The 72,089-nt window shown below is 42.8% G+C and overlaps 1 protein-coding gene across 1 annotated transcript; it reads left to right on the top strand.

The window, feature by feature from the left end:
- The first annotated feature begins 34,751 nt into the window (after positions 1 to 34,751).
- Positions 34,752 to 60,358, top strand: LOC124690869. Its single transcript, XM_047224196.1, has 8 exons — positions 34,752 to 34,871; positions 35,201 to 35,393; positions 35,717 to 35,949; positions 57,254 to 57,355; positions 57,910 to 58,095; positions 59,060 to 59,278; positions 59,362 to 59,508; positions 59,987 to 60,358. Exons 1-8 carry the CDS (start codon positions 34,752 to 34,754, stop codon positions 60,356 to 60,358), a joined length of 1,572 nt encoding a protein of 523 aa, XP_047080152.1.
- Positions 60,359 to 72,089: the final 11,731 nt, after the last annotated feature.

Below are 72,089 nucleotides of genomic sequence, written 5' to 3'. Positions count from 1 at the left end.
TCCAAGGATTTGAAGTCATTGGTGAGGGTTGCAACTTCCTCGAGCAACAATTCGTGGTCATCCTCAAGACAAAGCTTCTTCTTCTTGAGCTCACCCACCAAGCCAAGAGCAAGATCTCGGTCCTTGGTGAGTTGGGAGATGATAGCATTGTTGGAGTCTTCAAGGGTAATGACACTTGCTTCAAGAGACATGCGCAAGTTTTGCTCCTCCTCATGGGCTTGAGTGAGAGAGGCAATCTCATTTGCCGCCTCCCTCTCAAGCCTCACCTTCTCCTCTATAAGGTCTTGAGCCGCACCAAGTTGAGCCATGAGGGCCTCAACATGGGTCTTGGTAGCCCCTTGCATGTTAGTGAGAAAAGCATCCAAACCCACAATCTCACGCTTAATGGTAAGACTAGTGGCATCATCAATAGATATGGCATTAGAAGAAGATGTAGGTTTGGAAGGGGATTCTACCTCCGACGATACCTTTTCCATGAGGCAACGGGAGTTGTTGGCGATGAGGTTCTCATTAGGCGAGTCAAAGAGGGAGATGGAGGGAGTGGAAATGGTGATGGCGGCCACTCCCTCTTCTTCCTTGTTCGAGCTCTTGTCTTCACGCTCTTAACCTTCATCGGAGGAATACTCCTCACGGATAATGAAAGCTCTAGGCTTCTTGGTGAAGGAGACCTTGGCGTCACCGGGCTTGGAGGAGAACTTGGAGAATCCTTTGGAGAGGGATTTTAACTTGTCCTTGTGGACGAGCCTTCCACCATTGTCTTCCCTTCTCTCATAGACACAATCCGCAACAAAATGACTTTTGTCGCCGCAATTGTAGCATGTTCTCCCCCTTTTCCCCTCCCTTGGGCTCTTGGAGAAATTTCTTGGAGAGTCACGAGGTGAGTATCTTCTTGGTCTTGAGCTTCTAGTTGTGTTCCCATCCAAAAATCTCTTGGCGGCGAGAGCCATGTGTTCATGATAGTTGGTCATGAGATCATCCGGACCCCACTCAATGGGATACTCATCACTTTCACTAGCTTCATGCTCCTTCATCTTCAAAGCGGGGTTGGGCTTGCGGGTGTTGTGAGCACGTGCAACAAGATCCTCCGCATTCTTCTTGGAGATGTCCAAAGCAATGACTTCGCTAAGGACATCATCGGATGTCATAGCGCGGAAGGAGGCATTTTGGCGGATGGCCGTCAACTTTACTTCCTCATAAGGGAGGAGAGCGTTGTAGAACTTTCGCTTGATCCAATGGTCATCCACAAAAGTTGCTCCAAGATCTTGCATTTGTACGGCAAGAGCGATGAGGCGTCGGTACATCTCTTCGGGAGATTCTCCTTCAATCATGACGAAGTTGTCGGCCATGTTGTTCACCTCATCGAAACGAGAGCTTTGAATGCTCTCATTTCCGAGGAAGAGCTTGTTGAGTTTATCCAATGCTTCATTGGCGGTCTTGAACGAGCGAATGTGAGTGCGGTCCTTGGGTGTGACGGCCATGTGGATCATGTTGATGGCGGTGGCGTTGAGTTGGTCATCCACCACTTCTCTCCTTGTCAAGCTTTTTGGATCTCATGGTGAGTAACCTTCCTCGATGATTCGCCATAGCTCGGTGGATGCGCTGCGCACATGAGAACGCATTAAGAACTGCCGATTTTCAAATCTATTGGATTCAAGTAGCGGTGGTCAACCATGAGACAAGATATGTCGCATAGGAATTGGAACATTTATGGTGTAATCACTTGGTGGTGGCACCGTATGATAACCCCTTAAATGTTCCGCAACCGGTGGCTCCTCCTTCCCTTTTGATGAAGTGCCGACATCCCCAAGTTCCCCCTCTTGAGGGATTTTTGTCGATTGCGCGACATACTCAACAAGAGGAAAGGGCTTAACTTGTGGTGTGGGAACCTCGGCACTTGCCTTAGGATCTATGCCGGGGGTTGCTTTTGGAGCAATCAACTCCATCATCATAGCCTTCATTTGGCTTACGATGGATGACTCTAATTTTTTGAGGTCATCCAAAGTAGCCGTTGTGCTATCGGAGTTTGATGGTGGAGGTGGTTGCTCACCGGGGAGGGACCCATTCAAAAACACCTCTTGTTCGGCCATTTCTTAGGCGGTAAATCCCGAGGAAGAAAACCTTGCTCTCATACCAATTTAATGGATCGTAGCGAACACGAGTGGGGGATGAATGGTCGCTATACAATTTTTATGTGTTTTTCAGTTTTTATGCGATGCGGAAGTAAAGGTGATAACTTTGGTGATAGGAGTATTCCTAGTATGATCCTAGGCTGGTGAAACAAACAAAGGAACCAAACAAGGTAGTAAAGAGAGGGAGCGAAACAACCGGGGACGCAGAGACGAGGCGAGGTTTGTTTCCCGCAGTTCCTCCCACAAAAGGGAGTACATATGCGTTGAGGAGGTGATAACCACGAAGGCTAGACGTCCACGAAGGCCTCACCTTGTTCCTCGAGAAAGCCCCATGAAGGAGCTTCCCCTTCTCCACTAAGTAGCCGATCGAGGCGGCGATTCCTTCACAAGGTTGGGGCGACCTCCACAAACACTGGAGGCTCCCAACACCCTATGGGGCTAGCACAACTCCAAGCTAGCCTCCATAGGAGCACTTCCTCCAAGATCCCACCATAGGAACCCTAACTCCAAGATCCAGTAAGGACTAGATGATATTGGTGAAATCTCTCTTGGTAGAACTATAGATCGGGGCCTACTCCACCACTCCTCAAAGTTTGGGCATGATTGATTGGGTAGGTGAGGAGATCCTCAGGGTTTGAGCTTAGCAGCAATGGAGGAGAGAGATAGAGAAGAGATAAAATCGAGCTGGAGAAGAAGGGGCCCTTTTATAGGCTCCCCCAAATCCAACAGTTATGTGCAGATCCCGCACAATCGGTACTACCGCTTGGGCAAGCGGTAGTACTGCTCTGGGTTCAAATTCCGCCCACAGATCTGCCACGTGGGCTCGAAGCGGTAGTACCGCTGCCGGTACCGCTGAGGTACCGGCATGGCCTCTGCGAGCCCCGGACTCCACCCGGTACCTTGGCGGTACCAGAGCGGAAGTTCCGTAACTCAAAGTTACGGTACCAAAGTGGTACCATGCCGGAACTACCGCTTGAGAGCGGTATTTCCGCTCGGGGTACTGATACGTCTCCGACGTATCGATAATTTCTTATATTCCATGCCACATTATTGATGATATCTACATGTTTTATGCACACTTTATGTCATATTCGTGCATTTTCTGGAACTAACCTATTAACAAGATGCCGAAGAGCCGCTTGTCGTTTTCTGCTGTTTTTGGTTTCAGAAATCCTAGTAACAAAATATTCTCGGAATTGGACGAAATCAACGCCCGGGGTCCTATTTTGCCACGAAGCTTCCGGAAGACCGAAGACGTAACGAAGTGGGGCGACGAGGCGGCGACACGCCGGGCGGCGCGGCCCACCTCCCGGCCGCGCGGCCCTATCGTGTGGGCCCCTCGCGTCGCCTCCCGACCTACCCTTCCGCCTACTTAAAGCCTCCGTCGCGAAACCCCCGAGCACCGAGAGCCACGATACGGAAAACCTTCCAGAGACGCCGCCGCCGCCAATCCCATCTCGGGGGATTCTGGAGATCTCCTCCGGCACCCTGCCGGACAGGGGATTCATCTCCCGGAGGACTCTTCACCGCCATGGTCGCCTCCGGAGTGATGAGTGAGTAGTTCACCCCTAGACTATGGGTCCATAGCAGTAGCTAGATGGTTGTCTTCTCCTCGTTGTGCTTCATTGTTGGATCTTGTGAGCTGCCTAACATGATCAAGATCATCTATCCGTAATACTATATGTTGTGTTTGTCGGGATCCGATGGATAGAGAATACCATGTTATGTTAATTATCAAGTTATTACCTATGTGTTGTTTATGATCTTGCATGCTCTCCGTTATTAGTAGAGGCTCGGCCAAGTTGATGCTAGTAACTCCAAGAGGGAGTATTTATGCTCGATAGTGGGTTCATGTCTCCGTGAATGCGGGGAGTGACGAAACCCCTAAGGTTATGGATGTGCTTGTTGCCACTAGGGATAAAACATTGATGCTATGTCCGAGGATGTAGTTATTGATTACATTACGCGCAATACTTAATGCAATTGTCTCGTTGTTAGCAACTTAATACTCGGAGGGGTTCGGATGATAACCTGAAGGTGGACTTTTTAGGCATAGATGCAGCTGGATGGCGGTCTATGTACTTTGTCGTAATGCCCAATTAAATCTCACTGTATTTATCATGACATGTATGTGCATTGTTATGCCCTCTCTATTTGTCAATTGCCCGACTGTAATTTGTTCACCCAACATGCTTTTATCTTATGGGAGAGACACCTCTAGTGAACTGTGGACCCCGGTCCATTCTTTTATACTCGAAATACAAATCTGCTGCAATACTTGTTCTTTACTGTTTTCTTGCAAACAATCATCTTCCACACAATACGGTTAACCCTTTGTTACAGACAAGCCGGTGAGATTGACAACCTCACCTGTTTCGTTGGGGCAAAGTACTTTGGTTGTGTTGTGCGGGTTCCACGTTGGCGCCGGAATCTCCGGTGTTGCGCCGCACTACATCCCGCCGCCATCAACCTTCAACGTGCTTCTTGACTCCTACTGGTTCGATTAAACCTTGGTTTCTTGCGAGGGAAACTTGCCGCTGTGCGCATCACACCTTCCTCTTGGGGTTCCCAACGGACGTGTCAGCTACACGCATCAAGCAAATTTCTGGCGCCGTTGCCGGGGAGATCAGGACACGCTGCAAGGGGAGTCTCCACTTCCCAATCTCTTTACTTTTTTTTTGTCTTGCTTTATTTTATTTACTACTTTGTTTGCTGCATTATATCAAAACACAAAAAAAATTAGTTGCTAGCTTTACTTTATTTACTATCTTGTTTGCTATATCAAAAACACAAAAAAATTAGTTTACTTGCATTTACTTTACTTGATTCATCATGTTTCCTTTTAATTTTACCACAAAAGACATACCGGTAGGACGCGGGTCTATAGTTGGGAGAAACAATATAGAAGAATTCTTCAATCATGTTAGTACCGTTGAAGATTTTGAAGATAGACACTTGGTAGAACTTGCTCCTACTTATGAAATTGCTGCTGCTGCTCTAGTTCGCATGTTGGAAACTAAAATTGTTAATCTCAATCCTATAATCCAACACATGTTTCTTACACTCGGTGATATGGAAGAGGGGGAAAAGAAAGATTTTGTTTTAGAAACCCTTCTTAGAGAATTTGGTGGTCCAGCAAGAGAGGCTAGAAAGGTCTTTGCTAAATTTAATATGCTTGGTTCTCATACTAATTTTGTTGGTCTCCTTGAAAAAATGGACATGGATAGAATAAGGTACACTAATAATATTAATGATGGTGGGGAGATTAAAGCACCAATAACATGTAAACTCCTAGCTATGAATTATGCACTAGAAAATAACTATGCTTGGCTTGTTCCTGAAAATTTGTTCGATGAGAGTAGCAAGCCCAAGACTAATGAAAAGGGAGACGCTGAAACTTATGTATCCAATATACTATGCTTAGTTGAGAAAACTCCAAACCCCGCTGTAGATGCACCACCCTTTGATAATACTTGATATACACTTTCTGCGCCTAGCTGAAAGGCGTTAAAGAAAAGCGCTTATGGGAGACAACCCATGTTTTTACTACAGTATTTTTGTTTTATATTTGAGTCTTGGAATTTGTTTACTGCTGTAGCAACCTCTCCTTATCTTAGTTTTGAGTTTTGTTGTGTGATGCGTGTAATTGACACGTCCGTTGGGAACCCCAAGAGGAAGGTGTGATGCGCACAGCGGCAAGTTTCCCTCAGTTAGAAACCAAGGTTTAATCGAACCAGTAGGAGTCAAGAAGCACGTTGAAGGTTGATGGCGGCGAGATGTAGTGCGGCGCAACACCGGAGATTCGGCGCCAACGTGGAACCCGCACAACACAACCAAAGTACTTTGCCCCAACGAAACAGGTGAGGTTGTCAATCTCACCGGCTTGATGTAACAAAGGGTTAACCGTATTGTGTGGAAGATGATTGTTTGCAAGAAAACAGTAAAGAACAAGTATTGCAGCAGATTTGTATTTCAGTATAAAAGAATGGACCGGGGTCCACAGTTCACTAGAGGTGTCTCTCCCATAATATAAAAGCATATTGGGTGAACAAACTACAGTCGGGCAATTGACAAATAGAGAGGGCATAACAATGCACATACATGTCATGATAAGTACAGTGAGATTTAATTGGGCATTACGACAAAGTACATAGACCGTCATCCAACTGCATCTATGCCTAAAAAGTCCACCTTCAGAGTTATCATCCGAACCCCTTCCAGGTATTAAGTTGTAAAACAACGGACAATTGCATTAAGTATGGTGCGTAATGTAATCAACAACTACATCCTTAGACATAGCATCAATGTTTTATCCCTAGTGGCAACGACACTCCACAACCTTAGAACTTTCTGTCACTGTCCCAGATATCAATGGAGGCATGAACCCACTATCGAGCATAAATACTCCCTCTTGGAGTTACTAGCATCAACTTGGCCAGAGCCTCTACTAATAACGGAGAGCATGCAAGATCATAAATAACACATAGGTAATAACTTGATAATTAACATAACATGGTATTCTCTATCCATCGGATCCCGACAAACACAACATATAGCATTACAGATAGATGATCTTGATCATGTTAGGCAACTCACAAGATCCAACAATGAAGCACAATGAGGAGAAGACAACCATCTAGCTACTGCTATGGACCCATAGTCCAGGGGTGAACTACTCACTCATCACTCCGGAGGCGACCATGGCGGTGAAGAGTCCTCCGGGAGATGAATCCCCTCTCCGGCGAGGTGCCGGAGGAGATCTCCGAGAATCCCCCGAGATGGGATTGGCGGCGGCGGCGTATCTGGAAGGTTTTCCGTATCGTGGTTCTTCGTCCTGGGGTTTTCGCGACGGAGGCTTTAAGTAGGCGGAAGGGCAACGTGGGGGGCCACACGAGGGCCCCACACCATAGGTCGGCGCGGCCGGGGCCCGGGCCGCGCCGCCCTATGGTGGCGGTGCCTCGTGGCCCCACTTCGACTCCTCTTCGGTCTTCCGGAAGCTTCGTGGCAAAATAGGACCCCGGGCGTTGATTTCGTCCAATTCCGAGAATATTTCGTTACTAGGATTTCCGAAACCAAAAACAGCTAGAAAACAAGAATCGGCTCTTCGGCATCTTGTTAATAGGTTAGTTCCAGAAAATGCACGAATATGACATAAAGTGTGCATAAAATATGCAGATATCATCAATAATGTGGCATGGAACATAATAAATTATCGATACGTCGGAGACGTATCATTGTGCCAAGTAAAGTCTTTGATAGTAAAGTAAATACTAGATTTGGATTACTGCGCAGAAACAGATTTCTTTTCTGTCATGAATCTGGGTCTAATTCTCTGTAGGGAACTCAGAAAATTAAGCCAATTTACGTGAGTGATCCTCATATATTTACGCAACTTTCATTCAATTTGGGCATTTTCATTTGAGCAAGTCTGGTGCCTCAATTAAATCCATCTTTACGGACTGTTCTGTTTTGACAGATTCTGCCTTTTATTTCGCATTGCCTCTTTTGCTATGTTGGATGAATTTCTTTGATCCATTAATGTCCAGTAGCTTTATGCAATGTCCAGAAGTGTTAAGAATGATTGTTTCACCTCTGAACATGTTAATTTTTATTGTGCACTAACCCTCTAATGAGTTGTTTCGAGTTTGGTGTGGAGGAAGTTTTCAAGGATCAAGAGAGGAGTATGATACAATATGATCAAGGAGAGTGAAAGCTCTAAGCTTGGGGATGCCCCGGTGGTTCACCCCTGCATATTCTAAGAAGACTCAAGCGTCTAAGCTTGGGGATGCCCAAGGCATCCCCTTCTTCATCGACAACATTATCGGAGTTCCTCCCCTGAAACTATATTTTTATTCCGTCACATCTTATGTACTTTGCTTGGAGCGTCGGTTTGTTTTTGTTTTTGTTTTTGTTTTTGTTTGAATAAAATGGATCCTAGCATTCACTGTATGGGAGAGAGACACGCTCCGCTGTAGCATATGGACAAGTATGTCCTTAGGCTTTACTCACAGTATTCATGGCGAAGTTTCTTCTTCGTTAAATTGTTATATGGTTGGAATTGGAAAATGCTACATGTAGTAATTCTAAAATGTCTTGCATAATTTGATACTTGGCAATTGTTGTGCTCATGTTTAAGCTCTTGCATCATATACTTTGCACCCATTAATGAAGAAACACTTAGAGCTTGCTAATTTGGTTTGCATATTTGGTTTCTCTAGAGTCTAGATAATATCTAGTATTGAGTTTTGAACAACAAGGAAGACGGTGTAGAGTCTTATAATGTTTACAATATGTCTTTTATGTGAGTTTTGCTGCACCGTTCATCCTTGTGTTTGTTTCAAATAACCTTGCTAGCCTAAACCTTGTATCGAGAGGGAATACTTCTCATGCATCCAAAATCCTTGAGCCAACCACTATGCCATTTGTGTCCACCATACCTACCTACTACATGGTATTTATCCGCCATTCCAAAGTAAATTGCTTGAGTGCTACCTTTAAAATTCCATCATTCACCTTTGCAATATATAGCTCATGGGACAAATAGCTTAAAAACTATTGTGGTATTGAATATGTACTTATGCACTTTATCTCTTATTAAGTTGCTTGTTGTGCGATAACCATGCTTCGGGGACGCCATCAACTATTCTTTGTTGAATATCATGTGAGTTGCTATGCATGTCCGTCTTGTCCGAAGTAAGAGAGATCTACCACCTTAATGGTTGGAGCATGCATATTGTTAGAGAAGAACATTGGGCCGCTAACTAAAGCCATGATTCATGGTGGAAGTTTCGAGTTTTTGACATATATCCTCAATCTCATATGAGAATAATAATTGTTGCCACATGCTTATGCATTTAAGAGGAGTCCATTATTTGTTGTCCATGTTGTCCCGGTATGGATGTCTAAGTTGAGAATAATCAAAAGCGAGAAATCCAAAATGCGAGCTTTCTCCTTAGACCTTTGTACATGCGGCATGGAGGTACCCCATTGTGACACTTGGTTAAAACATGTGTATTGTGATGATCCGGTAGTCCAAGCTAATTAGGACAAGGTGCGGGCACTATTAGTATACTATGCATGAGGCTTGCAACTTGTAAGATATAATTTTCATAACTCATATGCTTTATTACTACCGTTGACAAAATTGTTTCATGTTTTTAAAATAAAAGCTCTAGCACAAATATAGCAATCGATGCTTTCCTCTTTGAAGGACCATTCTTTTTACTTTTATGTTGAGTCAGTTCACCTATTTCTCTCCACCTCAAGAAGCAAACACTTGTGTGAACTATGCATTGATTCCTACATACTTGCATATTGCACTTATTATATTACTCTATGTTGACAATTATCCATGAGATATACATGTTATAAGTTGAAAGCAACCGCTGAAACTTAATCTTCCTTTGTGTTGCTTCAATACCTTTACTTTGATTTATTGCTTTATGAGTTAACTCTTATGCAAGCTTATTGATGCTTGTCTTGAAGTACTATTCATGAAAAGTCTTTGCTTTATGATTCACTTGTTTACTCATGTCATTACCATTGTTTTGATCGCTGCATTCATTACATATGTTTACAAATAGTATGATCAAGGTTATGATGGCATGTCACTTCAGAAATTATCTTTGTTATCGTTTTACCTGCTCGGGACGAGCAGAACTAAGCTTGGGGATGCTGATACGTCTCCGACGTATCGATAATTTCTTATGTTCCATGCCACATTATTGATGATATCTACATGTTTTATGCACATTTTATGTCATATTCGTGCATTTTCTGGAACTAACCTATTAACAAGATGCCGAAGAGCCGATTCTTGTTTTCTGCTGTTTTTGGTTTCAGAAATCCTAGTAACGAAATATTCTCAGAATTGGACGAAATCAACGCCCAGGGTCCTATTTTGCCACGAAGCTTCCAGAAGATCGAAGACGTAACGAAGTGGGGCGACGAGGCGGCGACACGCCAGGGCGGCGCGGCCCACCTCCTGGCCGCGCGGCCCTATCGTGTGGGCCCTCGCGTCGCCTCCCCGACCCGCCCTTCCGCCTACTTAAAGCCTCCGTCGCGAAACCCCCGGTACCGAGAGCCACGATACGGAAAACCTTCCGGAGACGCCGCCGCCGCCAATCCCATCTCGGGGATTCCGGATATCTCCTCCGGCACCCTGCCGGAGAGGGGATTCATCTCCCGGAGGACTCTTCACCGCCATGGTCGCCTCCGGAGTGATGAGTGAGTAGTTCACCCCTGGACTATGGGTCCATAGCAGTAGCTAGATGGTTGTCTTCTCCTCGTTGTACTTCATTGTTGGATCTTGTGAGCTGCCTAACATGATCAAGATCATCTATCTGTAATACTATATGTTGTGTTTTCGGGATCCGGTGGATAGAGAATACCATGTTATGTTAATTATCAAGTTATTACCTATGTGTTGTTTATGATCTTGCATGCTCTCCGTTATTAGTAGAGGCTCTGGCCAAGTTGATGCTAGTAACTCCAAGAGGGAGTATTTATGCTCGATAGTGGGTTCATGTCTCCGTGAATGCGGGGAGTGACGAAACCCCTAAGGTTATGGATGTGCTGTTGCCACTAGGGATAAAACATTGATGCTATGTCCGAGGATGTAGTTATTGATTAAATTACGCGCAATACTTAATGCAATTGTCTGTTGTTAGCAACTTAATACTGGAGGGGGTTCGGATGATAACCTGAAGGTGGACTTTTTAGGCATAGATGTAGCTGGATGGCGGTCTATGTACTTTGTCGTAATGTCCAATTAAATCTCACTGTATTTATCATGACATGTATGTGTATTGTTATGCCCTCTCTATTTGTCAATTGCCCAACTGTAATTTGTTCACCCAACATGCTTTTATCTTATGGGAGAGACACCTCTAGTGAACTGTGGACCCCGGTCCATTCTTTTATACTCGAAATACAAATCTGCTGCAATACTTGTTCTTTACTCGTTTTCTTGCAAACAATCATCTTCCACACAATACGGTTAACCCTTTGTTACAGCAAGCCGGTGAGATTGACAACCTCACTCGTTTCGTTGGGGCAAAGTACTTTGGTTGTGTTGTGCGGGTTCCACGTTGGCGCCGGAATCTCCGGTGTTGCGCCGCACTACATCCCGCCGCCATCAACCTTCAACGTGCTTCTTGACTCCTACTGGTTCGATTAAACCTTGGTTTCTTACTGAGGGAAACTTGCCGCTGTGCGCATCACACCTTCCTCTTGGGGTTCCCAACGGACGTGTCAGCTACACGCATCAGGTACCGTCAAGGTATCATACTTTGTTCTGTGGGAGTTTCTGCGTGCAATCCGAGAGCGGTATCTCAGGCCGGTACCAGTAGGGTAGCAGTACTACCGCTATTGGTACCGGTAGTACCGGTTAGCCAGATTCTGCAATTCCTCTTTCCCTCTCCAACCACGTCACCTCATGACACACACACAAAACCAGAAAACCTATAAGCTACGCTTGAGTCTTTCGATCATGATGCGTTCAACGAGGGCACCGTGCACCTGCAAATCTATCAAAGACAATCTATGCACACGGTTAAATTCATTCAAGTGTTGTTATCAAACACACAAAACATGAGGTATAGACCTTGCTCTTTCAATTGACCACCAAGGTTGAAACATCGCTTGATTCTTCAGTCTTTCAGTTTAGTCATGTTTATATAGTCTTCCAGTATTGAGCTTCTCAGTTTTTCAATGTTTCCGTTTACTAATTCCTCAGCTTTCATTTTTTCATTAGATCTATTTATCATTTTCTTCAGCTAATGTTCTTCTTTCTTCAATCTCTGCCCTATGTTTTTTTAGTTCCCAGTCACTCTTTTGTTTGTTCCCTTTTCTTCAGTCTCTCAGTATCAAGTATTTTAGTTTTTCAGCCACTAAATCCTCCTCGACTTTTCATTCTTTTTCATTCTCTCTTTGTATTTATTCAATGTTCATTTCAGTACTTCAGCATTTTTATTTTTTCGTCCGATCTTTGACCTTTCAGATTATTTCTTCAGTCCCTCATTATCTCATTTCTCAGTTAATTAAACGGACTTAGTGTTGAGTTCATGATATTAAGTTTTCTTCAGTCATTGAGTATGATATTTTTCTGTCTGTGACTAGCTTTATATTTCTTGAGTGTTCAGTTCACGATTTTCATAATTATCTTCCATATGTTTAGTCTCTCTTTTGTCAGTGATTATCTATCTATTTCCCAGTCTTCAGTTCATGGTATTCCTTCAGTGATTATCTTTCTGTTTCTTTAGTGTCCAGTCAATGATATATTCTTCAGTCTTCAATTCACGATATTCTTAACAATCATTTGATTAATTTTAGTCTTGCAGTCTGTTTTTCTTTGGTACCTCAGTATTGATATTTCAGTGATTTATTTCTATTTTTTAGTCTCTCTTATTAGTTCCTGAGTCAATCTTCCGTCAGTCTTGTAGTCCGTATCTACTTCTTTGTTGTTCTGTACATTTTTCTTTCTTATTCTCTTATTCGATCATTATTGTTGGGGCTCCTATTATACAGAAGCTGTCTTCTTCACAATATAGAGTGAAGCCAGTATTTGTGCGGCTCCTATTAGACTGGGTTTTAATCTCTTCTCTTAATTTTCTAGAGTACCATGTTTCATTTTTTCCCCTGATGTAAAGTCTCATGTTTTGTCCAACTGTCTTGGTTTATAATTAATAGAAAATTCACACCGTAGGGGATCCACCTAAGGTAATTTGTTCAAAAAAGCAGCAGGGCAGATATAACGCAACCATGTTGACCTGTGGTGTTGCTGTACAAGTTGTTTTTTCATTGTGTGGTAATTTTAAAAGTGAAAAATATTTTTCAGCTTGTTTGCAACCAAATATTGCGTAGATCTATCTATTTTTATTATGAATATTAAATGCTTGATTTTTCTTCAGTTACTTTTCTCATCAGGTTGTCCTGGTATGATTTCTCGCAGATGATACCAAAGGCTGTCATTGAAGCTCTAAACCTCCCTGAAGCTAGAGTCGCAGTCCTCTCCATGTATCAGGAAAATGGAATGCAAGCTCAGAAGACAAGGCTCCGAAATGGCTGGAATTAGTTTGCTAGGAACAATGATCTCGGAGCCGGACTCGATGTGATGATGATGTTTTACATGGATGATGCCTGCTTTGTCAAAATAGTATTCCGCTTGTAGGGATTAAAACCCTCCGAGAGGTCAAGAATGTGACGCAAACAAGAAGAGTTTGATGTCTGTTGTTACTATTTGTGTTGGATCAGTTTCTAAGCGAGCTCTTTCAAATAAGTATTACGAGTACGAATCTGAACTACTATACTAGTTTAGGTTTCTGTTCATGTGTATTCTAATTCATATTTCCATTCAGTCGTTTGTGAACTTTTGTCTCGACCTAGCAGTGTAGTTTGGACCTGAAGTTCTTGTTTTACCCTCTATTGTTCAACAAGACATCATTGTTGTTAGTTTTTTTGTTCATTTTTTGCTTGAGATGGATTGAATGGAGATCTCCAGGTATAACAAACCCAACACTAAGCCATCCTGCTATGTGTTGAACAAATCTTTTTCTTTCACTTTTCTTTTCATCACTTTGTATCTGGCAGAACTAGAACTGACTAAGTGTTGTCGTACAGATTACAACAATGATCATAAGCATACCATGGACTGCAGGATTCCTTCATTTTCAGGTATGTCCTTTCCCAGAACATGTATTCCCTTCGTTCATTCTTCCTCCACTTCCAGGACTGCATTCTATCTCTCTTTTCCCTCTATGTTTTCTTGGGAGATCCTCTGACATTTCCCTAGGCAGATTGTCTAGCGGTGGAGGAAAGCAAGTTTGAGCTTGTTTGCCATATCCAGGGTTGATAATGGGCCTTTTTTTGTACAAGCTTGGGAAGTTGGTGGACTCAGAACACTGGACCCAAAGAATGAGCCGTTGAACAGAAAGATATTAGCTGAAAAATGTGTCTGTTTTGTATGACTGAAAGGGACTAAAAACAGACATTTGTTTTGTTCTTATATAGTTTCCAATGTGACAGCTGTCATCTACTTATTGGTTTTGAAAATCTGTCTGTTTCTCAATTGAGAAACAGCTGTCCTTTAGTATTTAATGCGATTGCTGTTTTCCAGTGGAACGTTTGGCGCGAGACTATCTGTTCACGCTTCAAATATTCGACGTCTTGTAGGAGGCTCATTGCCCTTATTGCCACAATAGTACTTCCTTTGAATCGTCTCCAAGGATTTCTTCAGATATAGTTTTTGGAGGTATCCAGTTCAGATTCAAGGTAATATATCAGCTCTGGGAAAATCATGGCTGCATCTTGGTAATTGAACATCCGTTATACTAGTATACGTCTCTGCATTTGCATTCCAGATTTCCAGGTGATGTATGAAGAAGCTACTCAAGTATCAAACATTGCTGTCAGTAGTATAACAATTATTGCTTCAGAGAACTGTTGCTTCCTTCTGGGCAGAGCATAATGGAAAGAAGGTTTACTAAAAGAGTTCGAGGCTCTAGTGCGACAGGGATCTGTCAAAGCATTGTCATTGGTTTGGATTTTGTATCTACTATGGTCACTCTGGTGCATCTTATTTGTTGACCCACATAACTTTGCATTTTATATTGGTGTGAGAGTAAGTGCATATGTATTCTTTAGGCACACTATTTATTCCAGCAACATATCTGGATTCAGCCTACTGCCATTCAACAATATTAGTTTGTACGTTTACAACATGCTCAGCCTCCCTCACCATACTCAACCCGCCTAGCTGAACCGGGAGTGCAGCCGATACCATGCCCGGTCGCCCACACAACATGACAATCTCCTACGGAGTATTAAAAAATAATCATTTTGTCATTATAGCAGCAACCGGAAGTTCTATGGTGACCAAAAACGAAAACATTTCACTATTTTGTTTAGATGAGAGGGGACTCACTCCCCGGTTTCATAGAACAGAGACAATTACAAAAGCTCCCGAGCCACATTGTGTATGTGAAAGCTAGGGGAAAAAAGTCAGCAACGCTGACACTGTCAGGAAAGAAAGACAGAAGACTACAAGGATCAGAAACGAGATACGGACCAGCCCAAGGACAAGTTATATGAACTTATGGATCAGAATTCAGAAGCCTGCAAGTCTCGGCTGGGTAGATCTTCCGTAAGGACAGGGTTGGAGGTCAGCGCATAGCAATACTGAGCAATTAATTGCCCTCTCTTCTTGTTGAGCAACAACTCGTTCTTTGCAAGACTGAGCATCCTTCAGGAGAATTTGCCATTAGTGGACAATTAATTTATGACATACATGTTGCTATATTGATGTTCATATATTGTGGTTGTGTACAGGCTAAATTAAAAATATAGTATAATTTTGTATTATAGCAACGCTGACAGGAAAGAAAAAAACAGAAGACTACAGATTAATTGCCAAGCAGTACGTACGGGGGACAGGGTTGGAGGTCAGCGCCAAGCAATACGGAGGAATTAATTGCCCTCTCTTCTTGTTGAGCAACAACGCATTCTTTGCAAGTAGAGTCGACTGAGCATCCTTCAAGCGAATTTCACCGGTCGCAGTCGATGCGCTACTCTTCTCCGGATATCTGCTCGTGTATAAGTAGCCACCCCAACCGTCTGACTGGCTAGGCCACTCAACTGCCACACACAGGAACGAACAGCGACGATGGCGGCGTTCTCGGGGATGGAGGCCTTTGAGCAGGCGGCTCCTCTATCCCCTGGCACCATGAGGGTCCTAGCCTTGGGGTTTCTGGCGGTGGTGGCCATCGTCGCCATCATCGCCTGCGGCTGCGGTTGCCGGACTGCGGCGCGCCGGTGGTCTGCCGGCAGGAATGCCGCGCGAGTGCACGCTGTAGATGAAGACGTCGACAACAACGCGCCCCACGTCGGCGCCAACTGAACGGACTGTGAGAAGTAGGTTATACTACCTGTATCCATACCGAACGTGTATATGAGTCGGTATTGGATCAATCTCTCCCCGATCTCTTTCTGAACTCATGTGTACGCTTGGTACCGCAACGTACTCTCGATATATATAAGGCGTGTTTTACACTACCTTCTACTGCTGCTTAAACATGACAAGTATTTGGTCCAGCAGGTCCAGTTTGTAATCCTATGAACATATAGACCCACTTTGACTAACAAGGACGGACTCAAACGCACCGCCGGAGACACGCCGCCGCCGCCTCAACCCCGCACTTGCGCCGCTGCCACGTGGACGACGAGCAAGCGTGCCGCCGCCGCTGCGTCCACAAGGGAGGTCGCGTCCGTTGACCGCCTCCACCCCTCCGTCCCGCACTCACGTCGCCGCCACCCCCTCTCCGCTCTCGAAGTCTGCCTGCACGCCGCCGCCACACAGGAGATCGCATCCGTCGACGCCACCCACACCGGCGGCGCCATCGACACCTCAGTCGCGCGTCGCACGCTTCCTGCGGCTGCGACGCCAACGGTCCCCATGCGCCCGGTAAATCCTTGTGGTAGATTTGTGTAATTTACTCGGCCAAAACAGTACCAGTTTAACAGCTAGGAATTCAGCAGCACACCAGCATGAAACCTGTTGTGGAATTTGCATTCTGTTCTGTGAATAAGATCTCACGTGTTTGTTCCTCAGAAGAGTTATATTGTTGTGGTCGAAATCATAGTCGCTCAATACTGTAATGGCTTAACAGTTAGTCTTCTATGTCATATTTTGTCAGTGTTGGTCAACTTAATCTATTTTTCATCTTGGCCAGCCCTGGTGCCAAATGAACGATGCACCAATTATCTAATTTGATTATTAAAGCAATATGATTTATGTAGTATTTTCCACTTGGATATCGGTTTCTTTCTTCTTTTTTTAGGGATGATACCGGTTTCTGTTAATAGATGCAGTTTGCCTTCTGGATTCTTACTTTTCTTGCAGATATTTGGTACTAATCAGTTACGGAGTATTAAAATTGACCTATCCATGTAATCAGTTACAGAGTATCAGTTATCGGAGTAGTAAACTTGACAAATGATGCGCTACGTATTCTTTTTTTTTTTTTTTGAGAACACAGTACAACGCAGACGCTCACAAACACGCACGTACAAACACCCCTATGAACGCACGCACGCACACCCTACCCCTATGAGCACCTCCGAGGAACTGAGCCGGCATATCTTGAGATTGACGAAGTCACCACTGGCGCCTCGCTGTTGACGGGCACGTCACCTACCACTGAAAGCGTAGCGCCGGTTAAATCCTGGAATAAATCCAGGTAAATGCAAACACCCATGTCAAGTCTAGGACTTGAACCTGGGTGGGCTGGTTCCACCACAAAGGACCTAACCACCAGAGCCAAGCTCTGTTTGCTATTTACCTGGGTGGCAAGTTATTCTTTATGCAATAACTATAAATGTTTGAAAAAAACACACAAATGCTGCTGTCGCCTCCTGTTTCGGCTGCCAATTCTGTCACATTCCAAAACTCCTTGATGTGGATCGTTTGCACTAAGAGTACAAATTGGATAAAGCAATGATGAATAATTAACTTGCCACTTATTATTCACATCTGGGTACACTCTTGAAACTGAATCTTCAAATTGCACCGTTGTTTGGGCCGGTGCCGTCTAACCTGCCGAGCCCAACTGGGAACCGATGCATCCTAGCAATGTCGGACAACACCAAGCAGCAAATGATCAGTAGTTAGCGAGCACCACACGGTGTGCTCCAGTGGTGTCGGCAGCAAGTAAGGCTCGTTCAAATAGGAACACACCACTGTCGGCGCCGGCAGTGGTTCCGAGATCTCTCCAGTGCCCGTGACGCTGGAGTTGTTCAGCAGCTTCAACAGAGCGCCGAAGAGTTCCCTGATGATATCTCTAGTTCAAGACGAGTGGTCGTACAGTCTCACTAATCAGGACTTGGCACAGGACGAGGATCGTGCTTCTTGCCATCCTCCGATCGTCTTGAGCTTCTTGGCAAGGCCCTCCATGACGTACTTCTTTGGGCTCCTCCTCATTCAACCCATCCAGCACCATCTTCTCTGCCGCCAAGGTCGAACGACACGTCCAGCCGCTCCCGGTAGGCACTGTGCCATGCAGAATAGCAGAATGAGGCCGCTCCGGATGATCTGGTGGTTCCTCCTTGCCATACACATGCACGGCTCCTTATAGCTGATAACAAAACGATAAATGCAACTTCATGCTAATCTGTCCTCGCTGAGAAATCTCAACATACAGTCTTAGACTAAATAAACAATACTGTAGTAATTGTCCATAAAACATAATGAGATGTTGTTTTATTCGTTTTCAGGTTATATGATACTCATATATACATTTGGTAAGAGTTCGGCAAACATATGACTGGAACCAAGCTAGTATGTGTTCAAAAGTTTCAGGAGTAGGTGCTGCAACCAAACGTGAACAACAGTTCAGTTTTGTGTGTACAGTACAGCAACAAATGGAAGATAACATATTTTCAGCCAAGTCTATACATGCAGTAGCAAATACTGGATCGATGTATACCTGCACGGCAGGCTGAACAGAAGGATCTGTCCTGAGACATGGGGATCTTGAGAGTCCCAGAGTCCCAGCAGTCCCCTGATCGCTTGTCGCCATTCTGAAATGCCCTGATTCTTGCCTTCATGCCACGAGCCTGCGTAGCAATGGCCATTGACAAAGCTGTGGACACCAAACCCATGGATTTTGTCCCCCAAAGTGCTCACCCGCATAGCGATCACCATTTCTGAAACAAATGGCAACAGAACGTTAGACACTAGTAACCAATTTCTCAATCGTGTTGCTTAAATTATGAACATATCAGGTGGTTGGACCTAATTAGGCAATCGAACAGTTGCTGGAATTTGGCCTTGGGCCTTAGCCCATGTCCCAATACAAATTCTGAAATTCTCTTGGCTCATGTGGGAATAGTAAGGGGTGGGACTAAAGTTTAGTCCTACATTCCTAGTTGGGAGAGAGTTGGAGTGGTATATAAGGTGAGTTGTTCTAGTCCTAGTAAGTGAGTGAGAAGAGAGAGCCCTCGCGCACTCTTCCTCCTCCGCCGCCCGTGTGGTGACCCAGCATACCACTGCATGGTGTAGTATGCAAGTCTGATATAACACCAATGAAACACAGTTTCACTAGTATTATATCGGTTAGAGTGGTACAACAGAAACATATGTGGGTCCAAGGCATGTCTATAGAATTACAACATTGACTCTATTACATAGGATCATCACAGCCTCCTACTTTACAATGAGGTAAAGCTGCAAATAAACTCCAGAAGAACCACTCGTAGTCTAGTCTTATCACGAACTCTATTTGTAGATTATTTAACTGGAAATTCAATTCGGCTTCCGGGTGCGTATGCTCCCTCTACCAAAAAAATATATTTCGAAATGTCAAAAAATTTGGATAAAAAATTCTACATGTACATCTCCATAATGTATGTGCATTCGCTAAGTTTCACGAAAAACCAATATTTTTTGTAGTCTATGTAAAAAGGAGAAACTTTATCTTGTGAAAAGCATTATTTTTAGCACTGAATTTTGTCTTTTTTACACATGTCACATGATAAGTCGATTTTTTATGAAACGACTTTGTGAGCGCGTAGCACGTGAAGATGTACGTACAACTTTTTTGTTTCAATTTTTTGAAATTTAAAATGTACATAACATGCATTTCAAAATGTAGGGAGCATATGCACCCATGTTCCAAAACACCACTCCCTAGCTATAGAGGCTATGAACAGATTCTAGCTAAATAGGAGCTAGGTTTAGGAAGCTAGTTCTTTTCTATTGCTAATCTAGGTATTCTCCTTGTTGGATGTGGTATCTGACTCCTCTGACAGGGTCATGTCTCGTGAAGTAGTTGTTGACTCCTCGGCCTTCGAGTTGCACCATAGATCCTCCTTCGATGCTTCCATATCTAAGCAGGGGATTTAAGAGTGGGATGAGTACGAGCGTACTCAACAAGTTCATTATAGGAAAGAGGTGTTTAATGCACTAGCTACGGCATTAGACCAGAAAGTCTAATACCAATGCAGGTTTTCATGATCATTTCTTCAAAAGGTTGTTTTTATTCAGAAGAACTATGTCCGTCAGCCTTCACCGGTTTACTAGAACTTCATGGAGTTCCTTTCCGGCAGCGTTCGCAGTTCCATATCCCGGAACAGGGAGTGACAGGTCACGATTCATTACACTCTGCAGAGGTGTGTTGCTTTACCCATAAGAGATCTTAACCTTGGTGCCAACCGAGCACGTTACCCGTTCACACTTCCTTTGGTGTGAGGCCCGGTATAAGGTCATAGCCAATCATATTCCTCCGCTACCTCGCACACCCACCCTTTGTTGCATACCCCGACCCTGGGTCCTCGCCGGTCCTCTTATACCAATTAAGGATGGACCCCGACCACGACGACGATCCGAGACTAGTTAACCAAACTCCTTCGCCGGTAGATGCAACCCATCATAGACCGCAATACCGTGGGGAACTTATGGCTTCCCCAGCCTACCGCTTGCTCTTCGGGCGACAAGTGTCTACGGACTATGCCGTGGGGGAACTTATGGCTTCCCCAGCCTACCGCTTGCCCCCTAGGAGTACAAGTGTCTACAGTAAAGCGCGTCCATTGATGTACAAGAGGTGGAAATACGATTGACTATTCCGTCCCACTCCAGATCTTATGGTTAACACGAGTATTACGGCACAAGAATCACTGGACGACATTTGTTGTTTAATCCTAGATGGATATAAACCCTTGCAATGGAACCTCCACCATATCAACACAATCCATGGTTCCATTGCCCACCACTTAGTCATATTCATAGTTATGAAAATAGTGGTTTTGCTTTCTATGCAATAGTGATAAACATAGTACTTTGTAAGTAATTTGGTAAAAATACTCAAATGACATGAGCAAGTGATGAACTTGCCTTTCTTAACTGCAAGATTATGCAGACAAGGTCTTCGATACGCAATAACTCCAAATTCTGAAATAGCATCATCGTCCGGTAAGGACGATGTTTAAAAGATTGACAAGGATGCAATAATGCATAAATATGAGATGCAATCGCTCTAAGCGTGACCTAACCCCGATGATTTAGGATTAGTGAGTGGTAATGATTAGTTCAGAGTGTGTTGCACTTTTAGAGTAATTCACAAACAAGGTTCTTATTCAGGGTTGTGTTGTTTGAGAATCATAAGCAAGTGGTAAAATGCATAGTAACGATCATACACACCAAGAAATAGTAGTTATATCATAAGTAAAGAGCAGTTGTCAATTTTAAGTCCTATAGTGCATGGTTGATGATTACTTATTATATATTTCAAAAGAATAACTTTTGAAGAACATGTTCTTTAATAAAGAACAAGTATGATAATTAGGTTGGTGGGGTTCTATGGTTTTCTATGGTTCCAATTGGTTTCTGGAGTAAGGATTAGATGGATCCCAACAGGATTGGATTCATCAGCATCTAGGGCTTCAATGGTTTTACTTAAGCATAAGCAACTTAAGAAATTAATTATACATTGTTGCTATCATCGTGGGTTTATCTTGCTAGTGATAGCTAGCTAGGGTTAATAGGTCCTATAAGGCAGGGTTGATGGCTACTCTTTATTTTCTTCAAAAGAATAACTTTTGAAGAACATACTTCTTAAGTAATAAGAAGTATCTCAATTAAGGTTGAGATTGTCTAGGATTTTCTATTGGATCCACTAAGTAAGGAGTAGTTGGTTCCTAAACAAGATAGTTCATAAGTTTTTAGTATTTGTAGGGTTTACTTGGGTATGATCAAATAAAGTGAATTACTACACAAGATTGCTATTATGGTTAATTACCATGGTGTCATACTAAGTAAGGTTGATTAGGGTAAATGATTTGTAAAGAACAAAGTAGGGTTTACTACAGCTACATCATACAAGGTCCTTAAGACGAATATATGGAATGATAACTTCATGAGCTATAGGGTTAGTACTATTAAGAAAATAAGAGCATGGATTTATTTACTTAGCATAGTTCTATGAATAAGTATTAAGTCTATATGATCATATTTCATAAGTTCCTAGGATTTTAGAGGTGAAATTAAATTAGGGTTTCACATGACATTATAACTCCATTTGTTTTTGGATTTGTAAGATTCAAGTGTAGGTATGAACATGCATGACTTAGCTTGATGAGGATCTAAACATAATTTATAATAGGATATGCTCACCCTTTAATATTAGGAGAAGAATATACTTGAGATTTTTATAATTTAAGATTTAAGTATTAGTTCTTTAAATTTGAAATAAATTATTATTTTGGGGCTGTGAAGTATTCCTTGTTATTTTACTTCTATTGTAAATTATTTTTGATGTACCAAATTATTTCTGTTTTTATTTTTCTTATGTCTTTATTATTCATTTATAGGAATTCTCTAGAAAGTAATAAACTGAAAAGGTTAACTAATTAAAATGGTTTAAGCCCATTTGGTTTTAACCGGATCTGGCCTAGTGGATCAGCCCACTAGGGCCCAACTTGGTCGGGTTCAAACCCGACCCACTCCACCTCCCTCTCTCATCCTCTCGCTCGTGCTCACGCACGAACGTGACCGCCTCCTCGATTCCCCTCTACTCGCGCGATGACGCTGCCGCTGCTGCTCTGCTCGCTGCTTCGCCGCTCGCCGGCCACCTTTGGCGTTGCCTCCAATCGGCGAAGCTCCGCCATCCTCTCCTCCCCTAGTTTCACTTCACCACGACGCCCGGTCGCCAACACGCGCGCGCCCGCGAGGATCCCAACCCCCCGTGCCGCCACTTTGTTCTGGCCGGTTGATGTCTACGGGAGCTTCTATTCTTGTAGACAGTGTTGGGCCTCCAAGAGCAGAGGTTTGTAGAACAGCAGCAAGTTTCCCTTAAGTGGATACCCAAGGTTTATCGAACTCAGGGAGGAAGAGGTCAAAGATATCCCTCTCATGCAACCCCGCAACCACAAAGCAAGAAGTCTCTTGTGTCCCCAACACACCAAATAGGTGCACTAGTTCGGCGAAGAGATAGTGAAATACAGGTGGTATAAATAAGTATGAGCAAGTAGCAACGGTGCCGGAAAAGTGCTTGGCGTGTAGTTGATGGTGGTGGTATTGCAGCAGTAGTAACGCAGTAAAACAGTAAACAAGCAAGTAGTAACTCAGCAGTATTTAGGAACAAGGCCTAGGGAATAGACTTTCACTAGTGGACACTCTCAACATTGATCACATAACAGAACAGATAAATGCATACTCTACACTTTTGTTGGATGAGGAACACATTGCGTAGGATTACACGAACCCTCAATGCCGGAGTTAACAAGCTCCACAATAATGCTCATGTTTAAGTAACCTTTAGTGTAAGATAGATCAACACGACTAAACCAAGTACTAGCATAGCATGCACACTTGTCACCTTCATGCATATGTAGGAGGAATAGATCACATCAATATTATCATAGCAATAGTTAACTCCATAATCTACAAGAGATCATGATCATAGCATAAACCAAGTACTAACACGGTGCACGCACTGTCACCTTTGCACACATGCAGGAGGAATAAAACTACTTTAATAACATCACTAGAGTAGCACATAGATGAATTGTGATACAAAACTCATATGGATCTCAATCATGTAAAGCAGCTCATGAGATCATTGTATTTAAGTACATGGAAGAGAGATTAACCACATAGCTACCGGTACAGCCCCGAGCCTCGATGGAGAACTACTCCCTCCTCATGGGAGCAGCAGCGGTGATGAAGATGGCGGTGGAGATGGCAGCGGTGGCGATGGAGATGGCAGCGGTGTCGATGGAGAAGCCTTCCGGGGGCACTTCCCCGCTCCGGCAGGGTGCCGGAACAGAGTTCTGTCCCCCGAATTGGAGTTTCGCGACGGTGGCGGCGCCCCTGGCAGGTTTCTGTGGGTTTCGTCAATTGGTACTGCGTTTTTAGGTCGAAAGGGGTTATATAGGCGAAGAGGCGGCGCAGGAGGGCTGGCAGGGTGGCCCCACCATAGGCCGGCGCGGCCAGAGGCCAGCCCGCGCGGCCCTATGGTGTGGGGCCCCCCTGGCCCCTCTCCGACTCTTCTTCGGTGTTCTGGAGCCTTCCGGGAAAAATAGGAGGTTTGGCGTTGATTTCGTCCAATTCCGAGAATATTGCCCGAACAGCCTTTCCGGAACCAAAAACAGCGAGAAAACGACAAATGGCCTTTCGGCATCTTGTTAATAGGTTAGTTCCACAAAATGCACGAATATGACATAAAGTGTGCATAAAACATGTAGATAACATCAATAATGTGGCATGGAACATAAGAAATTATCGATACGTTGGAGACGTATCAGCATCCCCAAGCTTAGTTCTCGCTCGTCCCGAGCAGGTAAAACGATAACAAAGATAATTTCTGGAGTGACATGCCATCATAAACTTGATCATACTATTTGTAAAGCATATGTAGTGAATGCAGCGATCAAAACAATGTGTATGACATGAGTAAACAAGTGAATCATAAAGCAAAGACTTTTCATGAATAGTACTTCAAGACAAGCATCAATAAGTCTTGCATAAGAGTTAACTCATAAAGCAATAATTCAAAGTAAAGGTATTGAAGCAACACAAAAGAAGATTAAGTTTCAGCGGTTGCTTTCAACTTGTAACATGTATATCTCATGGATATTGTCAACATAGAGTAATATAATAAGTGCAATAAGCAAATATGTAAGAATCAATGCACAGTTCACACAAGTGTTTGCTTCTTGAGGTGGAGAGAAATAGGTGAACTGACTCAACATTGAAAGTAAAAGAATGGTCCTCCATAGAGGAAAAGCATCGATTGCTATATTTGTGCTAGAGCTTTGATTTTGAAAACATGAAACAATTTTGTCAACGGTAGTAATAAAGCATATGCATCATGTAAATTATATCTTATAAGTTGCAAGCCTCATGCATAGTGTACCAATAGTGCCCGCACCTTGTCCTAATTAGCTTGGACTACCTGGATTATCACCGCAATACATATGCTTTAACCAAGTATCACAAAGGGGTACCTCTATGCCGCCTGTACAAAGGTCTAAGGAGAAAGCTCGCATTTGGATTTCTCGCTTTTGATTATTCTCAACTTAGACATCCATACCGGGACAACATAGACAACAGATAATGGACTCCTCTTTTAATGCTTTAAGCATTCGACAACAATTAATTCTTTTCTCATTAGAGATTTGAGGATATTTGTCCAAAACTGAAACTTCCACCATGAATCATGGCTTTAGTTAGCGGCCCAATGTTCTTCTCTCACAATATGCATGCTCAAACCATTCAACTCAGTGTAGATCGCCCTTACTTCAGACAAGACGAACATGCATAGCAACTCACATGAAATTCAACAATGAATTGTTGATGGCGTTCCCCAGTAAACATGGTTATCGCACAACAAGCAACTTAATAAGAGATAAAGTGCATAATTACATATTCAATACCACAATAGTTTTTAAGCTATTTGTCCCATGAGCTATATATTGCAAAGGTGAATGATGGAATTTTAAAGGTAGCACTCAAGCAATTTACTTTGGAATGGCTGGAAAATACCATGTAGTAGGTAGGTATGGTGGACACAAATGGCATAGTGGTTGGCTCAAGTATTTTGGATGCATGAGAAGTATTCCCTCTCGATACAATGGTTTAGGCTAGCAAGGCTTATTTGAAACAAACACAAGGATGAACCGGTGCAGCAAAACTCACATAAAAGACATATTGAAAACATTATAAGACTCTACACCGTCTTCCTTGTTGTTCAAACTCAATACTAGAAATTATCTAGACCTTAGAGAAACCAAATATGCAAACCAAATTTTAGCATGCTCTATGTATTTCTTCATTAATGGGTGCAAAGCATATGATGCAAGAGCTTAAACATGAGCACAACAATTGCCAAGTATCACATTACCCAAGACATTATAGCAATTACTACATGTATCATTTTCCAATTCCAACCATATAACAATTTAACGAAGAGGAAACTTCGCCATGAATATTATGAGCTAAGAACACATGTGTTCATTTGAACCAGCGGAGCGTGTCTCTCTCCAACACAAGCATGATGTAATCCAATTTATTCAAACACAAACAAAAACAAAAGCAAACGAACGGACGCTCCAAGAAAAAGCACATAAGATGTGATGGAATAAAAATATAGTTTCAGGGGAGGAACCCGATAATGTTGTCGATGAAGAAGGGGATGCCTTGGGCATCCCCAAGCTTAGACGCTTGAGTCTTCTTGATATATGCAGGGATGAACCACCGGGTGCATCCCCAAGCTTAGAGCTTTCACTCTCCTTGATCATAGTATATCATCCTCCTCTCTTGACCCTTGAAAACTTCCTCCACACCAAACTCGAAACAACTCATTAGAGGGTTAGTGGACAATAAAAATTAACATGTTCAGAGGTGACACAATCATTCTTAACACTTCTGGACATTGCATAAAGCTACTGGACATCAATGGATCAAAGAAATTCATCCAACATAGCAAAAGAGGCAATGCGAAATAAAAGGCAGAATCTGTCAAAACAGAACAGTCCGTAAAGATGGATTTTATTAGGCCACCAGACTTGCTCAAATGAAAATGCTCAAATTGAATGAAAGTTGCGTACATATCTGAGGATCATGCACGTAAATTGGCATAATTTTCTGAGCTTCCTGCAGGGCAGTGGGCTCAGATTCGTGACAGCAAAGAAATCTGGAACTGCGCAGTAATCCAAATCTAGTACTTACTTTTCTATCAACGACTTTACTTGGCACAACAAAACACAAAACTAAGATAAGGAGAGGTTGCTACAGTAGTAAACAACTTCCAAGACACAAATATAAAACAAAGTACTGTAGCAAAATAACACATGGGTTATCTCCCAAGAAGTTCTTTCTTTTTAGCCGTTAAGATGGGCTCAGCAGTTTTAATGATGCACTCGCAAGAAATTGTATTCGGAGCAAAAGAGAGCATCAAGAGACAAATTCAAAACACATTTAAGTCTAACATGCTTCCTATGAAGAGGAATCTTGTACGCAAACGAATTCATGAAGAACAAAGTGACAAGCATAAGAGGATAAAACATGAGTAACTTCAAGATTCTCAACATAAAGAGGGGAAACTTAATATTATTAAGATGCATATAACCATATTTCCCTCTCTCATAATAACTTTCAGTAGCATCATTGATGAAATCCACAATATACCCATCACTTAAAACATTCTTATCATGGTTCATATGCATAGAAGTATCATTAAATTTGGCATGAGAAGAGTTATTCTCATTAATAGTAATTGGAGCAGGATTATTATCAAGAATTTGAACATGGTAAACAAGTTGCATATCAAGGGAATTGTTTTTGGTAACCCAATCATGACTATGACAAGTTTCATAAGGATAGTTATAACCTATATCATAGCATTCTTTATAATAATCATCAAAGATCGGAGGCACGAGTGTCATCATAAGAAATAGAATAGTTATCTTTCACAGTCGGTTTATCCGTGTCCATACCATCATTGTTATTAGAAGGAGATGTATCAAGAACATAATGACCAGTAGCAAAAGGATTTTCAAACACCTCTTCCCCGAGCTTAGAGCTTTCTATATCATTATGGGAGGAAGCATGGATAGCACTCGACACTATGGCAATTATTATCATCATTTTCAGAATTAGTTTCCCGGAGATTTGTAATATCAAAAGTAGTGTGCTCATTCAAATCATGATCGCTAATGTATGTAAAGGGCATAGGAAGATCATCGTATTCAGATTCATTATCACAATAATCATTAGGAGCAACATACTTACGGTTACCTATTGTTATCTCATATACGCGGGGATATGATGTTACCTCTTTCTTTTTATTCTCCTTCTTCTTCTTCTTCTTCTTCTTCTTCTTCTTCTCTTCCTTCTCCTCGTTCCCTTCTTCAGGAGGAAGAGGTTTGAAGGGTGGCTCGTCCGCATAACCTGATTTACTTTCAGAAACAATAGAAGAAACTTGGGAGGATCCCTCCTTTTCATTAATTAGTTGAAAACACACAGCGGTCCTATCATATTTTGGCAAGGTGTCATCTTCTAAAATATTTTGTATGTAAGTATTTGTATGGCTATTATCAATGCAATAAGAAAAACACCCATGCAGGACATCATCAATATCAAGATCACTCATATGTAACAAAGAGATTTTTCTCGACAGTTCTTCACACCCCAAAAGTAAAGTAAGTTCATCATGCTGATTAGGAGTAATTTCATCATCACAATACAAATTTGCAGCACTCATTGGGTTCAAAATATCACTGGAGGAACATTGAAAATTAAAATGACCCACTTCATGGCAAACTTCACAAATAAAAGGATAGAGGGCACAAACTTTTTTACCAAGATCATCTAGAGCCCTAAACCACTTTCTAGTTTTTTCATTAGCATGATGGATGCAATATTCATCTTTGATTTGATTAATTCCACAAGGTCTATGTATTCCACAAAAATTAACATGCTTATAGGAAATAGCATTCTTAGGAGTTTGAGCATGCTTATTGCAATAATTAACAACAATTTCATTCTTCATGCAAGCCTCTTTAAAAGGTTCATGATACTTATCAAAATTATTTTTAGGCAATTCGAAATGAGAAGCAAAGGCTTTATAAAGATTTGCAGCAACTTGAGAGTCAAGACCATAAGTGGCACTCATATTTCGAAATTTATCGGTATCCATAAAAGCTTCAATGCATTCATAATCATAATTTATACCCGACTCTTTACCTTCATTGTTCTCCCATCCTTCGGCGTTGTCCTCAATCCGATCAAGGAGATCCCACCTAGCTTCAACCTCCTTGCTTGTGAAAGATCCCTCCGAACACGCGTCCGGATAGTCCTTGTGTTGTCCCGAAAGCCTCGCATAAAAATTGTTAACAATAACATTACGGGGGAGCTCATGAATGGGACATTTGAGCATTAGTGATTTCAATCTCCCCCACGCTTGAGAAATATTCTCTCCATCACGAGGATAAAAGTTATAAATATAATTCCTATCAATATGCACTTCATGCGGAGGATAAAATTTAGAATAAAAGAGAGATGCAATTTCCTCCCAACCAAGAGAATGCCTATTCTCCAACAATTTATACCAATGCGCCGCTTTACCAGACAACGAAACAGAGAATAGCTTCTTCCTCACTTCATCCATAGAGATACCTGCACACTTGAATAACCCACATAATTCGTGCAAAAACAGTAAATGATCTCTAGGATGGACAGTTCCATCCCCTTTATAGTGGTTGTCCATAACACGTTCAATAATTTTCATGGGTATTTTATAAGGAATACTTTCAGCAGGTGGATTTAAGATATCAGAAGCATTATTAGAGTTATCGCATATGGGAGATAAAGCATTATCAGAACAAATTTTCTCCCCTAAAGATGGGAAGCTAAAAAGACCACAAAAACTAGCTTCCCCAAGCTTAGACTTCTTCATAGCATTAGCAGGTAATTGCATTCATACTAATAACATCGCTACTAGCATGCAAATAAGGTTCCATAGGTTTTTTAATTTTCGCATCAAACAATTCTAAATCAGGAAAAAGATTAAAAAGCTCACTAAATTTTTTGTTGTTTTCCATTATGCCTAACTAGTGTAAACAAGAAACAAAAAGATGCAATTGCAGGATCTAAAGGAAATAGCTTCGAGCACACGCACAACGGCGCCAGAAAAATACTTTACCTGGGACCGTAGTATGAGTGCCTTTTTACCTTTCCTCCCCGGCAACGGCGCCGTGAAAAGTGCTTGATGTCTACGGGAGCTTCTATTCTTGTAGACAGTGTTGGGCCTCCAAGAGCAGAGGTTTGTAGAACAGCAGACAAGTTTCCCTTAAGTGGATACCCAAGGTTTATCGAACTCGGGGAGGAAGAGGTCAAAGATATCCCTCTCATGCAACCCCGCAACCACAAAGCAAGAAGTCTCTTGTGTCCCCAACACACCAAATAGGTGCACTAGTTCGGCGAAGAGATAGTGAAATACAGGTGGTATAAATAAGTATGAGCAGTAGCAACGGTGCCGAGAAAAGTGCTTGGCGTGTAGTTGATGGTGGTGGTATTGCAGCAGTAGTAACGCAGTAAAACAGTAAACAAGCAAGTAGTAACTCAGCAGTATTTAGGAACAAGGCCTAGGGAATAGACTTTCACTAGTGGACACTCTCAACATTGATCACATAACAGAACGGATAAATGCATACTCTACACTTTTGTTGGATGAGGAACACATTGCGTAGGATTACACGAACCCTCAATGCCGGAGTTAACAAGCTCCACAATAATGCTCATGTTTAAGTAACCTTTAGTGTAAGATAGATCAACACGACTAAACCAAGTACTAGCATAGCATGCACACTTGTCACCTTCATGCATATGTAGGAGGAATAGATCACATCAATATTATCATAGCAATAGTTAACTCCATAATCTACAAGAGATCATGATCATAGCATAAACCAAGTACTAACACGGTGCACGCACTCGTCACCTTTGCACACATGCAGGAGGAATAAAACTACTTTAATAACATCACTAGAGTAGCACATAGATGAATTGTGATACAAAACTCATATGGATCTCAATCATGTAAAGCAGCTCATGAGATCATTGTATTTAAGTACATGGAAGAGAGATTAACCACATAGCTACCGGTACAGCCCCGAGCCTCGATGGAGAACTACTCCCTCCTCATGGGAGCAGCAGCGGTGATGAAGATGGCGGTGGAGATGGCAGCGGTGGCGATGGAGATGGCAGCGGTGTCGATGGAGAAGCCTTCCGGGGCACTTCCCCGCTCCGGCAGGGTGCCGGAACGAGTTCCGTCCCCCGAATTGGAGTTTCGCGACGGTGGCGGCGCCACGGCAGGTTTCTGTGGGTTTCGTCAATTGGTACTGCGTTTTTAGGTCGAAAGGGGTTATATAGGCGAAGAGGCGGCGCGAGAGGGCCGGCAGGGTGGCCCCACCATAGGCCGGCGCGGCCGGAGGCCAGCCCGCGCGGCCCTATGGTGTGGGGCCCCCCGGCCCCTCTCCGACTCTTCTTCGGTGTTCGGAGCCTTCCGGGAAAAATAGGAGGTTTGGCGTTGATTTCGTCCAATTCCGAGAATATTGCCCGAACAGCCTTTCCGGAACCAAAAACAGCAGAAAACAAGAACCGGCCTTTCGGCATCTTGTTAATAGGTTAGTTCCACAAAATGCACGAATATGACATAAAGTGTGCATAAAACATGTAGATAACATCAATAATGTGGCATGGAACATAAGAAATTATCGATACGTTGGAGACGTATCACCGGTTCCGGCCACCTCTGGCGCTGGCCTGGTATTGATTTGCTCCGCCTCGCCTCTCTCTACCCCTCACCCTGGTCGATTTGATTCTCGTGGCCTCTCCCGTTTGCCCCCAACTTGAAAACCCTAACTACTGCCGGCCGATTTGGCCATCGCCGGCCTCCTCCTCCGACGCTGTTCCCCGGCGTGGCCTCTCCACGGATCTCTCTGCCATCTACCACTGCCTCAGCGCCGCCCCTTTCCCGCACACGTGCTTCACGGCAACCCTATCCCACGGGTGGCTCGGTCGCCGGTGTGTTTCCGTCGCCGCCACGGCAGACTGCTGCGATGACGGTGAATTGGTGGTGTGGTGCTGCGGTGTTGTTGTACTGGTGAAGCGGTGTGGTGTTGGTGGTGACTACTGCATCCATGACGCCGGCCGGACGGCGTCTACGACTGCAACCCCGGCGTCCGTGTACTGGTGGTGATGCACTGGTGATGATGCTACAAGTGTGGTAACCTCGCCGCCTGGACGGTGTCGTCGACGCAACCCTGGCGCGTCGACGACTGTAACTACGCCTCTTGTACTGCTACTACTGCAATGTGAGTTAACCCCTCTCCTGTCTGTCTATGGCCTATATTGATGTGAGCATGTGATGTAAGCCTGTGACGGTATTGCTTAATACTCTAGTGCGGAATGAACCATGTCCTCATATATGAGTGTGGACAATAAGATACAAATATTGTTGCTACGAAAGGAACAATTTACTTGATGATTGGCCTGGTAATTTGATTGTGAGCTTATATGGTGGCTTTTCTGCGGCTTATTCTTAGTTAAGCTTAAACATGCTGATAATTGCAGTACTATTTAATTTTCTTGTTGGCCTGGAGTATTTTCTAGACTCAGAATAATCCTCTAGAATTTGTTGGCTATTACTCTAGTTGCTGTTGTGCATATACTGTGCCTCTAATTGGATGAATCATCATCAGCAGCACTCTGGATCTAGTGGCTTGTTGGTCAGCTTGTATGCATACCTATAAATAGCTGTTATGGTACTATTTGGTTGGCCTGGGATGAATCTCCTGGACCCTAAGTAGTTCCTTGTAACATGTGTATTATTACTGGTGGCTTATGGTGATGATTAAAGCCTGTGCATATATGATCTTGGACAGTAGTGTTGTGGGAAAACACAAAGTGAGCTTTGAGTTTCTAGTATATGATCTAGTTGCAAAGTAGCAACTAGAGATGATTTGTTTTTGCAAGGTTGGTTTTTATTGGTGGATCTGGCTGTCCCTTGTTTGATAGTTTCAACTGATAAGAACAGATATATGTTTGATTTTCTTGACTCTGTCTATGATGCAAAGGCTGAGGCAAAAATCTTGGATAGGAACAGATACTACTTGTACCTTCTTTATTTATTTATTCTCCAGGATGATTTTTCGTAGCACCTCTATGCAAGGCTGGGAGAAAAATCCTTCTAATCCTCCTAGGTGAAAACCTTGTTGAAGGGTGGATGGATCTGATGCTTTGTATTCTCTCCTTTGTTTTGCCTGTTGCTCCTGGTAGCTTGGCCTCTTGACTTGGAAATAAACCTCCTTCTGGTTGACAGCCTGCTCCTCCTTGCTTCTTCATATTCTTCCTGGTGATCTTGCTCATCTTGGTGTTCTAGCTGGTTAAACTAGTGTAAGTGGTTGCTAGTGTAACTTTTCTACATGGAGCAGGTTGTGGTACGGTTGAGCTGATTCTTTTATGCACTAGTGCTATTGCTGTAGCTGAGACATAGCTCACGGTTTGCATGTAGTGTGTGTGCTGCCTATGTGTATGATTCCTTTATCTAGTGCAAGAAGACAATCTTGCTTTCTCTTTCTCCTTGTGCAAGCAATGACTGTTTGCTTTTATCCTATGTTGGCCTTTCCTTTGTGTAGACTAAATGAAACTAGCTAGTCGTATGGAACTGCTACATATGGACCTTCCTGACTAATATAATTCTGTGAGCTAAACAACTCAAGTGTGACTTTCATGTTAATCAAGCTTCTGCTTAATTAACAAATACTGTTAAATGTTATGATCGTTTTGACTTTTCAATGTCCAACATGATCTAGATAAATTCTTTTGTGGGCTTTATGGTTTCTAGCTAGATTAGAGGGAGATTAAAATAGTTGCCTTGCTGCCTAAGAATAAACCGAATGGTTCAGTTGTTGCCTCCTTGTCCCTTGTTGCTTAAGATATGATTAGTGACTGTCGATGACAACGCCTCGTTGATGCCTCGGATGGAATAGTGATCAACCTTCTTAGAATGTCTCTTGTTGCTTAATTTGGATTTACTCCCTCTAATCATCATTAGGGAATTAAGACAAGTTCTTAATTCCTAATAGCTAGTTTCCAATATTAAAATGTCTCCCAAAATACGGAGACATACATTTTAACCTTAACACAATATTTCTGTGTCTTTATTGTTTATTTTGCAGGAAAAGAAGAATTAGAGGATTGAGAAGATTAAATTTAGGAATTATTTTATTTCCATTTTCCTATTCTTTGTAATTTGATTTCTTTTTATGGAGTTGTAAATAATTGAATTATGATGTTTGTAATAAGGCTTAGATTATCTATCTATTTTGAATTATCAAATGTGTTAACTTTTACATATTGTATTTCATATTATAGTTTGGAATTTCAAATTCAATTCAATATCTTATTTGAGTTCATGTTATTCATATTTGATTTGAATTGAAACTTGTTCTCCCAAAACACATGAATGCACAAAGGTTATGTCAAAATTTGCCGCACTTACATCGATGACTAGCTCAATTCCATCGATGCAAGAGAAACCTCGATCACTTTGACAGTTTTAAACAAAAGCGAGAAAATTCCCCGGATTTTCTATGCAGAATGCAATGCACACATCTGTTGCCTCTATTTTTGTAACCCCAAATACTGGGATATTACAGCCCGCCTCGCCTCGCCGCAGGTTGCGGGAATCTCGCCGAGCCGAGCTTATCTTTTTGCAGCCGTTTCGTTCCAGTATTTATGAATCGTGGACTCGTACATGGGCTTCACCCCAGGACCATCCCGAACCGCACTATATAAGCGCGGACGTAAACCCTACCCTGCACGACACATACCATATGCGACTGCCTCTTTTCAGTTCATTGCGCCGCCGCCTTCGTCTTCCTCATCCCGTCCTTCGGTGTGCACCGAGCGGTGGGACAGTAGGCCTCCGGAACCCTGCCTCTCGTAGACCTGTACGGGTGAGGGGCAATCAAGTTTTTGGGAAGCGCTTACACGCGACTACTGGCAACACGACGTCGTCCGACGATGACCTCTTCCCGGACATCGACAACCTCTTCGGCAACCTCAACATGGGCGACAACCAGGATGCTGCCACCAACATCGCTGATGTTGCGGCTGCTGCCGCCAACGCTGGACGGTACACGTTTCTGTCCTTCTCGTTTCAGATCTTACTAGAGTTCCTAGTATTGGTGCGATAGGTTTATCTTATCTAGATGCTATATGTACTTCTACTCTGTTGATCTGCATGATTAGTTCATCTGCTATCTATGTAGTCATGATTTAACAAGTATTAGTTCGGATTAATTCATATGATAATTTGTTTATATATTCAACAATCCAAAAACCTGATTATAGGCAAATGAATTCAAGTGGCATTGTCGCTCCTACTAGGCCTCCTCTCTTTGATGGTTCGCACTATAAGAGGTGGCGCACGAGGGCAGTTCTCTGGTTTCAAAACCTGAACTGCGATAGCGCCCTTATTGGCAAACCTGAGGGTGATCTTTCTCCTGCTCAGTAGGAAGGTTACAAGAAATTCGATGTTATGTTTAAGGCGGCTCTCTTCAGTATTCTTGCGTACAACATTGTTGACCCGTACATGACTTTTGAGCATGGTAAGGATGCATGGGATGCACTCGAGGCCAAATTTGGGGTCTCGGATGTTGGCACTGAGTTGTATGTCATGGAGCAATACTATGACTACAACATGACTGGTGAGCGCTCCGTTGTTGAGCAAGCTCATGAGATACAGTCACTTGCCAAAGAACTTGAGCAGTTTAAGTGTACCTTACCGGACAAATTTTTGGCCGGTGGCATTATTGCCAAGCTTCCTCCTTCATGGAGGAACTTTGCTACTTCTCTGAAACATAAGAGACAAGAGTTTTCCGTTTCGGATCTCATTGGGTCTCTTCATGTGGAAGAAAAGGCGAGAGCAAAGGATGCACGTGCTTGAGATTTTGAGGGAGGTTCTAGTGCCAATGTGTACAGAAGAAAAACTTCCAATCCCACAAGTTCAAGAACAAGAACAAATCTGAAGGCAAAGGCAAGTTTGATGGCAAGAACAAGGCCTCACACTCAACCAACTTCAAGAAGAAGACTGATAAGAAGAAAGGGTCTTGCCACGTCTGTGGTGAGCCTGACCATTGGGCTCCTAATTGCCCTAATCGCTATGATAAGCGTGGGAACGGCGGTAAGACCGCTAATGTTGTTATTGCTGGCGATACTGAGATGAAGGACGGTGGGTACGGTATTTCCCCTACTGTCATTTCAGTATGTAACTCTCCTGATTGGTGGATTGATATGGGTGCCAATACACACATATGTTCTGATGTTTCCATGTTTTCTTCTTATGAGGTCGCAAGGACTTGCTCCGTGCTGATGGAAAATGGCTCACGTGCTTCTGTTCATGGCGTTGGTACGGTAAATCTGAAGTTTACTTCGAGAAAGACCATCCAGCTGAAGAATGTGCATCACGTTCCCTCCATCAATAAGAATCTCGTCAGCGGATCGCTCTTATGTCGAGATGGTTTTAAGTTGGTTTTTGAGTCCAATAAAGTTGTAATTTCTAAGTATGCACAATTTATTGGAAAAGGCTATGAGTGCGGAGGCTTGTTCTGCTTATCTTTATCAGACTTATGTACTCAAATTATTAATCATGTTAGCAATGATAGTGAGTCCAATATTTGGCATTCACGACTTTGTCATATTAATTTTGGGTCCATGACGCGGCTAGCCAATATGAATTCAATTCCGAAATTTACTACTGTCAAGAGTTCCAAGTGTCAAGTGTGTGTGCAAGCTAAGCAACCTCACAAGTCTCACAAGACTGCTGAGGTAAGAGATTTGTCACCGCTGGAACTCATACGTTCAGATCTTTGTGAGATGAATGGCGAGTTGACAAAAGGTGGAAAAAGATACTTCATGACGTTAATTGATGACTCCACTCGATATTGTTATGTGTACCTTCTGAAATCTAAATTAAGATGAAGCTTTTAATCACTTCAAACTCTATAAAGCTGAAGCAGAAAACCAACTTGATCGAAAGATTAAACGGCTTAGGTCTGATCGTGGTGGAGAGTATTTTTCCAATGAGTTTGATTCTTTTTGTGCGGAGCATGGTATTATCCATGAGAGGACGCCTCCCTACTCAGCTCAATCCCTAATGGGGTGGCCCAAAGAAAGAACCGTATTCTAACTGATTTGGTTAACCCCCATGTTAGATACATCGGGTCTATCCAAGGTATGGTGGGGGGAGGCGATAATGACGACGTGTCATGTCCTAAACCGTGTTCCCACAAAGAACAAAACCATTACTCCATTTGAGGAATGGGAAAGGAAAAGGCTGAAACTCTCCCACTTACGTAATTGGGGTTGCTTGGTGATGTCTACGCACGCTTCTATTCCTGTAGACAGTGTTGGGCCTCCAAGAGCAGAGGTTTGTAGAACAGCAACAAGTTTCCCTTAAGTGAATCACCCAAGGTTTATCAAACTCAGGGAGGTAGAGGTCAAAGATATCCCTCTCAAGCTGTCAACACCCGGATTTTTAAGTCCATATGCCTATTATGCCATTCATCGCAATCCCAGGAATAATGTTGTTGCGAGACATAACAGTTGATATCATAAGACATCATTCATTACAAGCCATGTTCGTCATACGAAAGTAGATCACATGATCCAATATTACAACCATAGTTAATCTATTGATCAACGAACATCACAAATATTACAAAGCGGAAGCGTAGTAGTAGTGGACTATCTAAATCCACAAGCCAACGCTTGACGTTCGAAGAACTCCTAGTTGTTGTAGCCGTCCGGCTGACCGTCATCTTCATACTGCTGCTCCTCTTCATAGTCTGGCCATTGGAATAGCCAGGGACACAGCCGTGAGTACTTTTAAAGTACTCGCAAACTAATACTAAGGTAAGTAACACTAATTTCACTAAAGGGGGTGCTAAGCTCTAGGTTTATTTGCATAAGGCCAATTTTAGTTCTTAAACCTTTTAGTAAAAGACTCCTCATTTGCTAACTCAAGTGGGAACATTAGTGTCATTCCCACAACTCAGTTGTGATTCAAATCAAGAAACTATTCCTGTCACCCTTTTAGTCCGGAAAATATCTGACAATGGAACAGTATGGCCTTTCCAATCGTCCGTAACCGTTGACACGGCTATTCGAATAGGTTTACACTCTGCAGAGGTTGCACACTTGTGCCACAACATTTGATTACATCCGTCGGGGGTAACCCCGAATCATCGTAACTCAATACACGGATCATCAACCCTAACCTTTCACTTATATATCCTAGTATAGGCACCTCTCCCCATGAGCTTGGCCTCCCAGTGAAGACAAACCGTTAGCCTGGGAACTGCACAGGGCTTGGCCGGACATTCACATCATTTCACTTAAACGGAGGCAGCCTCGGCATAACCCCTATGATGCTTGTTTAGAGGGAACCCATACTAAGACACATAAACTTCCAGTTAAGTCCTACCCATAATCAGGTATTGTGGGGGTACTTGTAAATTGGAAAGGTATCGCATCCAAACCCAACTGTCAGTTTTTATCAAGTTCACCAAGTTATTCAAGTCACATTCACCTTCAAAAATCAGTCAAGTCACTTCACTTCACCAAGTTCCCATCTAGAGTAGTCAATTTTATTTGTTAGCACTAGCAACTAGTCATGAGGGGTGCTAACTTAGCTTTGCTTGTTCTAGGCTAAGTTTGATACTCTTGTGCTACTCTAGACCAAGTGAATCATGAATCAAAAAGTAACTTTGGTAAATAAAATTCAATAAAGCTTGTATAGTAAAAACTTGGGATAGGACCATTAAGCATAAAGTAAAATATGGTGATGCCTTGCTCTTGTAGAGCTTTGCACTTTGCAAGTTTATTAGCTTGCCTTGATTGGTGTACTGGTCAAAGTGGTCTTCTTCTCCTTGGAAGTAGACCTCCTCCTCCTCTTGATACTCCTCGGTGCTAGCGTCTAAAAACGAATACGATACATACAATCACCACACAAGACTTAAAGACTAGACTAAGCACACACATGAGTCACACATGCTAGGCTAGAATCACAACACTAATCTCAAAAGGGGGGGTTTGACTTGTGTGCTAAGAAAACTTGTGAGAGAGAAATAATTTCCTCTCATTGAAAATTCTTAAGATTTAAGTTCCTCAAATAATAATAAGGTATGAATTCATGTTGATCAAGTTCAACAATTCATATCTATCATTTGGGGAAAATGATTTAAATGAGGTACTAACCTCATACCATTTGGTTTTTACTTTAACAACAATTTAATGTCTCTAAGTAATTCAAAATGAGATGATATAGACTAAGTCAACACACCACTTTGAATTGCTTAGGACCATGATTTAAATGAGAGAGAACCTCTCATACTATTTGGAAAATAATTTTGAAAGATTTAAATGAGCTAGAAATAGCCACATAGACATTATTTTAATCTAGTCCATGATCATACAAACAAATATGTGAGGTTTTTACATAAACATGTAGAGTATGTGAAATGTGATTTATGAGAGTTGGAATCAACTCAAAATCACTTAGGGTTGATTTTTAATAATTGTTTGAAGTTTCAAAAGTCCCTGCCTTGTTATTTTTGTCACTTTAATTCTACATACAAACTAAGGGTTAGACCAGTGGGGTTGGACAGATCTTTTTGCAAGCTTTCCAACAATACCAAATTCATCAAATTTGGCACAGTGGATTTGAAACTATGCAATTTTGAAATTGGCACCAGTTTGCAATTTGAAATTAAACAGGAACTCGAAATTCAAACGAATTGGGCTGGCGGGAAACCTAAACGGGTTACTCAGAGGAAAAGAGGAAATGGGCCGGCCCAGCAGTGCGTCTAGCGCAGCGGGCCGCCTGACAGCGTGGGGTCCACGCGTCAGCGTGTGTTACATGCCGAAACGGTACCGATCAACGTGGCCCGCACGATTAGAATTTGATCTAACGGCTCACGGCCTTCGTCGACGGCGACGAGAGGAGCGGCCACTGGCGGCGACGGTGGGGGGTGGGAGGCTCACCGGCGGTGCGGCGAGGATCGGCGACATGCTGCGGCGATGTTGTCGAGGAAGGGGAAGCAGATGGTAGCAGTGGCGCGTGCTAGGGAGGCTCCAATCGGCGGCAAGCTTCTCAGAACCTCCGCGGCTCCGACGATCGAATTGGCTAACTACGGTGGTGAATCGAATTTTTGAAGCTACACTTGTTTTATCTTCCTATGCTTGTCACTTTGCTCTTCATGAATTTGTTTATTTACAAGATTCCTATGCATAGGAAGCATGTTAGACTTAAATATGTTTTGAATTTGCCTCTTGATGCTCTCTTTTGCTTCAAATACTATTTCTTGCGAGTGCATCATTAAAACTCGCCGAGCCCATCTTAACGGCTATAAAGAAAGAACTTCTTGGGAGATAACCCATGTGTTATTTTGCTACAGTACTTTGTTTTATATTTGTGTCTTGGAAGTTGTTTACTACTGTAGCAACCTCTCCTTATCTTAGTTTTGTGTTTTGTTGTGCCAAGTAAAGTCTCTATGGTAAAGTTGATGCTAGATTTGGATTGCTGCGCAGAAACAGCATTGCTGTCTGTCACGAATCTGGGTCTAATTCTCTGTAGGTAACTCAGAAAATTATGCCAATTTACGTGAGTGATCCCCAGATATGTACGCAACTTTCATTAGTTTTGAGTTTTTCCATTTGAGCAAGTCTGGTGCCATTTTAAAATTCGTCTTTACGGACTGTTCTGTTTTTGACAGATTCTGCCTTTTATTTCGCATTGCTTCTTTCGCTGTGTTGGGTGGATTTCTTTGTTCCATTACCTTCCAGTAGCTTTGAGCAATGTCCAGAAGTGTTAAGAATGATTGTGTCACCTCTGAACATGTGAGTTTTTGATTATGCACTAACCCTCTAATGAGTTTGCTTAAAGTTTGGTGTGGAAGAAGTTTTCAAGGGTCAAGAGAGGAGGATGATATACTATGATCAAGAAGAGTGAAAGCTCTAAGCTTGGGGATGCCCCGGTGGTTCACCCCTGCATATTCTAAGAAGACTCAAGCGTCTAAGCTTGGGGATGCCCAAGGCATCCCCTTCTTCATCGACAAATTATCAGGTTCCTTCTCTTGAAACTATATTTTTATTCGGCCACATCTTATGTACTTTACTTGGAGCGTCTGTGTGCTTTTGTTTTTGTTTGTGTTTGAATAAATTGGATTACATCATGCTTGTGTGGGAGAGAGACACGCTCCGCTGGTTCATATGAACACATGTGTTCTTCGCTTTATCTTTTAGTGTTCATGGCGAAGTTTCTGCTTCGTTAAATTGTTATATGGTTGGAATTGGAAAATGATACATGTAGTAACTCTAAAATGTCTTGGATAATTTGATACTTGGAAATTGTTGTGCTCATGTTTAAACTCTTGCATCATATACTTTGCACCCATTAATGAAGAAATACTTAGAGCTTGCTAATTTGGTTTGCATATTTGGTTTCTCTAGAGTCTAGATAACATCTAGTATTGAGTTTTGAACAACAAGGAAGACGGTATGGAGTCTTATAATGTTTACCATATGTCTTTTATGTGAGTTTTGCTGTACCGTTCATCCTTGTGTTTGTTTCAAATAACTTTGCTAGCCTAGACCTTGTATCGAGAGGGAATACTTCTCATGCATCCAAAATCCTTGAGCCAACCACTATGCCATTTGTGTCCACCATACCTACCTACTACATGGTATTTCTCCGCCATTCCAAAGTAAATTGCTTGAGTGCTACCTTTAAATAATTCAAAATTTATCACCTCTTATTTGTGTCAATGTTTTATAGCTCATGAGGAAGTATGTGGTGTTTTATCTTTCGATCTTGTCATTTACTTTTGACTGACTTTCACAATGGACTAGTGGCACATCCGCTTATCCAATAATTTTGCAAAAAGAGCTGGCAATGGGGTTCCCAGCCCCGATTAATTAACTTGTATTAATAATTCTCTTCACATGTTTTGCTCTGATTCATCAGTAAGCAACTTAATTTTGCAAATAGACACTCCTTCATGGTATGTGATTGATGGAAGGCACCCGAGGATTCGGTTAGCCATGGATTGTGTAAGCAAAAGGTTGGGAGGAGTGTCATCCATAAATAAAGAAAAACTAAACTAAAGTACATGTGTAAACAAAAGAGAAGAGGGATGATCTACCTTGCTGGTAGAGATAACGTCCTTCATGGGAGCCGCTCTTGAAAGTCCGGTTGATGAGGTAGTTAGAGTGCCCACTACCATTCGTTGACAACAACAAACACCTCTCAAAACTTTACTTTTATGCTCTCTTTATGTTTTCAAAAACCAAAGCTCTAGCACAAATATAGCAATCGATGCTTTTCCTCTTTGAAGGACCTTTCTTTTACTTTTTATGTTGAGTCAGTTCACCTATCTCTCTCCACCTCAAGAAGCAAACACTTGTGTGAACTGTGCATTGATTCCTACATACTTGCATATTGCACTTGTTATATTACTCTATGTTGACAATTATCCATGAGATATACATGTTACAAGTTGAAAGCAACCGCTGAAACTTAATCTTCCTTTGTGTTGCTTCAATACCTCTACTTTGAATTATTGCTTTATGAGTTAACTCTTATGCAAGACTTATTGATGCTTGTCTTTAAGTACTATTCATGAAAAGTCTTTGCTTTATGATTCACTTGTTTACTCATGTCATTACCATTGTTTTGATCGCTGCATTCATTACATATGTTTACAATATGATCAAGGTTATGATGGCATGTCACTTCAGAAATTATCTTTGTTATCGTTTTACTCGCTCGGGACGAGCGGAACTAAGCTTGGGGATGCTTGATACGTCTCCGACGTATCGATAATTTCTTGTGTTCCATGCCACATTATTGATGATACCTACATGTTTTATGCACACTTTATGTCATATTCGTGCATTTTCTGGAACTAACCTATTAACAAGATGCCGAAGTGCCAGTTCCTGTTTTCTGCTGTTTTTGGTTTCAGAAATCCTAGTAACGAAATATTCTCGGAATTGGACGAAACGAAGACCCAGGTTCCTATTTTCCCCGGAAGCATCCAGAACACACCAGAGAGGTCAGAGGGGGCCACAGGCCCACCAAACTATAGGCTGGCGCGGCCAGAGGGGGGCCGCGCCGCCTTATAGTGTGGGCCCCCGTAAGCCCTCCTGCGCCGCCTCTTCGCCTATATAAAGCCTCCGTCGCGAAACCCCCGATGCGAAAAACCACGATACGGAAAACCTTCCGGAGCCGCCGCCATCGCGAAGCCAAGATCCGGGGGACAGGAGTCTCTGTTCCGGCACCTGCCGGAGCGGGGAAGTGCCCCGGAAGGCTTCTCCATCGACACCGCTGCCATCTCCACCGCCATCTTCATCACCGCTGCTGCTCCCATGAGGAGGGAGTAGTTCTCCATCGAGGCTCGGGGCTGTACCGGTAGCTATGTGGTTAATCTCTCTCCTATGTGCTTCAATACAATAATCTCATGAGCTGCCTTACATGATTGAGATTCATATGATGATGCTTGTAATCTAGATGTCATTGTGCTAGTCAAGTGAGTTTTACTTATGTGATCTCCGGAGACTCCTTGTCCCACGTGTGTAAAGGTGACGAGTGTGTGCACCGTGTGGGTCTCTTAGGCTATATTTCACGGAATACTTACTCACCGTTATGAATGGCGTAGTGAAGTGCTTATTTATATCTCTTTATGATTGCAATGTGTTTTGTATCACAATTTATCTATGTGCTACTCTAGTGATGTGTTATTAAAGTAGTTTATTCCTCCCGCACGGTGTAATGGTGACGAGTGTGTGCATCCGTGTTAGTACTTGGCGTATGCTATGATCATGATCTCTTGTAGATTGTGAAGTTAACTATTGCTATGATTGTATTGATATGATCTATTCCTCCTACGTGGCGTGAAGGTGACAGTGTGCATGCTATGTTAGTACTTGGTTTAGTCGTGTTGATCTATCTTACACTAAAGGTTACTTAAATATGAACAAATTGTGGAGCTTGTTAACTCCGGCATTGAGGGTTCGTGTAATCCTACGCAATGCGTTCATCATCCAACAAGAGTGTAGAGTATGCATTTATCTATTCTGTTATGTGATCAATGTTGAGAGTGTCCACTAGTGAAAGTGTAATCCCTAGGCCTTGTTCCTAAATACTGCTGAGTTACTACTCGCTTGTTTACTTGTTTCATTGCGTTACTACTTGCTGCAATACTACCACCATCAACTACACGCCAGGCAAGCTATTTTCTCGGCACCGTTGCTACTACTTATTCATACCACCTGTATTTCACTATCTCTTCGCCGAACCGGTGCACCTATTAGGTGTGTTGGGGACACAAGAGACTTCTTGCTTTGTGGTTGCGGGGTTGCATGAGAGGGATATCTTTGACCTCTTCCTCCCTGAGTTCGATAAACCTTGGGTGATCCACTTAAGGGAAAACTTGCTGCTGTTCTACAAACCTCTGCTCTTGGGGGCCCAACACTGTCTACAGGAAAGGAGGGGGAACGTAGACATCAGCGACTCAGAATTTTGAAGGGTCCGACATATCGGTGTGCAAGCTTTCCTTTCAGCTGGAATCTCTGCATTCCTTTGAGGGGTGACACTTTGAGATAGACAAAATCTCCGATCTCGAAGGTCATCTCTCGGTGTCTCTTGTTGGCGTAACTCTTCTGTCTTGACTGAGCGGTCTTGAGGTACTCGCGGATCTTGTGCACCTTCTCTTCAGCTTCTCGGAGAACATCTGGTCCAAAGACTTGACTTTCTCTGACTTCCGACCAATTCAGGGGGGTGCGGCACTTCCTTCCGTACAGGGCTTCAAAGGGGGCCATTTGTAAGCTGGCTTGATAACTGTTGTTGTAAGAGAATTCTGCGTAAGGCAGGAAATCTTCCCACTTGGATCCATATTCCAGTACACAAGCTCTCAACATGTCTTCTAGTATCTGGTTGACTCTTTCAGTCTGTCCATCAGTTTGCGGGTGGTATGCCGTGCTGAAATTCAGCCGGGTTCCTAGTCCTTCATGTACTTTCTGCCAGAATCTTGAGGTGAATTGTGATCCTCTATCCGACACTATTGACTTCGGGGTTCCGTGCAGGGCGACTATTCTGGAGATGTATAACTCAGCTAGCTTGGGGCCTTGATAGGTGGTCTTGACAGGGATAAAATGGGCTACCTTGGTCAATCTGTCTACCACTACCCAGATAGAATCATTTCCTTTGCTTGATTTGGGCAGTCCGGTGATAAAGTCCATTCCTACCGAGTCCCACTTCCATTCCGGAATCTGCAGGTGGCTCGTAGCGGTCCTGCGGGTCGCCGATGTTCTCGCCTTGACTCTCTGACAGATATCACACTTGGCGATGTAGCTTCCAATCTCTCGCTTCATTCCGTGCCACCAAAATTGTTCCTTCAAATCTTGATACATCTTGGTACCTCCGGGGTGGATGGAATACAAGGTGTCGTGAGATTCCTTCAGAATGACTTGCTTCAACTCTGAATCTGATGGCACACATAGGCGTCCGGTGTACCAAAGCACTCCTTCTTCATCTTCGGTGAATCCTGGTGCCTTCCCTGCGGCTATTTGGCTCTTGATTCCGTCAATGCTGGCGTTTCCCTTCTGGGCTTCCTTGATTTGACTCATCAAAGTAGGCTGAAGCTCTATGCTGGCTAGGAATCCTTCGCTAACCAGCTCCAGTCTAAACTGCTCAAACTCTTGATACAGACTAGGTTGTTCTATGGCGATCATGGAGTTCAACTGCGTGGGTTGTCTACTCAGGGCATCCGCTACCACATTGACCTTGCCGGGGTGATAGTGAATTTCCATATCATAGTCCTTAATCAACTCTATCCATCTGCGCTGCCTCATATTCAGATCTTTCTGGGTGAAGATATACTTCAAGCTCTTGTGATCCGAATAGATCTCGCATCGATTACCCATGAGGTAATGACACCAAACTTTCAAGGCTAAGACTACGGCTGCTAACTCCAAGTCATGGGTGATACGTCTCCAACGTATCGATAATTTCTTGTGTTCCATGCCACATTATTGATGTTATCTACATGTTTTATGCACACTTTATGTCATATTCGTGCATTTTCTGGAACTAACCTATTAACAAGATGCCGAAGTGCCGATTGCTGTTTTCTAGCTGTTTTTGGTTTCAGAAATCCTAGTAAAGAAATATTCTCGGAATTGGACGAAATAAAAGCCCGGAGGCCTATTTTCTCACGAAGCTTCCGGAAGTCCGAAGGAGAGACGAAGAGGGGCCACAGGGTGGCCAAACCCTAGGGCGGCGCGGCCCCACCCCCGGCCGCGCCGGCCCGTGGTTTGGGCCCCCGTGCCGCCTCTTGACCTGCCCTTCCGCCTACAAATAGCCTCCGTGACGAAACCCCCGCACCGAGAGCCACGATACGGAAAACATTACCGAGACGCCGTCGCCGCCGATCCCATCTCGGGGATCCTGGAGATCGCCTCCGGCACCCTGCCGGAGAGGGGATTCATCTCCCGGAGGACTCTACACCGCCATGGTCGCCTCCGGAGTGATGAGTGAGTAGTCTACCCCTGGACTATGGGTCCATAGCAGTAGCTAGATGGTTGTCTTCTCCCCATTGTGCTATCATTGTCGGATCTTGTGAGCTGCCTATCATGATCAAGATCATCTATATGTAATTCTATATGTTGCGTTTGTTGGGATCCGATGAATAGAGAATACTTGTTATGTTGATTATCAAAGTTATGCTTATGTGTTGTTTATGATCTTGCATGCTCTCCGTTATTAGTAGATGCTCTGGCCAAGTAGATGCTTTTAACTCCAAGAGGGAGTACTTATGCTCGATAGTGGGTTCATGCCTGCATTGACACCTGGGACGAGGACGTAAAGTTCTAAGGTTGTGTTGTGCTCGTTGCCACTAGGGATAAAACATTGATGCTATGTCTAAGGATGTAGTTGTTGATTACATTACGCACCATACTTAATGCAATTGTCTGTTGTTTTGCAACTTAATACCGGAGGGGGTTCGGATGATAACCTCGAAGGTGGACTTTTTAGGCATAGATGCAGTTGGATGGCGGTCTATGTACTTTGTCGTAATGCCCAATTAAATCTCACTATACTCATCATGATATGTATGTGCATTGTCATGCTCTCTTTATTTGTCAATTGCCCAACCGTAATTTGTTCACCCAACATGCTGTTCGTCTTATGGGAGAGACACCTCTAGTGAACTGTGGACCCCGGTCCAATTCTCTTTACTCGAAATACAATCTATCGCAATACTTGTTTTACTCGTTTTCTCTGCAAACAATCATCTTCCACACAATACGGTTAATCCTTTGTTACGAGCAAGCCGGTGAGATTGACAACCTCACTGTTTCGTTGGGGCAAAGTAGTTTGGTTGTGTTGTGCAGGTTCCACGTTGGCGCCGGAATCTCCGGTGTTGCGCCGCACTACATCCCGCCGCCATCAACCTTCAACGTGCTTCTTGGCTCCTCCCGGTTCGATAAACCTTGGTTTCTTTCTCGAGGGAAAACTTGCTGCTGTGCGCATCATACCTTCCTCTTGGGGTTGCCCAACGAACGTGTGAAATACACGCCATCAAGCTCTTTTTCTCGGCGCCGTTGCCGGGGAGATCAAGACACGCTGCAAGGGGAGTCTCCACTTCTCAATCTCTTTACTTTGTTTTTGTCTTGCTTTATTTTATTTACTACTTTGTTTGCTGCACTAAATCAAAATACAAAAAAAATTAGTTGCTAGTTTTACTTTATTTGCTATCTTGTTTGCTATATCAAAAACACAAAAAAATTAGTTACTTGCATTTACTTTACTTATTTCATCATGTTTCCTTTTAATTTTACCACAAAAGACATACCGGTAGGACGTGGGTCTATAGTTGGGAGAAATAATATAGAAGAATTCTTCAACCATGTTAGTACTATTGATAATTTTGAGGATAGACACTTGGTAGACCTTGCGCCTACTTATGAAATTGCTGCCGCGCATTTAGTTCGCTTGTTGGAAACCAAATTTGTTAATCTCAATCCTATAATCCAACATATGTTTTTCACACTTGGTGATATGGAAGAAGGGGAAAAGAAAGATTTTGTTTTAGAAACCCTTCTTAGAGAATTTGGTGGTCTAGCAAGAGAAGCTAGAAAGGTCTTTGCTAAATTTAATATGCTTGGTTCTCCTACTAATTTTGTTAGTCTCCTTGAAAAGATGGATATGGATAGAATAAGATACACTAATAATATTGATGATGGAGGGGAGATCAAAGCACCAATACCATGCAAGCTCCTAGCTATGAATGATGCACTAGAAAATAACTATGCTTGGCTTGTTCCTGAAAATTTGTTTGATGAGAGTAGCACGCCTAAGACTAATGAAAAGGGAGATGCTAAAACTTATGTATCTAATATAATATGCCTGGTTGAGAAGAGCCCACACCCCGCTGTAGAAGTACCACCCTTTGATAATACTTGATACACACTTTCTGCGCCTAGCTGAAAGGCGTTAAAGAAAAGCGCTTATGGGAGACAACCCATGTTTTTACCTACAGTACTTTGTTTTTATTTTGTGTCTTGGAAGTTGTTTACTACTGTAGCAACCTCTCCTTATCTTAGTTTTGAGTTTTGTTGTGCCAAGTTAAGCCGTTGATAGAAAAGTAAGTACTAGATTTGGATTACTGCGCAGTTCCAGATTTCTTTGCTGTCACGAATCTGAGCCCACTGCCCTGCAGGAAGCTCAGAAAATTATGCCAATTTACGTGCATGATCCTCAGATATGTACGCAACTTTCATTCAATTTGAGCATTTTCATTTGAGCAAGTCTGGTGCCATTTTAAAATTCGTCAATACGAACTGTTCTGTTTTGACAGATTCTGCCTTTTATTTCGCATTGCCTCTTTCGCTATGTTGGATGAATTTCTTTGATCCACTAATGTCCAGTAGCATTATGCAATGTCCAGAAGTGTTAAGAATGATTGTGTCACCTCTGAATATGTCAATTTATATTGTGCACTAACCCTCTAATGAGTTGTTTCGAGTTTGGTGTGGAGGAAGTTTTCAAGGATCAAGAGAGGAGTATGATGCAACATGATCAAGGAGAGTGAAAGCTCTAAGCTTGGGGATGCACCCGGTGGTTCACCCCTGCATATATCAAGAAGACTCAAGCGTTTAAGCTTGGGGATGCCCAAGGCATCCCCTTCTTCATCAACAAATTATCAGGTTCCTCCCCTGAAACTACATTTTTATTCGGCCACATCTTATGTGCTTTTTCTTGGAGCGTCGTTTTGTTTTTGTTTTTGTTTTGTTTGAATAAAATGGATCCTAGCATTCACTTTATGGGAGAGATACACACTCCGCTGTAGCTTATGGACAAATATGTCCTTGGTTTCTACTCATAGTATTCATGGCGAAGTTTCTCCTTCGTTAAATTGTTATATGGTTGGAATTGGAAAATGATACATGTAGTAATTGCTATAAATGTTTTGGGTAATGTGATACTTGGCAATTGTTGTGCTCATGTTTAAGCTCTTGCATCATATGCTTTGCACCCATTAATGAAGAAATACATAGAGCATGCTAAAATTTGGTTTGCATATTTGGTTTCTCTAAGGTCTAGATAATTTCTAGTTTTGAGTTTGAACAACAAGGAAGACGGTATAGAGTATTATAATGCTTTCAATATGTCTTTTATGTGAGTTTTGCTGTACTAGTTCATCCTTGTGTTTGCCTCAAATAACCTTGCTAGCCTAAACCTTGTATCGAGAGGGAATACTTCTCATGCATCCAAAATACTTGAGCCAACCACTATGCCATTTGTGTCCACCATACCTACCTAATACATGGTATTTTCTAGCCATTCCAAAGTAAATTGCTTGAGTGCTACCTTTAAAATTCCATCATTCACTTTTGCAATATATAGCTCATGGGACAAATAGCTTAAAAACTATTGTGGTATTGAATATGTAATTATGCACTTTATCTCTTATTAAGTTGCTTGTTGTGCGATAACCATGTTTATCGGGGAACGCCATCAACTCATTGTTGAATTTCATGTGAGTTGCTATGCATGTTCGTCGTGTCGGAAGTAAGGGCGATCTACACTGAGTTGAATGGTTTGAGCATGCATATTGTGAGAGAAGAACATTGGGCCGCTAACTAAAGCCATGTTCCATGGTGGAAGTTTCAGTTTTGGACAAACATCCTCAAATCTCTAATGAGAAAAGAATTAATTGTTGTTGAATGCTTAAAGCATTAAAAGAGGAGTCCATTATCTCGTTGTCTATGTTGTCCCGGTATGGATGTCTAAGTTGAGAATAATCAAAAGCGAGAAATCCAAATGCGAGCTTTCTCCTTAGACCTTTGTACAAAGCGGCATAGAGGTACCCTTTGTGATACTTGGTTAAAGCATATGTATTGCGGTGATAATCCAGGTAGTCCAAGCTAATTAGGACAAGGTGCGAGCACTATTAGTACACTATGCATGAGGCTTGCAACTTATAAGATATAATTTACATGATGCATATGCTTTATTACTACCGTTGACAAAATTGTTTCATGTTTTCAAAATCAAAGCTCTAGCACAAATATAGCAATCGATGCTTTTCCTCTATGAGGACCATTCTTTTACTTTTATGTTGAGTCAGTTCACCTATTTCTTTCCACCTCAAGAAGCAAACACTTGTGTGAACTGTGCATTGATTCTTACATACTTGCTTATTGCACTTATTATATTACTCTATGTTGACAATATCCATGAGATATACATGTTACAAGTTGAAAGCAACCGCTGAAACTTAATCTTCTTTTGTGTTGCTTCAATACCTTTACTTTGAATTATTGCTTTATGAGTTAACTCTTATGCAAGACTTATTGATGCTTGTCTTGAAATGCTATTCATGAAAAGTCTTTGCTTTATGATTCACTTGTTTACTCATGTCATACACATTGTTTTGATCGCTGCATTCACTACATATGCTTTACAAATAGTATGATCAAGTTTATGATGGCATGTCACTCCAGAAATTATCTTTGTTATCGTTTTACCTCGCTCGGGACGAGCAGAACTAAGCTTAGGGATGCTGATACGTCTCCAACGTATCGATAATTTCTTGTGTTCCATGCCACATTATTGATGTTATCTACATGTTTTATGCACACTTTATGTCATATTCGTGCATTTTCTCGGAACTAACCTATTAACAAGATGCCGAAGTGCCGCTTGTCGTTTTCGCTGTTTTTGGTTTCAGAAATCCTAGTAAAGAAATATTCTCGGAATTGGACGAAATAAAAGCCCGTGAGGCCTATTTTCTCACGAAGCTTCCGTAAGTCCGAAGGAGAGACGAAGAGGGGCCACAGGGTGGCCAAACCCTAGGGCGGCGCGGCCCCACCCCCGGCCGCGCCGGCCCGTGGTTTGGGCCCCCGTGCCGCCTCTTGACCTGCCCTTCCGCCTACAAATAGCCTCCGTGACGAAACCCCCAGCACCGAGAGCCACGATACGGAAAACATTACCGAGACGCCGTCGCCGCCGATCCCATCTCGGGGGATCCTCGGAGATCGCCTCCGGCACCCTGCCGGAGAGGGGATTCATCTCCCGGAGGACTCTACACCGCCATGGTCGCCTCCGGAGTGATGAGTGAGTAGTCTACCCCTGGACTATGGGTCCATAGCAGTAGCTAGATGGTTGTCTTCTCCCCATTGTGCTATCATTGTCGGATCTTGTGAGCTGCCTATCATGATCAAGATAATCTATATGTAATTCTATATGTTGCGTTTGTTGGGATCCGATGAATAGAGAATACTTGTTATGTTGATTATCAAAGTTATGCTTATGTGTTGTTTATGATCTTGCATGCTCTCCGTTATTAGTAGATGCTCTGGCCAAGTAGATTCTTTTAACTCCAAGAGGGAGTACTTATGCTCGATAGTGGGTTCATGCCTGCATTGACACCTGGGACGAAGTGATGAAAGTTCTAAGGTTGTGTTGTGCTCGTTGCCACTAGGGATAAAACATTGATGCTATGTCTAAGGATGTAGTTGTTGATTACATTACGCACCATACTTAATGCAATTGTCTCGTTGTTTTGCAACTTAATACCGGAGGGGGTTCGGATGATAACCCGAAGGTGGACTTTTTAGGCATAGATGCAGCTTGGATGGCGGTCTATGTACTTTGTCGTAATGCCCAATTAAATCTCACTATACTCATCATGATATGTATGTGCATTGTCATGCTCTCTTTATTTGTCAATTGCCCAACTGTAATTTGTTCACCCAACATGTTGTTCGTCTTATGGGAGAGACACCTCTAGTGAACTCGTGGACCCCGGTCCAATTCTCTTTACTCGAAATACAATCTACTGCAATACTTGTTTTACTCGTTTTCTCTCGCAAACAATCATCTTCCACACAATACGGTTAATCCTTTGTTACAAGCAAGTCGGTGAGATTGACAACCTCACTGTTTCGTTGGGGCAAAGTAGTTTGGTTGTGTTGTGCAGGTTCCACGTTGGCGCCGGAATCTCCGGTGTTGCGCCGCACTACATCCCGCCGCCATCAACCTTCAACGTGCTTCTTGGCTCCTCCTGGTTCGATAAACCTTGGTTTCTTTCTGAGGGAAAACTTGCTGCTGTGCGCATCATACCTTCCTCTTGGGGTTGCCCAACGAACGTGTGAAATACACGCCATCAATGGGTTGGGTAGTTCTGCTCATGCTGCTTCAGTTTCCTTGACAGGTATGATATCACCTTGCCTTCTTGCATCAACACACATCCAAGACCATCTTGGATGCGTCACAATAGACGTCAAATGGCTTGGTGATATCGGGTATGATCAGAATTGGGGCTGTGGTTAATCTGCGCTTGAGTTGCTGGAAACTTTCTTCGCACTTGTCGGTCCAGTCAAACTTCTTGTCCTTCTTCAACAGTTGAGTCATTGGTCTTGCGATGCTGGAAAATCCTTCAACGAACCTGCGGTAATATCCCGCTAATCAGAGAAATGCACGGACTTCAGTCTGAGTGGTGGGGGCTTTCCATTCCTCAACGGTTTTGATCTTAGCGGGATCTACGGCAATTCCTCCTGCAGACAAGATGTGTCCCAGGAATCCTACTTACTTCAACCAAAACTCGCACTTGCTGAACTTGGCATACAACTTGTGCTGTCTAAGGGTTTCTAGGATAACTTCCAAATGATGTTCATGTTCTTCTTCGGATTTGGAGTAGATAAGGATGTCGTCGATGAAGACAACGACAAATTTATCCAAAAGGTCATGAAGATCTTATTCATGAGGTTCATGAAGTAAGCGGGGGCATTGGTTAATCCAAAGGACATGATATTGTACTCATACAATCCATATCGGGTGGTGAAGGCAGTTTTGGGGATATCCGTTGCACGGATCTTCAGCTGATGATAACCAGTCCTAAGATCAATCTTAGAGAACACTTTGGCACCGGTCAACTGGTCAAATAGGTCTTCTATCTTTGGCAAGGGGTACTTGTTCTTGATGGTGACATCGTTAAGCTTACGGTAATCCGTACATAAACGAGTGGCACCGTCTTTCTTATCCACAAACAAAACTGGGGATCTCCAAGGCGACGCACTTGGTCAAATCAAACCTTTGTACAGCATATCGTCCAGTTGCTTCTTCAGTTCCACTAACTCTGCGGGGTTCATGCTATAGGCTCTCTGGGCTATAGGTCCTGTTCCAGGGATTAACTCGATGATAAAATCGATATCCCGATCTGGGGGCATACCGGGTAGATCACCAGGAAACACATCAGGGTATCGACAAACGACCCTGATTTGATCCAAAGTTGGCTTGGCTAAACTCTGGTTACAGGTGAATTTTCTGGGCAGTCTTTCAGACACATGTTCTACTACCAGTCCGGTGCTACTAGTCATGGTGATGGCCTTCTTGGCACAATCAATCAATCCATGATGTTTCGACATCCAGTCCATACCAAGTACTACTTCCAAACCTTTTGCTCCCAGTACAATCAAATTTGCATAAAAATCTATCTCATGAATTCTGATGGGTACATCTTTGCAAATTTTTCTAGCTTTGGTTGTTGATCCAGGTATTTGAACTATCATGACATGCTTCAAACTGATTGGTTGAATTTTACTAGTGCATGCAAAATCTTCATGTCTACCATAAAGTCATAGAAATGCTCCGTGATTCCGCGCCTCTCTTATTCGTTAAAATATCATTATCTTCTTTTCTTGATTGCCTCACTATTGAGGCCACAATGTTTCGATGCAGTGGTTCAGGACAAATTTTTTGATGTGGTGTTTCTTCAATATTTCAATCAGAAAAAAAAAGTTGAACCGTTCGCTAACATTGCCTTTTGCAGTGCTTTGGAAAAATTGCTACATCGTTTGTCGCATATTTTATCTAATAAACCTGCTACTACCTATTTTTGAAAATTTTCACCACTTTTTCACTCTTTTATTCTAGAAAAATGTTATTATATTATTTTATTGATCGCCTAACGACATCCCTACGCGTGCGGCGTGTCGCCGCACTACAACTTCCTAGTTTATATCAAAGTGTCAAACACTCTATGTGACGTAACCATGATATTTATAATTAATCCTTTGATCATGTGGCTTGGGTCCACTTAGCTAACCAAGGTTCACTACAAGAATACATTTGTATCACACTATTCTCCTATTTCTCTAAGACAACTTAATTTTCAAGTACATCCACTTATTTCCCTAGGGTTACTCCTTGGTAACATCTCCTTGACATGCTCTCCATGTATCATATTCTCATGTATCACTCTTGAAGTCAAGATACTCTTCTAGTCTAACTAATGTTGAGTTACACTTTACCACGTCCAAGTTGGTTTAATTATTTACTACGCTTTAACTCAAGAGATTATGAGAGCACTTCAATGGATATTTAGATCACTCCCCTCATTTAAAGAATGTGTATTGATTGGAATTGACAAGGAAAAGATATACCAATACTTTATTATTATACTTCTTTTTGTTTGCTTTGTACTTGACTTTTATTCAAGAGTTGTTGTATGGAATACCATGATACGATCTATGGAAAAGATCTTGTATTTGATCCTTTGATAAGGTGTGGTCATTTTATTTATATCTCCATTTGATCTAACCCATAAATCAAACTACCTTTACCCAGAATAAAGTTATAGCAAAGGTCATGTCAAAATTTATCGCACTCATTTGATGAACTATTTCAATTCCATAAACATAAGAGAAACTTCAATCACTTTGACAAGTTTAATCGAAAGCGCCATATTTTTCCAGATTTTTGCACACATATGTTTTCTAGTCTGTGAATCACTGGGTGTTACAATACGGCACTGGCAAATTGGATTGCTAAATCTTGTTGCCTCTGGCAACTACTCCAGGAAATGCACATCATTCTCCTATACGAGCCACTATGGTTTATTGTGGCAAAGAAAGTGTTATGTACACGTGCTCTAATCCGGTTCAGTACCAGCAAAAAACACATGGTGAGATTGATCTGCATTTCGTCCTTGATCATGTTGCTCCTGGAAAATCTTGTGTTCTTCACATTCCAAAGGGCTGCCAACCAGTGAGTTCTAGAAGTTTTATACCATTCTAAACCTTGCTTCCAACGTTCTTCTGACTACAGGGTTGTTGAACACATGTTTTATATCAAGTTGCATCACTATTGTACTTGTAACTGTATCCCTAGTATAGAAATAAAGATCTGTATAAATTGGATCGCCTGCATGTCTTGCAACACCCCAGTAACCTTGTATATTAGAGTCCCACGAGATCAATACAATTCTTTGTTGCATGTTGCAATTCTGCTGTACTTATTAAGCATCAGTGCCTTCGCCTTGTTGAACATAAGTTCTTTCCTAAATGCCCCAAGGATAAAAAAACCTCTCACCATTTCGAACATAGACTCCATTTCCACATCTTAGATTCATTCCACCATGGCCATAGCCTTCTACTCCTCCGTTCAAAATTGTGAACAAAGCGATTTTAAGATAGTTTGACCACGCATATAAGTTGTGCCTTGTATCGGTTTTTGGCGATGTGTTTGATGGATCGTGATTAGATGAGTAGTTATGCACGTGTTAGATGTCGATGCATCGCTCCGCAACACACATATCTTGCGGTGAGATGGTTCATGATTCTACAAAATATTTATATTGTTATTTGTATATGGTTGTTCTTTTGTGTCCTTCCATCCCTAGGACTAAATTGGTACCCGGTGCATCTAGGGTTGAGCAACAGAAAGGGGAACGACAGAAGGAAGAGTTGAGGGATGAAACTCAAAGCCATGTGATACTAGGCGAGAAAGGGCTCAACAATACTAGAACTTGGCAATGGTGGGGTCACAAAATTCTAGTACTTCATTTCCGGTGATTATCACCGTAACAATTTTTGCCTTGTACAAGAATCAACAACATCAGATTGGACGACTGAAACCTCGATGCGACTACAGTCGGTTGAGTTGGCATCCACATAACACACTATAATATTAGTATTAGTTATCGTACAAATTATCATGGTGATATAATTGTTATCTTCCATGTTTGTGCAAGGTTGGAAGCAAAGGTACCGCATAGGCCCATTTTAGTACTATTGTTAATTGGATTGCCTTGTTTCGTACAAGAAATCATAACTGTGTTGACAAATAATTAGATTTTATACAAAGCAACAAAGATAGTATGATGAGCAAACTGTTTTCTAACATCACCTACACCCAGGTACATTTGTTCTTCTACAGTTTGATAACCAAGGACACGTTCAAAAAAATGACTGCTAATCAATCCGGTGTGATAACCTGTCTGAACATCATCCTTGTCACTTCCCAAAACCTCAGTTGACATGCCATGAGGATATGAGAAACGAAAAAAATTAATTGCTCCTTGCGGACCATGTCCTAGTAGAACTAGAATACTGACGTGCATTAAGAAAAAAAATTGAAAGCATGAACTACATAAATATGGAAATAGATGAAGTAAAGTAAAAGAAAAGCAATCAAATTGAATTAATATTTTTTCAATCACTATTATCATAATTAAGAATATCTTATATGGACTAAATGTATCATACTTTCATACGGAATTAATACCTTTGTATTAATGTTATAGATTGTAAAAGAGGAGAAGATAACTCTATACTTATCATATCTCATGCAATAAATAAGGTTTCTACATACATATAATAAAATAGATCTTTGGGGTATTAATTGCAGTTCATTGTCTACACCGATGGGATCTTAAATATGTGATAGGTCCATACTCCTATAAGTAAGGTTTCATAGTCATTAGGGAATTGCCAATTCCAGGTTTTTAAAATGAAAGGAAATGCAACTATTAGACTGGCTCTTCTCCTATCATATATAGTTTTGGTAACTAGAGGAAAATGCATAAGATCGATTCAAAAGGGAGAAAATTATAGCCAATTCGTCACATATCGACAAGATAATGGAACTATTCAGGTATGAATAAGCATTTATCTTGTTTCCTGTATCCAAAATTATGTTTGGACACTAACACAATCAAAGGAAACATCAAAGTATATGGAAAACAGAGATATATTTGATTGCATTGACGTGAATCTCCAACCAGCCTTTGACCACCCATTGTTAAAAGGCCACAACGTTCAGGTAAATTAAATTTGTAAAGAAAAGTGTATATTCATGGTTTGGGTAAATTAATAAAGTTACCTCATTTTTTGAATAGACAAATGCATGAAGAGTGAGTTATCTCAAAAAAGGATGTTAGATAGGAAGCAATTTATAAAAATATACCATGATTGTTGATTATCTATTTTGATCTAGACATCATCTTTCATTAATTTTAGTGTGTCAATCATACGTTCTTCATATATCTTTTTGTATTATTTTCTACACACCCTATAAAACATTGTTAAAAGGAGACTTTGGGGGATTGGAATATACCTACAGATTTTGTTCTTGATAGGACTGCATGACAATCAACAATTCATGTGCCAGAATTTTAGTTTTCTCGTTCTTTTTTCTCACTTCTCCTTTTTTTTTTCCTGCTTCATATCTACCCCAAATAGCTTGGTAAATAGGTTTTGAAGTTTTTTTGGTTTTTGTAGTAAATGTGCATATTTATTTCATCTATAATATATCAAATTACACAGTTTGTTAAAACTTATCCAATCATAAGGTGATGATATTTTGCTTTTGAACAGATGAAACCTAGTTCTTTCCCATTAGGGCTGGACATCGAATCTCTGACGCGACATGGTGTATCACAAGTACAACCACCAATCGTTGAATGCCCAATGGGAACAATCCCGATACTACGCAATCATAGAAAGAACCATATTGCAAGACAAAGTATTGATGACGTGAGTGGCACAAATAACCAACAAGAGGTGCGTTTATACAGATAAATAAATATACATATGTTTATGTCTAGATTGAGTAAAATCTTATAGTCATGGGTTGATTATCTCAAACTGCACTGCACTGGGTTACGCATGCATGTCTAATGTATGAAATAATGAGTTAAAACACACCTCTTGCGCCCTATGATAGTAAGTTCATGGATAGTGCCGTAGTCCAAAGTCGAACGCTAAAGCTGACATTTGATTGTGGGCATCAAGGGGATAGATGTGGTTCAAGGTCATAAAATTATTACTAACAGTAATCAGTTTCATAGAAAGTTCATTTGAAGTATGTGAAAGGCCTCCAAATTTTAATACAGAGTAGTTAATGATGAACGTTACACCTGGATGTTCAATTTGGCTCCCAAGTGCATATGCTCCCTCTACCAAAAAAATTATTTTCAAGTGTAAAAGAATATTGACAAAAAAATATAACGTACATCTTCATAATTTATGTGTGTTTGTCCAGTTTCGCGAAAAAACCAATATTTTTATGGTCCCTGTAGAAAAGAGAAAAATCTTGTGAAAAAGCCTTATTTTTAGCACTGAGTTTTATTTTTTTACACATGCCATATGAAAAGTCGATTTTCTATGAAACGACTTTTTGGGCAAGTAGCACGTGAAGATATACGTGTCAATTTTTGTTTCAATTTTTTAATCAAAATATGTCTAATATCCATTTTAAAATAAAGGGAGTATATGCTCTCATGTGCCAAAACACCACTTCATGTTACACCTTCTTATTGTTTTTTACATATCGTTGTTATTTCAGCTGTACATGAATGAATTTTGTTTATTTACAAAGCTTCACTTACACTTATTGGTGGCATATCTTACTTAAAAATCTAATTTATATTCATGGAATTTTACAGGTGATGCGATGTAATAATCTTATCTCTATGTAGTCAATATTTAGTCTTCTCATTTATCAATACTAAACTTTGGGTTGTAGGAGGCGGGAATCGAATATCGGGATGATGATATATATGGGACGCAGGCTATAATAAATGTCTATGAGCCAAAGGTCAAGAAAGATAGTAAGGATCTTAGTGCAGCAGGGTTAAACATTAATAACGGACCAGAAGGGGGTCAGGCAGACACAATTGGTGCTGGTTATTCAGTATCCCCGAGTCTGAGTGGAGATGGCTTCGCAAGGTTCCATGTTGCTTGGGTAATCATGATATTCCTATAGTGGTCAAGTACGAATAAATTTTCTATTTTTTTGTATTGACCTTTGAGTAACATGATTAATAGGATGAAGGCGTACAAAACAAGTCGTGCTATGATCTCAAATGTCCTGGTTTCGTGCAAATTAGCAATACATTTGGTCTTGGAGGAAGACTACAGCCCGTTTCAGTCTATAATGGACCACAGTATGTAATAAACATACTTATTTTCAAGGTAATCACTTATTTTCTAATTCAAATTTCTTATATATACGTTGTACACGATGTCTATGTCAAAATTGTATTAGTGGATTTATTTGATGTGCATAACAAAATTTGTACTTTACTATGATATCGATTCTATTAGCAATTAAGATAGTGAAGAGTTGATTTCTTACCTATCATCCCACAACCAAATACTGTGGTTTGACCACATTTGATATATGTATGTATTAATCATCTAAAGTGTGTCTTGAAGAGAACTTATTAGTTAGAATACCATTAAAATATTAGGGATTAGAAAGCACTTTCGAGTGTAATAATCATTTTAACATCGAGGATTAACAAATATGTTCGCTCGATTTACCTTTTTTTAATGGTAAGAAAATTCCAAAGTATATTGTATGGGGATAAAAGAAGTGCAATCTACTTAAAACAACATTATTTACCTCCTCATATCCAATAGCTAGAATCCATGTTTTCATTATTTCCAGGACGCAGACACTAAGAATTGGTGGCTGATATATGGTGAAGAGAAGAAACCAATTGGATATTGGCCAAACGACTTATTCACATACATGAAGGATAAAGGTAATTATGCATTCTGGGGCGGGCATGTTTCAGGACCAACGGCCTCAACAGACTCTCCGCAAATCGGTAGTGGGCATTTTGCCTCCGAAGGGTATGGAAAAGCAGCTTTTACAAAAAACATCAAACTTGTTGATGGAAACAACTATCTCGTTAATCCAAGGGAGAAGAAAGCTAAAGCTGGAACTACCAGTTCATCCAAATACACAGTCGATGGTTACGAAATCGACAAGGATGGTATGCATACATACTATGGTGGACCAGGTGATTTAGCCTGAGAATGTGCGTTAAAACCAATAAAGCTGTCACTATGCTCAGCTCATTTAGCTGGCATATAATGTCCAGTGTATATCTTCAATGAATGTGTTTTAGCGATCCAAGGTTTCTCAAGTCCCTGGATGGATGCTCACATCAGAAAACGAGCATGGGAAAACAAGTGTCAGAATGGATAATTGTAAGTTTCGTCAAATACATCTGCAAACCAACCATTAAGTTTGTAATATTATCAACAAGAGAGTAATTGACGAGGAAGGGATAATAGTCAATAACCCCTAGGCGCCAGGGAAAGGTGTTCCATGGCCGGCTGTTGCCCTAGCCGGCTGTGGCCAAGGCTGGCTGCCCAAAGTCCACGCTCATCGCCTCATCAGAAAGGATGGGGTGCATTGTGGAGCCTGCAGCCCACGTCATGGCCACTACACCGCTACAACGTTTACAGCCTTGCACTGTGGCGCATAATGTCACCTACGCCATGACACCAGGCTATTGCGGCGACAGGGCGGAGCAGCCGTCTAGGCCCCGCATGGGCCCCTACATGACGGAAGGACGCGGACGGCACCCTTTTGGCCCTTCTCTCTCTCCCGCTTTCCTTTATCTATGGGCACCGTTCGTATAAGGTGATCTAGGAAGCCCTTTGCATGGGATTGATCATTCCCCATAGGAGACACCACTCTAGAAGAATAATATCTTCTCCTCACATGAAGACACATCTCAAGGAGCACCATTGTACTTTGTGTGTTTACCTCCACCGCAGGGCCTTGAACCTGGGCACATCACCCACTATTTTGTGCCCATGCTAGTCCATTATGCTCCACTCATCTATGTTATCCATCCCATGGAATATGTCGTGACATTCCCATGATAGGAAGGAAGGCTTAAGGTCATAAATTGAACCAAACATATCCTCATCCAAGTCGACCTTAGATACCTCACCTACCACATGTGCGAGGAGCCGTCCATAGGTATTGGTATCCAACTCCTCATCATCATCTATAAGGGTGGTCCGACTTATTCGAGAGTTTAGGGGAGACCTTTAAACGTTCAAACTCCATATGCCTTAGAGCCTTAGAGTGTGTTTGGTTGAGTTGTGGATTCTGAAAAAGTTGCTATAAACTGTGGAAAAGCTGTTGTGGAATTTGAATTGTGGATTATCTGGAAGTTGTTTGTGAAAGTTGTTTGGTTGTGCAACTGTGAACTATGTGTTCAGTTAGAAATGTATGTAATGCCCATGGTTATATGCAAATTTATCAGAAAACATTGATGTGCACTAATTGATATGTGAATCTCCAGTTTGGAATAATATCTATACTTTTTCACAACGATCATAGGCGGATCTACCATCCCTTTTGCCCGGGCAGTCGCCCAGGCTTCCGGCCGGCCGACAAGCCTATTTTCCCTCCAATTTCATATGTATTTGATAAAAAATTAGCACACCAAGCTTGTTTGCCCAGGCTTTAAAATTTTCCTAGGTCCGCCTATGACAACGATACATACTTATAGATAATATGAATATAAAGTGATATTCTCAAATAATTACATATGATAAATGCACGCAAAATACATGTATCCGTTGCGAAAAATAACAATGTCTCCATCAACATAGATAAATAACTAAGGCGGTAAATGGTTCACATAAGTTGCAAATGGTTTACACGACAAGACACAAATGGTTCACACAGCAAGACATAAATGGTCCACACAACAAGACAAGCAAATAGACATAAATGTTTGACACGATAACAAAAATATTCTACACACTGGTGGAAAAACAGGCTTCGGGTGAGCCCCATAAGTCGCGACGCTGCAGGAACCGCGACTAATGGTACCTTTAGTCGCGGTTCGGGAGGCGAACCGCGACCAAAGGCCTGGGCCCAGGGCGCTCGGTGGCCAGCCGGTGCACGTGGGGGGCTTTAGTCGCGGTTGGCCAGGCCAACCGCGACTAAAGGTGCCCGAAGGCCTTTAGTCGCGGTTGGCCAGGCCAGCCGGGACTAAAGCCCCTCCCCTATATACACCCACCCAGCAGCCAACACTTAGCCATTTGGTGCCATTCTCTTCACAAGCTTCACAAGTGGGTGTTAGGTTTGCTTTTGGTTCCTCTTATGCACATAAGGTGTTTGATGAAATGCCCCAAGAGCATGAAACAAACATGATATGAAGTGTTGGAGCCACACTTGAGCTTTCTCATTTATTTTTTCCTCCTCGATCGCGGTTAGCAACTTGAACCTTTGATGTGTCGTTGATAAAATGTGCATGTGTGTGTAGTTCATTGTTTAATTTATATTGTTTGTAGCTAGTTAGTTTAACAAATGCATGATGGTTAATTATATATTTTATATTATAATAATGCAGATGAATCGACAATGGATGTACGGTAACCGACTCTCCGGCGAGTTCAGTGCGGGTTTGAAAGATTTCCTCGTAGTGGCCAATGCGAACAAGCAGGGGGTTTTGTTATCTGTCCATGTGTTAAATGTAAGAATCAGAATGGTTACTCTTCCTCAAGAGATGTTCACATGCACTGCTTCGGCACGGTTTCATGCCAAGCTATAATTGTTGGACCAAGCATGGAGAAAGAGGGGTTATAATGGAAGAAGATGAAGAAGGGGATGATTTCAATGATGAAAGCTATCTTGCTCATTTTGGTGATACTTTCATGGAGGATGCTGAAGGTGAAGGGGAAGGTGAAGGGGAAGGTGAAGAAGAGGCACGTGATGATCCCGTTGATGATCTTGGTCGGACCATTGTCGATGCACGGAGACGCTGCGAACCGAAAAGAGAGGGAGAATTTGGATCGCATGTTAGAGGATCACGGGAAGGCGCTGTACCCCGGATGCGATGATGGTCCGAAAAGCTGGGCTGCACACTGGATTTGCTGAGATGGAAGGCACGAGCGAGGTGTAGCCGACTCGGCATTTGAAAACTTGCTGAAAATGTTGAAGAATATGTTTCCAAAGAATAACGAGTTGCCCGCCACTACGTACGAAGCAAAGAAGGTTGTCTCGCCCTCTAGGTTTAGAGGTTACGAAGATACATGCATGCATCAACGACTCGCATCCTCTACCGCGGTGAATACGAGAATTTGAATGAATGCCCGGTATGCACCGCATTGCGTTATAAGATCGGAGGCGATGACCCCGGTGACGATGTTGAGGGCCGTGAAACCCGTGAAGAGGGTTCCCGCCAAGGTGATGTGGTATGCTCCTATAATACCACGGTTGAAACGTCCGTTTAGGAACAAAGAGCATGCCAAGTTGTTGCGATGGCACAAAGAGGACCGTAAGTCGGACGGGGAGTTGAGACACCCCGCGGATGGAACGCAATGGAGAAAGATCGACAGAGAGTTCAAAGATTTTGCAGCCGACGCAAGGAACATAAGATTTGGTCTAAGTACGGATGGCATGAATCCTTTTGGCGAGCGGAGCTCCAGCCATAGCACCCGGCCCGTGACTCTATGCATCTACAACCTTCCTCCTTGGTTGTGCATGAAGCGGAAGTTCATTATGATGCCGGTGCTCATCCAAGGTCCGAAGCAACCCGGCAACGACATCGATGTGTACCTAAGGCCATTAGTTGATGAACTTTTACAACTGTGGGGCAGACCTGGTGTCCGTGTGTGGGATGAGCACAAAGAAGAGGAATTTGACCTACGAGCGTTGCTTTTCGTAACCATCAACGATTGGCCTGCTCTTAGTAACCTTTCGGGATCTGTCGGATAAGGGATACAATGCATGCACGCACTGCTTACATGAGACCGAAAGTGTACATTTGCCAAATTGTAAGAAGAACGTGTACCTTGGGCATCGTCGATTTCTTCCGAAAGGTCATCCGATGAAGAAAGAAAGGCAAGCATTACAACGGCAAGGCAGATCACCGGCCGAAGCCTGCGGAACACACCGGTGCTGAGGTATTTGATATGGTCAAGGGTTTGAAAGTCATCTTTGGAAAGGGTCCCGGCGGACAATCGGTTCCGAAGGGAGCCGACGGGCACGTAGCCATGTGGAAGAAGAAATCTATATTCGGGAGCTAGAATATTGGAAAGTCCTAGAAGTCCGCTCCGCAATCGACGTGATGCACGTTACGAAGAATATTTGCGTGAACATCCTAAGCTTCTTGGGCGTGTATGGGAAGTCAAATGATACAAAGGAAGCACGGCAGGACCAAGCAAAGTTTGAAAGACCCCGATGACATGCATCCGGAACGGTTTCAAGGTCGTGCCGGCTACGCTCCGACCAAAGAAGAGAAGGTCATCTTTTTTGAATGCCCGAGCGAGTATGAAGGTCCCGTCGGGATTCTCGTCCAATATAAAGGGAATAATAAACATGGCGGAGAAAAAGTTCCAAAACCCGAAGTCTCACGACCGCCACGTGATTATCACGCAATTGCTTCCGATTGCTTTGAGGGGCTCCTCGCCGAAAATGTTCGAGTAGCCATTGTGAAGCTATGTGCATTCCTCAATGCAATCTCTCGGAAGGTAATCAATCCAGAAGTTCTACCACGGTTACGTAACGATGTGATCCAATGTCTTGTCGGTTTCGAGTTGGTGTTCCCGCCATCCTTCTTCAATATTATGACGCACCTCCTGGTTCACCTAGTCGATGAGATTTCCATTCTCGGTCCCGTATTTCTACACAATATGTTCCCCTTCGAGAGGTTCATGGGAGTATTAAAGAAATATGTTCGTAACCGTGCTAGGCCAGAAGGAAGCATCGCCAAGGGCTATGGAAATGAGGAGGTAATTGAGTTTTGTGTTGACTTTGTTCCTGACCTTAAGCCGATTGGTCTTCCTCAATCGCGGCACGAGGGGAGACTAAGTGGAAAAAGCACGATCGGAAGGAAATCAATGATATGTATGGACGGCCATTCTCTGACTGAAGCACACCACACAGCTTCCGACCAATTCCAGCTTGGTGGCTCCGTACTTTGAGAAACACAAGAATATTTTACGCTCGGACAACCACCGGGAAGCTCGAATCCTGGATTAGGAAGGCCCACATGGAGACTTTCGGCAGTTGGTTGAGAAAACATTTAATGAGTGACAATAAGGTTGTAGATCAGCTGTACATGTTGGCCAAGACACCATCTTCGACTATAACGACTTTCCAAGGGTACGAGATAAATGGGAATACATTTTACACGATCGCCCAAGATAAAAAGAGCACCAACCAAAACAGTGGTGTCCGCTTTGATGCGAAGCAACCGAGAATGGGCAAAAGGTCACATATTATGGTTACATAGAGGAGATATGGGAACTTGACTATGGACCCTCCTTTAGGGTCCCTTTGTTCCGGTGCAAATGGTTCAAGCTAACAGGAGGTGGGGTAAAGGTGGACCAGCAATACGGAATGACAATGGTGGATTTCAACAATCTTGGTTACCTTGACGAACCATTCGTCCTAGCGAAAGATGTCGCTCGGGTTTTCTATGTGAAGGACATGAGTAGCAAACCGAGGAAACGGAAAGATAAGAAAACGATCAGTACATCATGCGATGATCCAAAGCGCCACATTGTTCTTTCGGGGAAAAGAAACATCGTGGGAGTGGAGGACAAGACGGACATGTCGGAAGATTATAATATGTTTGCTGAAATTCCGCCCTTCAAAGTGAACACCGACCCAAGCATTAAGTTAAATGATGAGGATGCTCCATGGATACGGCACAATCGTAAGCAAGCGGGGACACAAGGGAAGAAATGATGTGTAATAATTTATTGTACCAAACTTTGTTGAATGAATCATGTGAATTATATTACCCGTGATGTGTTTGGTGTCCATTTTCGAATGATTCAATTGACTCGAGATAGCACCGATGATACATGAAATTTGGAGTGACTAAGTCATACTCCCGCATACATGAAATTTGGAGTGACTAAGTCATACTCCCGCATATAGGAAATTTGGAGTGACTAAGTCATACTCCTGCATACATGAAATTTGGAGTGATTTAGTCATACTCCTGCCTAGGCGTATAATATGCATACTCGTAGTCTTCATAGCCGCCGCCGTTGTACCGGTAGTCGTCGCCTTCTAAGTTGCCGGCGTCATCGTCGCCGCTCGTCGTCGCCGTCGTCGGGCGGCGCTCGTGGCTCGAATCGAGGGTAGCGCAGGCGGGGGATATCGCCGGCCGTGATGTAGTCCATGACGCTCGCGCAGTCCGGCCGTACCACCATAGCCGACGGCCGGCCTCGTGGAAGTTTCCGGAGGCGGACCGTCCTCCTCATACCCGGCGAGCGCCCTCTCACGCCGATTGATGAAGAAGGCGTCCCAAGTATGCTCGGTTATCGGGATGCCGGCGGGGATTCATCCGCTGCTCCGGCGTGAGGTCGAGGTAGTAGTGGTTCGTGATGGCCGCCCGGCGCGAAGTACCCCGAGGGACGGGAGGGACCGGCACGCCGCCGGCGCTAGGCTCCGGCCGACGGGGACGCGGTAGCCCGGAGGGCAAGGGTAGTTCGAGGCGCAAAGCTCCTCCACCTGCCGGTAGGTTAGAGTGGGTGCGGTGGAAGCCATGAGAGAGTGATGAGAGATTGTAGAGATGTGATGTCTGGCCAAGCCGGGCTACCTATATGTAGTGACAAATGGCGGGAAAAATGGGAGCGGGAAGACAGAGAGGCGGGAAGAAAGAGGCGGGGAGAAAGTGGCGGGAAGAAATTGGCGGGAAAAAATTGGCGGGAAGAAAGAGGCCGGAAGAAATTGGCGGGAAACAATTGGCGGGAAGAAAGAGGCGGGAAGACAGGGAAGAAATGGCGGGAAGACGAGGAGGGAAGAGGGGGTCGGCGGAAAGAGGCGGGAAGAATTTTATTTTTTTAATTGAATTAGTTTTATTTTTATGAATTTTTGATAATTTGTATTTTTAAAATTTTGAATTGAATTAGTTTTATTTTTCTGAATTTTTTGATATATAATTTGTATTTTTAAGATTTTGAATTGAATTAGTTTTACTTTTATGAATTTTTTGATATATTATATGTATTTTAAACATTTTGAATTGAATTAGTTTTATTTTTCTGAATTTTTTGATATATAAATTGTATTTTTAAGATTTTGAATTGAATTAGTTTTATTTTTATGAATTTTTTGATATATTATATGTATTTTAAACATTTTGAATTGAATTAGTTTTATTTTTCTTAATTTTTTGATATATTATTTGTATTTTTAAGATTTTGAATTGAATTAGTTTTATTTTTATGAATTTTTTGATATATTATATGTATTTTAAACATTTTGAATTGAATTAGTTTTATTTTTCTTAATTTTTTGATATATTATTTGTATTTTTAACATATTGAAATGAATTAGTTTTATTTTTCTTAATTTTTTGATATATTATTTGTATTTTTAACATATTGAAATGAATTAGTTTTATTTTTCTGATTTTTTTGATATATAATTTGTATTTTAAACATTTTGAATTGAATTAGTTTTATTTTTCTTAATTTTTTGATATATTATTTGTATTTTTAACATGTTGAAATGAATTAGTTTTATTTTTCTGATTTTTTTGATACATAATTTGTATTTTTAATATTTTGAATTGAATTAGTTTTATTTTTCACATTTAATTTCGAAATAATTTCGAAAAAGTCCTTTAGTCGCGGTTGGCCAACCGCGACTAAAGGTCGTTTTCCGCGGGAACCGCAAATGGGGCGAAAAATGGGCTTTAGTCGCGGTTGGGGTCACCAACCGCGACTAAAGGGTGACCTTTAGTCGCGGTTGGTGTCCCCAACCGCGACTAAAGGTCGTCGAGTATAAATTCACGCGCCGAACCGACGCCGCCCATTCTCTTCTTCTCCGCGCGCGAGGAACTCGCGATCGACGCCGTCCGCGCGCTCCATCGCTCGGCCAGCCACCCTCGCCGCCCTCGCCGACGACGTGCCGCCGCGCGCGCCGCCCCTCGCCGTCGCGCCCTCGCCGACTGCCGCCACGCGCACCCGAACCACCGTACGCTCCCCCGCCCCGCCCGTATACCGCGCGTCGTCGTCCTTTCCGGCCGGCCCGCGCCGGCGCCGGCGCCGCCCGCGCCACGCAGACAGGGGGAGAGCGCCGCCCTCGCCGCCCCTGGCCCCCCCGCGCGCGCCGCCAGTGTTACTGGCCCGCCCTCTCGAGGCCGGCCGGCGGCCACCAGATCGATCGAAAAAAAACAGGCCGGCCGCCGGAGAGAGAGAGAGAGAGGGAGGGAGGAGAAGGAGAGAGGGAGAGGGCCGGCCTGTTTTTTTTTCTTTTTTTTGTGTTTTTTTGTTCTTTGTAATTTTAAATAGTTAATTAGTTTAACAAAAAGGTAAAATAACTTAAAACTTGTATAACTTAATATTTGTATAACTAATTAATTAAGTTGTTTTTGTAACTAATTAAAGTTTAAATTTGACTTAAACGAATTAACTTGTTGTTAATTAAAATTGTAAACTAAAATTTTGACTTAACAAAATTTAGACTTAATGATCAAACATTTTGTACTCCTCGAAATTTTGACATAACAAAAATAATTTTGTACTCCCCTCGAAATTTAACAAATAATTTTGTACTCCACTCGAAATTTTGACATAACAAAAATTTACTTAACAAAATTGTGTTAGGTTAACAAAAATTCACACATGTAATAGTAACTAAAATTTTACTTAACAAAATTTAGACTTAATGTAACTAAAATTTTAACTTAACAAAATTTTATTTGGGATCGAGAGGGGCGGCGAGGGTTATGTGTCCTCGGCACCGCCACCGCCCTCTCGGTCACCGCCACACGGTCTCTCGGTCACCGCCACCGGTCTCTCGGTCCGGCCCACACCGGTCTCTCGGTCACGCGTTCACTGCGTCCCCCTTCGCCACCGCCACCGGTCTCTCGGTCACGCGGTCACTCGCGTCCCCCTTTTCGCCACACGCCACCGGTCTCTCGGTCACGCGGTCACCGCGTCCCCCTCTCGCCTCCCGCTCGTCGCCCTCTCTCTTTATATGTAGAAGAGATGTGATAATGCATATACACAATTAATTTGTTTTGACTACATGTTTTCAGGATCGACATATGGCGGACGATAGAGGCTGACCCGATCTCGGACAACTATGATCCGGACGGCCGAAGACCATATGTTCGGCATCATAAATGGCGATATTCCATTTGTGCCGACCGGAGAAGAAGAAGATGATATCTCTTCTTATCCGAACCTTGAGGGTGAAGATGAAGGGCGCCGTCGAGCAAGATGATGCCGAAGAAACGTCGATAAACGACGATCTTCAATTGGAAGTAGCAACCACCTCCGGCGCCGAGGTATATATATATACATATTGAGCGTCCGGTGATACAACTAACCGATTTGAATAAATGTGTGTGTACTAACGCGCGCGACTCTCTTTCTTATTTTAGCCCTCGGCCGGATCGTCGAAAAAATCGAGTACGTCGTCGTCAAAGCGTGGCGCAACCAAGACGATGAAAGCGGAGAGAAACATGCACCATCGATGTTGTCGACGAAGCAACCGGCAGACGGCCGGAGCCCGCAAGAACGCCACCAAGTTTGTCCGCCAATGCGGAGCCGTTGTTAGAGACAACGTCTCGATCACCCGCCAGGAGTGGAATGAGCCAAAGAAGGCACGTGTTGGTTTCACTTTTGTCGATAAGAGAGAAAAAAAAGATTGCTTCAACAAGCTTATGGAACATTTCGTTCTACCTCCGGAATACCGCAAATACGATGAGGAGGGTAACAAGATTGCGGAAAACAAGAAGAGGCGCAAGCTAGTCAAACAGTTCGCTCTTTCTAGGATGGCCAACGCATTCCGGAAATACAAGCAAAATCTAGCCCATGACTTTGTCAACCAGGGCAAGACTCCGGATTTCAAAGGACAATATGAGAAACTCGCAACATGATTGGCCGGAATTTGTGAAGCAAAAGAAATCGGAGCGAGTTCCTTGAACTATCGAAAAAAAATAAGGAAAATGCGGCCAAGAAGGAGTACAATCATAAAATGGGGCCGGGAGGGTATCGCTTTTGGCAGCCTAGGTGGGAGAAGATGGAGAACGAGCCGAGGGCGCGAGGAATCCGGTCCGAGTACGGAGGGATGAGACCCAAGGGCCAAAAGCCGGTGGTACGGGCATGGGGGATCGCTCGAACCCGGAGACAGGGGAGTGTGTTTACCAGGGCAAAATAATTACACCCACCCAAAACCTTATTGAGGCAATGAGGGATGCTCAAGAGGGAGGATCAAGTTCAACGAGAGAACGACGCCACGACAAAAGCCCTCGGGAATCCCGAACACGGAGGACGTGTACGAGGCATGGGGCCCATTCCGTGGAAAATAGGGTTCCCCGAACGATGACCCGTACGGTTACGAAGCCGTAAGAGAAAGATGGATCGGGAAAAAGATGTTGTGGCGCGGCTTGGTAACGGAAATGGATGTGATGAAGAAAACCGTGAGTGTACCAAAGAGCCGAAAGAGAGGCAGCTCAGGGCGCAGCATGAAGATCATCCAATGGATCTCGGAAGCAGCAGCGGAGAAGAAGCAGACGTGGCTTCCACGGAGGCCTCACCGGCCGGTGCCACCGACGATAGAAATTACTGCACCTGGAGCCTACGGTGGTCGAAATTACTCGCATCGGAGCCTCCTCGCTACCCCGTGGACGATATAAAGGAGATGAAAGCATGTCATCTCGTATTATCCTATCGGGAACATGTCCATGAAGGTAGCCATCGGCGATGCTTTACCACCGGAGCACTCCACCACAACAACCCCATTCAAGATGGCTATGCTCGTGTGACGGTGGAGGAGATAGTCCAAGGGTTTGAGGACCCGGACATTGACATTGCTACACCCGAAGGGGTGAAAGACTTGGAGATGTCAAGCGCCAGTTCATTCTATGGCAGAAGAAATTTATCAAGTTTCCAGGCGAGGCGCCAACAAGTCCACCCCCGTACGGTGGTGGTGGTGGCGGTGGCGGTGACGGTGGCGGTGGCGGTGACGGTGGCGGTGGCGGTGACGGTGGCGGTGGTGCTTCACCTAGTACACCTCATTCACGTCGGCCCGACGCCGCCCCCGCTCCTCGTCCGGCGGGTGATCGACACCGGTACCGCCCCCAATCCACCTCCGGCGAAGAAGCGAGAAGCGGTCATAGGTTATTAACCCGGACCCTTACGTACCTAAGAAAACAAAGGTACCGGAGGTATCACCGAAGCCTCTCCCCACGAGGCCTTGGGAAAGTAGTGCCGAGGAAGTCGAGGCGGGCGCGGGCCGCTGATTTAGAGAAATGGAAGGCGAGCGTCAAGAAGAAAATAGAGGGCGAGCCCAAGCCAAGTATATTCCCGACAAGGAAAAGCAATGGGCTAAGTCATTTTTGAACACACCGTCCCAAGCCGCGAAGAATCTGCTCGACGACTATTTACGTGAACTTCGTAGGCAAGCACTCGCGTTCAAGAGGAACCAAGAGGCGGAGAAGAAAGCCTTGGAGGACGAGGCCGAGACAAAATTAGAAAGGGGGAAAGAAGTTGCCCAGCTCGGGGAACAAAGTAAACAATCGATCGCCCCGCTCATAGTGCAAGCCGCCGGTCCGGATGCCCCCGATATCATAGCAGCTGCGGCAGCTACATGGATTGACTGTAACGAGTGCCGGAGAACAAGCGGACGACTTAGGTATCACTCTTCGTGCACTCGTTAGGCCTTGATGAGGCGCCAATGAAGGACGTAGTATTTACATATGTGAAGAATGGCCCTCTCATCGAGCCCGCGCAGGAAGAGGATCTACCTCGACAAATGAAAG

Source organism: Lolium rigidum, chromosome 2 (assembly GCF_022539505.1).
Source record: "Lolium rigidum isolate FL_2022 chromosome 2, APGP_CSIRO_Lrig_0.1, whole genome shotgun sequence".
Taxonomy (NCBI): Eukaryota; Viridiplantae; Streptophyta; class Magnoliopsida; order Poales; family Poaceae; genus Lolium; species Lolium rigidum.
Note: the sequence above shows the minus strand (reverse complement) of the source record. Positions and strands in the feature narration are given on the sequence as shown.

What these genes read in the sequence shown, in the direction of transcription:
- LOC124690869 (XM_047224196.1), top strand. Translation starts at nt 34,752, where the DNA reads ATGGGCGACAACCAGGATGCTGCCACCAACATCGCTGATGTTGCGGCT. An exon ending in TACTAGAGTTCCTAGTATTG is followed by an intron (nt 34,872 to 35,200) that starts GTGCGATAGGTT and finishes CCTGCTCAGTAG; the next exon opens with GAAGGTTACAAGAAATTCGA. An exon ending in CAAGGTTCCATGTTGCTTGG is followed by an intron (nt 59,279 to 59,361) that starts GTAATCATGATA and finishes CATGATTAATAG; the next exon opens with GATGAAGGCGTACAAAACAA.